Source organism: Macaca mulatta, chromosome 6 (assembly GCF_049350105.2).
Source record: "Macaca mulatta isolate MMU2019108-1 chromosome 6, T2T-MMU8v2.0, whole genome shotgun sequence".
In the NCBI taxonomy this organism is placed as follows: Eukaryota; Metazoa; Chordata; class Mammalia; order Primates; family Cercopithecidae; genus Macaca; species Macaca mulatta.
In genome coordinates, this window is record NC_133411.1 from 21979387 (window position 1) to 22051475 (window position 72089).

General features: G+C 37.3%; 1 protein-coding gene, 1 long non-coding RNA gene and 1 other non-coding gene across 3 annotated transcripts; 1 reads left to right on the forward strand and 2 right to left on the reverse strand.

Moving 5' to 3' along the window:
• Positions 1–28310: 28310 nt before the first annotated feature.
• LOC100499546 (MTRNR2-like) lies at positions 28311–29342 on the reverse strand. Its single transcript, NM_001195043.2, is given in 1 exon segment — positions 28311–29342. A coding segment is annotated over 1 exon segment (75 nt). The 5' UTR covers positions 28686–29342; the 3' UTR covers positions 28311–28610.
• LOC144341308 (uncharacterized) lies at positions 29324–43503 on the forward strand. The gene is made up of 2 exons (XR_013418162.1): positions 29324–29635; positions 42748–43503. It is a non-coding gene; the product is annotated as an uncharacterized LOC144341308 (long non-coding RNA).
• On the reverse strand, positions 29712–30661 carry LOC144329623 (18S ribosomal RNA). Its single transcript, XR_013395092.1, has one exon. It is a non-coding gene; the product is annotated as an 18S ribosomal RNA (ribosomal RNA).
• Positions 43504–72089: the final 28586 nt, after the last annotated feature.

A 72089-nucleotide genomic window follows, 5' to 3' on the forward strand; every position in this document is an offset into this window, starting at 1 on the left:
TTCCTGTATAATGTTAACAAACTTACAATAATTTGTAAGTCTTTGCTTGCATAAAATGCCATTAATAGTAAAAAGTATTCTATAGCTCAAATGTTAATGAGAAATATTTTGGATTTATATTCCAATTTTATATTACCAAAAGCTAGATGGTATAGATTCCAGTTATGTCATGTATACATGGTTCATCATTATTAACTTAAAGTAGAGCTAAAGCAAAACAACATTAAGAGAGGCACTATTTATAACAGTGAAAACATGGCCGGGCATGGTGGTTTATGCCTGTAATCCCAGCACTTTGGGAGGCTGAGGCAGGCAGATCATGAGGTCTAGAAATCGAGACCATCCTGGCCAACATGGTGAAACCCCATCTCCACTAAAATTACAAAACTTAGCTGGGCATGGTGGCGTGTTCCTGTAGTCCCAGCTACTCAGGAGGCTGAGGCAGGAGAATTGCTTGAACCCGGGAGGTGGAGGTTGCATTGAGCCAAGATGGCACCACTGTACTCTCTGTAGCCTGGCGATAGAGCAAGACTCTGTCTACAAACAAACAAACAAACAAACAAAAAACAGTGAAAACATAACCTTTCCTTTATTACTGAAGATCTATCTAAACCAATTGTATATAATGCAAGCATCTATAGCAAAAGTTTACTTTTGTTTAGACATATCTAAACCAATCTAATAAATACAACAATATTTTGTGATAGAGACAGATCACAAATTTAGATATTAGAAATTGTTGAGACTATTGGGTAATTAATTTAGGGACCCTAGCTATCTTATAAATCTTAAAATGTATTATGATTTATCAGTCATTTAAAAATGTTTATTTTTTGAACTCAAGATAATTTGTGAGCAGCATCAGAAAGGAGGAAACTTCTTTGTCCTCTTCCTTTATAATAATTCCTTCCATTTGGTTTCCTACCTGTATTTACAAAACATTTATAAATCATCCATTGCTTCCTAATGGCTTACAGAAGCAATGATGAAATTGTGACAGGATAAAATTAACAAGATTTTCTCATAAAACTAAGCTCCATTGTGTGCTAGATGTTTTTTGTCTCTTTGTTCTTGGCATTTTCTGTCTCTTCTAGAAGGGTTCTTTCTAGAACAACACTGTTGTGATTTAACGTAAATTTTAAACACAGAACACTATTTCAAGAATTTTCTCATTCTGTAAACAAATTTGCAGAGGAATGTATTATTCCATTCTCATGCTGCTAATAAAGACATACCTGAGATTGAGTAATTTATTTAAAAAAATATTTAATGGACTCATAGTTCCCCATGGCTGGGAAGGCCTTACAATTATGACAGAAGTTGAAGGAGGAGCAGAGGCATGTCTTACATGGCTGCGGGCAAGAGAGTGTTGGTGGGGGAAACTGCCCTTTATAAAACCATCAGATCTCATGAGACTTACTCACTTTTATGAGAATATCATGGGAAAACCTGCCCCCATGATTCAATTACATCCCACCAGGTCCCTTCTATGATACAAGGGGATTATGGCAGCTACAATCAAGATGACATTTGGGTGAGGTCACAGCCAAACCATACCATTGTCCTCACATTTCAAAATACAATCATGCCTTCTCAACAGTCCCCCAAAGTCTCAACTCATTCCAGCATTAACTCAAAATTCCCAGTCCAAAATCTCATCTGAGAAAAGGCAAGTCCCTTCTGCCTGTAAAATCAAAAGCAAGTTAGTTACTTCCTAGACACAATGGGGGTACAAGCACTGGGTAAATATTCCCATTTCAAATGTGAGAAATTGGTAAAAACCAAAGGGGTTATAGGCCCAGTGCAAGTCTGAAATCCAATAGGACAATCACTAAACCTTAAACTTCCAAGATGATCTCCTTTGACTCCATGTCTCACATTCAGGTCATGCAGTTGCAAGAGGTGGTATCCCATAGTCTTGAGCAACTCTGCCTTTGTGGCTTTGCATGGTACAGGACCCCTCCTCATTGCCTTCACAGGCTGGCGTTGTGTCTGCGACATTTCCTGGCACACGGTACAAGCTGCCGTTGGATCTACCATTCTGGGGTCTGGAACATGGTGGCCCTCTTCTTACCGCTCCACCAGGTAGTGCCCCAGGGGGGCTCCAACCTCATGTTTCCCTTCCACACTGCCCTAGCAGAAGTTCTCCATGAGGGCTCTGCCCCTGTAGCAGACTTCTGCTTGGACACCCAGGTGTTCCCATACATCTTTTGAAATCCAGGCAGAGGTTCTCAAACCTCAGTTCTTGACTTCTGTGCATCCACAGGCTCAACACCACCTGGAACCTGCCAAGGCAAGGGACTTGCACCCTCTGAAGCAATGACCTGAGCTGTATGTTGCCCACTTTTAGTCATGGCCGGAGCAGGTAGGACACAGGACACCAAGTCCCAAGACTGCATACACCAGGGAGACCCTGAACCTGGCTCAGGAAACTATTTTTCCCTCTTAGACCTCTGGACCTGCGATGGAAGGGGCTGCCTCAAATGTCTCTGACATGCTCTGGAGACATTTTCTCCATGGTCTTGGTGATTAACATTCGGCTCCTCATTAATTATGCAAATTTCTGCAGCCAACTTGAATTTCTTCTCAGAAAATGTGGTTTTCTTTTCTCTCAGATAATCAGACCATAGATTTTTCAAAGTTTTATGCTCTGCTTCGTGTTGAATGCTTTGCTGATTAGAAATTTCCTCCAGCAGATACTAAATCATCTCTCTCAAGTTCAAAGTTCCACAAATCTCTAGGGAAGGGGCAAAATGCCATCAGTCTCTTTGCATAGCAAGAGTGACCTTTATTTCAGTTTCCAACAAGTTCCTCATCTCCATCTGAGACCACTTCAGCCTAGACTTTATTGTCCATATCACTATCAGCCTTTTGGTCAAAGCCATTAAACAAGTCTCTAGGAAGTTCCAAACTTTCCCACATTTTTCTACCTTCTTTGGAGCCCTCCAAATGGTTCCAACCTCCACCTGTTACCCAGTTCCAAAGTCATTTCCATATTCTTGAGTATCTTTACAGCAGTGCTGCATTCTCTGTGCAACCAATTGACTGTATTAGTCTATTCTCGTGCTTCTAATAAAGACATACCCGAGACTGGGTGATTTATTGAGGAAAAAAAAAGGTTTAATGGACTCACAGTTCCACATACCTAGGGAGGCTTCACAATCATGGTGAAAGGTGAAGGAAGAGCAAAGACATATCTTACGTGGCAGAAGGCAAGAGAGCGTGTGCAGGGAAACTGCCCTTTATAAAACCATCAGTTCTCATCGGATTTATTCACTATCATAAGAACAGCATGGAAAAATCCCACCCATGATTCAGTTACCTCCCATCAGATCCCTCCCATGACACAGGGGATTACAGGTAGCTACAATTCAACATGAGATTTGGGTAGGGACACAGACAAACCTTATAAAGGAATTGAATACAACGATATAATATACTGGTTATCATACTTTTGTGTGTTTACATAGGCAATATGAATATTTTCTGTTTATCTTTTGCATTTAGGTGCTTATCTTTTTTTTTTACTAGTTTCTAAAAATTATATAGGTAATACACAAAAATCATCTCAAAATTATAAAATAGATTCAAATTGGTTGACATAGAAATGTGTGTTTTCAAAGGTCAGTTCACCACCTTTTTTTCATCTATAACACTCTCTTATCCCTAAATAAATGATAAGTTCTTGGTATACTTACATGGATCTCAAATGTGGACAATTTTTACCCCAGAATAATATTTGGCAATGTATAGAGACATTTTTGATTGCCTTATATAAACAGAGGGAGTGAAGAAAATCTCTATTGTGTATTAGCCAGAGATAATGATCAATCATACAGTCTTCAGGACAGCCCCATTGCAAAGAATTATTAGTCCATATGCTGGTATATATCATACCAGTCTTTCTCTGGATCAACTGCATTTACACATATGCACATGGATGTTTTGTTGACTGTGGTATGTCAAAATTTAAAGATGTATCAGGCACACAGTAGATATAACTCTTCATGCTATATCCATATGAATGAAGGTCAATCATTCATATTGATAGAACTAATAAATTTCTTGACTAATAAAGCTCAGCTTTGCTACTCCTTCTGGACTAGTCTGTTTGCCAGTTCTGAGATTTCTCAAATTTATGAGTCACATTAGATAATTTCTGCTCTTTCAATTGTTCTAATTTGTTTTATTATATGATTCAAATGCCTGAATCTCAGTGGATTTATCATTATCTCTTTCTAAGAAACTCTTGTGAGAGAGATGACATACATATCATAAGATTGTTGTGTTGCACTGAACAAAGGCATGATACATGGTAAATAAATGAATGAAAAGAGAAGGAGCAGAGAGCTATTTTGGGTTCTCATTTATAATCCGCTTATATCACCTTTGATTTCTAATAACAAACTGATGAAACATACTTTAAGTAATTTTTAAATGTAAAATTCATTTTTTTATTTTATAATTTTAGCTGCAACACAGTAACTGTTATAATAGTAAACCTTTTTTTTTCACATTAGAACCTTACTTTTTTAACAATGAAAATAATTATAATTATGTCTTTTCATTTCTATCAGTATTTCATTGTGATATGTCCTGAATTTGACAGTTGAACAGTTATCTCTTTTTTTATTAATGGACTTTGCAGGAAGCAAATTAAGGGCATTTGAGTAATTATAATAACTTGATACATTTTTAATTTGCTATAGAATGTAACTCATGACTTGTATCTGAAAAAAAAAGAAAGGAAGGAAGATAGACAAAAGATAAGAAGGGAGGGAGGGAGGAAGGAAAGAAGGAAGGGAGGGAAAGAGAAAGGAAGGAAGGAAAGAGAAAGAGAAAAAGGAAGGAGGGAGGGAGGGAGGGAAATATCTAATGAGAAATGGGAAGCAATAGTATCATTAATTTTTTTAAATTATACTTTAAGTTATCTGGTACATGTGTAGATTGTGTGGGTTTGTTACATAGGTAAACAGGTACCATGGTGGTTTGCTGCACCCATCAACCCGTCATCTACATTAGGTATTTTTCCTAATGCTATCCCTCCCCCAGTCCCCTAATCCCCAACAGGTCCCGGTGTCTGATGCCCGCCCCTCCTTGTCCATGTGTTCTCATTGTTCAACTCCCACTTCTGAGTGAGAACATGTGGTGTTTAGTTTTTTGTTCTTGTGTTAGTTTGCTGAGAATCACTGGTAATATTTAATAAGATGGGAGAGATGGATGTTACCTATTACGATGCATATTGTTTTCCTCGAGGAATATTACCTTTTGAGCATTTTGCACTGTGGTCCAAAAATGGCTCAAATTCAGCTGTTTCTTGCTGGATCTCAGCTTTGCATGTGTGTCACTAAATCCACGAGGCAGCAATTCAGTGCTAATGAACTCTTCTGGTGGTTACTAACTGCTCTATAAGCATTGCAGGTAGACTATAAATAAAATTTTACCAGTCAGTTATGAAGGGAGAAAAATGAGAACAAAATAGGGAGTTTTCAATGAAGCTAAAGTTAAAAGGAATGATCTTGATCTGCTTATATACATTTGCAATTTTACAATATTAAAATAGCTGTGTATCATTGATATTTTATTATTTTGCTGTCCTTACTTTTCACAACAATATATTGTAAACCTGTACTAGTTCTTACAAGTCTCTTGAAAAATTATGGTTTGTGATACTGTATTTAATAGCCTATCAGACCATGGTTTGCATTAATAAAATATGCTGGGGACCCAGGGACACTACACTGCACCTCCTTTTTGTCTCAATTACATACCGTGTGTAAGTCTTACTGCATTTATATAAGTTTATTTAACAATTTAAGTTCTAAAGATATTACACGATTTCATAGTGCTCAATTTTAATACATTTCAAATGAAAGCAAAATGGAAAAAATGAATCCTATTAGAATTTTATTCTGTTCATTTATGCATACTCACAATATAATTAATATTCTGAGCATTATTCATTAACTAGGTGGCCAATATATTATAGATTCAAATTTGATTTAAACTTTGAGGAGAAAAGAAAGTTTATAAGTAATGGCATTAAATAATGTTCATAGGAAATATAACTTTATTAAAGTATTCATAAAATATAAATTGGACCTAAGACATTTATTTCCTGTATAACTCTTATTACACTAATTTCTTACTTTCCTATTGATTTTTTAAGCTATGGTTAACACACATAGGGAAGGGCTTCAAGATGGCTGACTAAAAGCACCTAGCATTTGCCTGCTCTGTAAAAAAGGACCAAAACAGTGAGTAGATAATAACAAGTGAAATAGAGAGTATAACACGGATCACTAAAATTCAGCAGGGAAGTGTCAGGGAACCTCTTAGGCAGGGAAGCAAAAGGAAGTGAAGGATCCTCCCAGGCTGGGACCAGCTATGAACCAGGAGAAACCTTCCAGTGCAGAAAATATGTAAGTGACAGATCCCAGTAGTTCACATTCCCACTGCAGACTACTGCAGTACTAGCCACAGAGATCTCCTCAGCTATCATTGTCCCTGGGACCAGTTTAGGGAGCTGCCACACTCCCTAAGGAGAGTCCACACAATAACATGGTTCCAGACAAGGAATTTGTGCTGGGTCCCTCACACTTCCCTGAGACACAAACTGCAGCCTGGTGCCATTTATAGAGCCCAGCCCCCACCAGTCTACATCCTGCCCTGGGGCGCAAAAGGCCCCTGCATCTCCACATCCCTGGATCCTCATTGACGTCTCCCCATGTCTACCCAGAAAACAGCAGTGTCACTGCACTGGGTGGACCAGTGGTGCAGATGAATCTCCAGCAGTCTAGCCCATGCAGTTTTGTATAGCCAAGGGAATTTGTGGTGAAACTCAGTAAGAAGACTGTCCCTGGGACAAAGGGAGCTGAAGCACATGCCTCCCAGAGCCTGAGGGCAACGTGCGCAGGAATACTGCCCCTGACAGCACCCCTGCCCCATCTCAGCAGTAGGGCTGCCACTTAGCTGTACAAGCTTTCGTGGGACTTAGGTACCTGAAGCTCAGTTACTTTCTGTGGACCTAAGAACAGACTTGTCCCACCCACCATTGCTCCCACTGAATCTCACAATCCGGGGGCCTGGAAATCAATGCCTCTTGCCAGCCACAGCTGGTGCTTGCTTGCATCATCAGTGAGCCAGAGGACAGGCCCACTCTGACCAGTGCTGCCCCTACCAGTGCCCACAAGTGTCGTCTAGGGGCAAGGAGATTGACTCATCCCATGTACCACAGACTGTACCAACATATACCATTGGTGGCCTAAGGCCCAGACCTTTTCACCACTGTGGATGTGAGGCCTAGATATCAACCTTCTCTGCCAATCACTGCTAATGCACAAAGGTGCACCATCAGGAGACCTGGAAACAGATCCAGCCTGCCCACTGCCAGCACCTGAGAACACTGGTAAAGGACAAGAGTACTGACCTGTCCTGCCTACCACCACCTGCGTCCTGACAAACTATCATGGGGATGGAGAAAAAGACCACTCCTCTTGACACCATTCTTGCTAGTGCCTATGTGCATTGTCTGGGAGCTTGGGGTTGATCTGACTCCCCCTACTTCCAATAGTTCCCATGCATGCCTTCTGGAGGCCTGTGGACTGCCCCACCCAATCTGCTCATGCCTACACACGTAAGCCACGGGGCTAGGGATTGACCAAAAACATCTTACACAGTCTGTGTGCATTTTAAGGGGCCTGAGGACAGGCCCACCTCACCTGGAGCCAACCCTGCCAGTACCAGCATGGGTCTTCTGGGGTCCTAGAGGTCGACCTGTCCACCACCACTGTCATCTGTGCACCCCTAACAAGAGCCTGGGGATGGACCTGCCAAGCTTGCTGCCACCACTGCTGCCGGCATGTTCCCCAACAAGCACTACCTGGAGGCCTAATGATTGACGCACCACTGTTATTTTGATCACAGATGCCGTATATGCTGCCTAGAGCTTGTCCAGCCTACTGGTGTCTAGAGGACCTCTCTAGCCTACTGGTGCCAATGCAAACACTGAAGAAAGCCACCTGGAGGCCCCCAAAATGGTCTATCTCTACCTGCTACCACCAGTACCCATGTATCCTGCATACACAAGGGCTGACATGCTTAGCCCACTACTGTCACCACAGGGGCCTGAGGACTGGCCCAGCTTGTGTCCCCATCCTCAGCAATGTCCCACAACAGGCTCCACTAACAACTGCAACTGAAGCCACTGAATAACTCACAGGAACCACTGATAGTAATTACAGTTAAAGAAATCATACAGAGACTGCACTACTGCTTGCACTGAAAATCAAAACCAAACATCCTATTCAATGAACATAATAGACACATCTCTAGAAAGCCTTTCCCTATGAAAGCCATTCCATAAATGGGAATAAGCAACTGTTTCTTCAGATGCAGATTTCAATGTAAGGACACAAGAAATAAGAAAAAGCAAGGAAACATGACACCTCCAAAGGAAAAAGAGCATCTATTCAGCAACAGATTTCTACAGAAAAAGAAGTCTATGAAATGCATAAATAATAATTCAAAATAATAACATTAAAGTAACTCAGTGAGATACAAGAGCACACAGATAAAAAATACAAATAAATCAGAAAAACAATTCATAATCTGAATAGAAAATTAAACAGAGGTATATATCATAGAAAACCAAAAAGAAATTCTGAACTTGAACAATTAAATAAATCAAACAAAAATACAAAAAGAGCTTCAATAAGACTAAATCAAGCAGAAGAAAAATTGTTGAACTTGAAAATAGGTATTTTTAAATAATCTAGTCAGACAAAAAAAAAAAGAATAAAAAATATTGAAGAAAGCCTACATGACATATGAGACTCCACAGAGAGAACGAATGTTCAAGTTTGGGCGTTCCAGAGAAAGAAGAAACAAACTCATCGAAACCTACTTATGAAATAATAGCCAAAAACTTCCAAAAAGAAATAAAAACATGCAAATGCAGAAATTTCAAATAATTCTTAAAGAGAATCAACCCAAAAATGTCTTCTCCAATACACATTATATCAAACCATCAAAAGTCAAAAACAGACTTTTAAACACAGGAAGAGAAAAGCACTGTGTCACACTGAAGTGAACCCCCATCAGACTAACAGGGATTTTTAGCAGAAACCTTACAAGCCAGCAGAGAATGGGACGATATATTCAAAGTCCTGAAAGAAAAGAAAATCAGCCAAGAAGCAAAGAATACTATATTAAAAAGATATTATTTAAAAATGAAGAAAAAGTCATTTCCAGACAAGCACAAACTGAGAGAATTTACCACAAGACTGATCCTACAAGAAGGGAGTCTTGGTCCTACCTAAGTGAATTCTACATCTAGATGTGAGGGCCAATATTTGCCATAATGAAGTCACATGAAAGCTTAATACTTACAGAGCACACACACAGATAACACAAATTTAATTTTAAAATGGGCTTAAATATTACTATTACAGAAAACCAAATTGCAAAAAAAAATAATAATAATAAAAATAAAAGTGAAAGGAACAAAAGATACACAAAATATTAAGAAAGTAATTAACAAACTGACAGGAATAACTTTTTACATATCAATAATAACCTGGAATATAAATGGATTCAGTTACCCCGTAAAAAGGTATAGATTGTCTGAACGGATTAAGAAAAACATGACCCAACCATATGCTGTCCAGAAGAAACTCATCTCACCTATAAAGACAAACTGAAAGGATGGAAAAAGATATTCCATGCAAATGAAAACCAAAATTTAGCAGAAGTAGCTATATTTATACCAATAAAAATGACTTTAGGTGAAAAAGAGTTAAAAGAGACAAAAAAGGTCATTATATAATAACAGAGGTATCAATTCAGCAAAAGACTATAACAATTGTAAATGTGTAGGCACTCAACACTACAACATCTAGATAGATAAAACAAATATTATTAAATCTAAAGGGAGAGATAGACTCCAATACAATAATAGTTGAGGACTTCAACGCTCCACTCATATAATGTGTCAAATTCTATGAGTGGACTGTTGGAGTTTGAACTGAATTTTAGACTAAGTGAACCTAATATTTACAGAATATTTTATCTATCAGTCACAGGATACACATTCTTCTCATGAGCATATGCAGCATTCTAGCAGGATAAATCATATGTTAGGCCACAAAACAAGTCTCAACAAATTTTAAAAAATGAAAATTTTATCAAATATTTTCTCAGAATACAATGGAACAAAATTAGAAATTAATAGTAAGAGGAACTTTGAAAACAATACAAATACATAGAAAGTAAACAACATGATCCTGAATGACCACTGGGTTAATGATTAACTTAAAAAGAAAATAATTCCAGAAACAAATAGAGAAAAAAGACAACATATAATACCTGTGGAATCCAACAAAAGCAGTGCTAAGAGGGAAGTTTATAATAATGAATGCCTACATAAAAAATACAAATATGTCAAATAGACAACCAAACAATGCACCTCAAGGAATTAAGAAAGCAAGGAATTAGAAAACCAAATCCAACATTAGTAGAACTAAAGAAATAATATGTAGCAGAGCAAAACTATACAAAATGGAGACTAAACAGCAACAAAAATACAAAGGATCAATAAAACAAAAAGTGATTTTTTGAAAAGTTAAACAAAATTGGCAAATCACTGGCTAGACTAACAGAAAAAAAAAAAAAGAAAACTGACATAAAATCAGAAACAAAAAAGGGGACATTACAACTCATACCACAGACATAAAAAGAAATCATTAGAAAATATTATCAACAATTATATGCTAACAAATTGGAAAACTTAGAGAAAATGGGTAAATTCCTGGAAATGTACAACCTACCAAGATTGAATGATGAAGAAATAGAAAATCCAAACATAATAAGTAAGGGAATTAGATCAGTAATAAAAGTCTTCCAACAACAACAAAAGCCCAGGGCAGGATGGTTTAACTGCTGAATTCTACCAAACTTATTAAAAACAAAAACAAACAAACAAACAAAAAAAACACCAATCCTTCTGAAACTATTCCAAAAATAGAAGAGGAGGGAATACTTTCTGACTCATTTTATGAGGCCATCATTACTCTGATACCAAAATCAGACAGGTACATAAAAGAAGAGTACTACAAGCCAATATCCCTGATGAACATAGATGTAAACATCCTCAACAAAATACTAGCAAATCAGCCAACACAACAAAAGGATAATACATCATGATCAAGTGAGATTTATGCTAGAGATGCAATGATAGTTTAACATATGCAAGTCAATAAATGTGATACATCCCGTCATCAGAATGAAGGACAAAAAAAGCATGATTATATCAATAGATTCCAAAAAAGCATTTGATAATATTTAACATCCCTTCTTGATAAAAACTATCAAAAAATTAGGCACAAAAGGGACACACCTCAACATAATAAAGGTCATATGTGACAAACACACAGGTGACATCATGCTGAATAGAAAATAGCTGAAAGCCTTTTCTGTAACAACTGAAACAAAAAAGGATACATACTTTCGCCATTGTTATTCAACGTAGTACAAGAAGTTATAGTCTGTGAAAACAGGCAAGTGAAAGAATAAAAGGCAACTATATTCGTTTGTTTTCATGCTGTTGATGAAGACATACCTGGAACTGGGAACAAAAAGAGGTTTAATTGGACCTACAGTTCCTCATGGCTGGAGAGGCCTCAGAATTATGGCAGGTCGTGAAAGGCACCTCTTACATGGCAGCAGCAAGAGAAAAAAGAGGAAGAAGCAAAAGCAGAAAACCCCCGATAAACCCATGAGATCTCATGAGACTTATTCATTATCGCAAGAATAGCATGAGAAAGACCGGACTCCATCATTAAATTACCTCCCACTGGGTCCCTTTCACAACACTTGGGAATTCTGATATAATTCAAGTTGAATTTTATCAACTTGGGTGGGGACACAGCCAAACCATATCAGCAAGTAAATTATAAAAAGACACACTGTCCTTCTTTGCAGACAATACAATATATGTAATATATATGGAGAGAGAGAGACTCTACCAAATTACTCCTGGAACTGATAAACAACATCAGTCAAGTTTTAGGATACAAACAAACATACAAAAATAGACAGTTTTGTTTGTTTGTTGTTTGTTTTTGAGATGGAATCTCACTCTGCAACCCAGGCTGGAGTGCAGTGGCACTGTGTTGGCTCACCGCAACCTCTGTCTCATGGGTTCAAGCAATTCTCCTGCCTCAGCCTCCTGAGTAGCTGGGATTACAGGCGCCCACCACCATGCATGGCTAATTTTTATATTTTTAGTAGAGATGGGTTTTCACCATGTTAGCCAGGCTGTTCTCAAACTCCTGATCTCAGGTGAACAGCCTGCCTCAGCCTCCCAAAGTGCTGGGATTACAGGCATGAGCCACGGTGCCTGGCCCAAAAGTGGATAGTGTTTCTGTGCATCAATAGTAAACTAACTGAAAAAGAAATCAAGAAGACAATTCTGTTTACAATAGCTACAGAAAAATAAAATAAAATATCTAGAAACATACTTAATCGAGGTAGTGAAATTTTTATGCAAGGATAATGACAAAACATAAATGAAGTTAAAGAGGATACAAACAAACTGAAATATCTAATGCTCATGGGTTGAAAGAATTAGTATTGTTAAAATGACTGTAATACTGAAAGCAAGCTACAGATTAAATGCAATCCCTATGAAAATACCAATAATTTTTTTTCACAGAAACAGGAAAGCAATCCCAAAATTTGTATGCAACCACAAGAGACTCTAAATAGCCAAAACAATCCTGAGTTAGACGAATAAAGCGGAGGCACCACACCACCTGACTTCCAACTATTCTTCAAAGCTATAATAACCAAATCAGCATAATATTAGTATAAAAACAGATATGTAGACCAATAGAACAGAATAGAAATAAATTTACATATTTACAGCCAATTGATTCTCAGAAAAGACACCAAAAACATGCACTGAGGAAAGGATGCCCTCTTTAATAAATCATACTGGGAATACTTGATGTCCATATGCAGAACCATGGAACTATTCACCTATCTCTCATCATATACAGAAATCAACTCAAAAGAGATGAAAGACTTACGTGTAATATCTGATACTATAAAGCTACTAGAAGAAAACAAAGAGAAAAACTTTTAGGGCATAGATCTAGTCTAAGATTTTATGGCTAAGGTTTCAAAATCATAGTAAAAAATAGACAAATGTAACTATATATAGCTAAAAGTTTTCTGCAAAGAAAAGGAAATCAACAGAGTGAAGTGACAACCTGTAGAATGGGAGAAAATATTTGCAAACTATTTATATGACAAGAAATGAATAACCCAAATATTCAAGTAACTCAAACAACTAAACAAAATAACAACAATAAATAATAAAATAGTAATAATTCCATTAAACAGTGGCTAAAAGGTCTGAGTAGACATCTCCTAAAAGAAGACATGCAAATGGCCAACAGGTATACGAAAAAACACTCAACAGCACTAACCATCAGAAAATGCAATTCAAAACCACAAAAAGTTATCATCTTACCCCAGCTAGAATGGCTATTGTCAACAACAACAACAACAACAACAACAACAAAGAAAAGAATCCTAGTAAGGATATAGAGGAAAGAGAACTCTAATACACTGATATTGAGAATATAAATTATTACAGCCTTTATGGAAAACAGCATGGATGTTTCTCAAATAACTGAAAATAGAATGACTACAGAATCTGGCAATCCCACGACTGGGTATTTATCCAAAGGAAAGGAAATCAGCACATAAAAGGGGTACATGCACCCTCATGTTTATTACAGCACTATAACCGAAGTGTAGAATGAACGTGTCCATCAATGAATGAATACATAAAGAATGTTATATGTATACATACGTGTGTATGCATATACCCACAAATATATACACTGTATTTTATATATACAATGTATTTTTTATCCAGCCATAAAATATGATAAAATGCTATTATTTGCAGAAATATGTATGGAATTAGGGGTTATTATGCTAATTGAAATAAACCAGGCACAGAAAGACAAATGTTGCATGTTCTCACTCATAGGTGAAAGCCAAAACATTTGATCTCACGGAAATAGAGTGTAAAATGTTGGTTACCAGAGGCTGGGAGGGTGTTGGAAATAGGGGGAGGAAAATGAAGAGTTGTTTAATGGATTCAGATATGCAGAAGAAATAAGTACTCATTTTCAATAGTATAGTAAGATGACTCTAGTTAACATATTTTATTGTATATTTAAAAATAGCTGAAAGAGAATATTTGAAATATTCCCAGAGTTCTTTTTTTTTAATGGAGTCTCACTCTGTCGCCCAGGCTGGAGTGCAGTGGCGCCATCTTGGCTCACTGCAAGCTCCACCTCCCGGGTTCATGCCATTCTCCCACCTCAGCCTCCCCAGTAGCTGGGACTGTAGGTGCCCGCCGGCCACCACTCCCGGCTAATTTTGTTTTTGTATTTTTGGTAGAGATGGGGTTTCACCGTGTTAGCCAGGATGGTCTCAATCTCCTGACCTCCTGATCTGCCCGCCTTGGCCTCACAAAGTGTTGTGATTACAAGTGTGAGCCACCGCACCTGGCCCTAGAGACTATTTCATAGAGAAATTATAAATGTTCGAAGAGATGGGTATCTACCCTGATTTGATCATTACATATTGTATGCATGTGTTGAAATATCACATGTACTAGAGAACATCAAACGACATGAAGAAAAAACTGAGTGAACTGCAAAGAGAAATACACAAATCCTTAATATAGATAAGGAATTCAACTCCCATTGTTATAGTTTTTATATTTGTCCTTTCCATAGCTCATGTTGAAATATGACCTCCAGTGTTGGAGGTGGGGTTTACTGAGAGGTGTTTCAGTAATGTGGGCAGATCCTTCATGAATGACTTGGTGCCCTCTTAGAAGTAATGAGTAAGTTAACTAGAGAGCTGTAATTTAGGAGAGTGTGGCACCTCTTTCACCCCCTCTCACTCCCTCTTTTTCCATGTGACAAGCCAACCCCCCTTTTTCTTCTTTTTTTCTGGTCCTGACCAGAAACAAATGCTGATGTCATGCTTCTTGTACAGCCTGCAAACCCGTAAGCCAAATACAACTCTTTTCTTTATAAATTACCCAGTTTCAAGTATTCCTTTATAGAAATGCAAAATGGATAAATACACTCATCCGTCAGTAATGGATAGATTCAACAGGTAAAAATTAGTAATAATGTATTTGAACACAACAGCACCATAAATCAATTAGATTTAATTGTTTATAAAATACTTTGTCCAACAGAAGTAGAATATATATCCTAAAGATCGCATGGAACATTCACCAAGATAGATCCTATTCTTAGCCATAAAATATGCCTTAAACATTTAAAAGTCTAGAAGTCATACACAGTTTATTCTGCATAATGGAATGAAATTAAAAATCAATAACAGAAAGGTAACTAAAAAAATTTCCAAATATTTGGTGATTAAAAGACACGCTTCTAAGTAACACAGGAATCAAAAGTAACATAGGAATCAAAAAAGTTTAAAGAAACTTAAAATTAGCTGACTAAAATTTAAAATTCAATATTACAAAATATGTGGGATATAGAGAAAGCAGTACTTAGAGGAAAATTTATACTATTATACTAAGAGGACACTTTATACTAGGAAAAAAGAAAGATCTGCAGTCAACAACCAGAGCTTCACTTTTAGTTTCTTAGAGGAATAGAAAGCAATATAAGCCTAAAGTAATCAGAAAAATCTAAATAAAAATATGATTTGGTATAAAACTAAAAATAATAGGGAAGTCAATATAATTAAAATCTTGTTCTTTTTAAAGTCAGTAAGAGTGATAGAGCTCTTGACACAACCACCAAGTAAAAAAGGAGGCTATGAGAGTATGTACCAATTGTCAATAACAGAAATGAAAGAGATCATCACTATTAATCACAGGGACATTAAAAGTATAATAAAAAGATGCCATAAACAGACCCATAGATTAGTGAAGCAGAATAGAGAGGCAAGACAAACCCACACAAATACAGTCAACTGATTGTATTACAGTGGTGCAAATGTAATTCAATGAAGAAAGTGCAATATTTTCAATAAAAGATGTTGGAAAAATTAACTACCAGATGCAAACAAACACAGATCTCACAAATTTAACAAAAATTAACTAAAAATATAAACGAATATAAAATGCAAAACTATTAAACATCTGAAAAAATTATCTATGAGCTTATGTTCGTTAATGACTTTAGATAAAACTCCAAGAGCATGATATATGAAAGGAAAATACTTAGTAAGTTGAACTTCCTTAAAATGGAAAACTCTGCTCTTTGAAAGACATTGTAAGTAGAATAAGAAGACGAGGCATAGACTGGGAGTAAATATTTTCAAAACACACATCTTATAAAGAATGTAAATAAAAATATACTGTACAAAAAATATTAAAGTGTATCAATAAGACAGCAACAATTGAAAGATGGATTAAAGACTTAAACATAAGACCTAAAGCCATAAAAACCCTAGAAGAAAACCTAAGCAATACCATTCAGGACATAGATATGAGCAAAGACTTCATGACTAAAACACCAAAAGCAATGGCAACATAAGCCAAAATTGACAAATGGGATATAATTATACTAAAGAGCTTTTGCACAGCAAAAGAAACTATTATCAGAGTGAGCAGGCTACCTAAAGAATAGGAGAAAATTTTTACAATCTATCCATCTGACAAATGACTAATATCCAGAAACTGCAAGGAACTTAAACACATTTACAAGAAAAAAACAACCCCATCAAAAAGTGGGCAAAGGATATGAACAGACACTTCTCAAAAGAAGACATTTTTATGCAGCCAACAAACATATGAAAAAAAGCTTATCATCACTGGTCATTAGAGAAATGCAAATCAAAACCACAATGAGATACCATCTCACGCCAGTTAGAATGGTGATCATTAAAAAGTCAGGAAACAGCAGATGCTGCAGAGGATGTGGAGAAATAGGAACGCTTTTACACTGTTGGTAGGAGTGTAAATTAGTTCAACCGTTATGGAAAACAATGTGGTGATTTCTCAAGGATCTAGAACCAGAAATACCATTTGACCCAGCAATCCCATTACTGGGTATATACTCAAAAGATTATAAATCATTCTACCATAAAGACTCACACACATGTATGTTTATTGCGGCACTATCACAAAGCAAAGATTTGGAACCAACGCAAATGTCCATCAATGACAGACTGGATAAAGACAATGTGGCACATATACACCATGGAATACTATGTAGTCATAAAAAAGGATGAGTTAATGTCTTTTTCAGGAACATGGATGAAGCTGGAAACCATCATTCTCAGCAAGCTAACACAGGAAAAGAAAACAAAACACTGCATGTTTTCACTCATAAGTGGGAGTTGAACAATGAGAACACATGGACACAGGGAGGGGAACATCACACACTGGGACCTGTATGTAGGTTGGTGGGGGGCCAGTGAAGGGATAGCATTAGGATAAATACCTAATGTAGATGATGGGCTGATGGGTGCAGCAAACCACCTTGGCACGTTTATATCTATGTAACAAACCTGCACATTCTGCACATGTATTCCAGAACTTAAAGTATAATTTTTTTTAAAAGTTGAAAAAGAAGAAAAAGTTCAGTTTTGCAGATGAAAAATGTGTGCATAGATATTTAATAAAGGAAAATGTACAAATAAAAAAAGAGTCATCCATCGATGTCACTCATAATTCCAAAAAAAATAAAATCTTTCATACACTCTCTCTATATATTAATTGCCTAAACTTATGGAAAGTTATTAGAGACTTTCATAATTAAATAGAACCAAAAAGCTTAGGTAAAGATAACGGAGCCTAATAAAGGTAAACTTGTAGTCGTGCCCAACATTTTTTTTACCTAGACACTTTTCTTTAAATACTTAAATTTTCATTTGTAAAATACAAATTGTAGAGAAACAAAATGGTAGATATTTGAGCACTGTCTTTACTATCGTCACTCAGCCTTAGAATTATGCTCTTGGGAGGCCGAGGCAGGCGGATCACGAGGTCAGGAGATCGAGACCATCCTGGCTAACACGGTGAAACCCCGTCTCTACTAAAAATGCAAAAAATTAGCGGGGCGTGGTGGCCGAAGCCTGTAGTCCCAGCTACTTGGGAGGCTGAGGCAGGAGAATGGCGGGAACCCGGGAGGCGAAGCTTGCAGCGAGCCGAGATTGCACCACTGCACTCCAGCCTGGGCGACTGAGCAAGACTCTGTCTCAAAAAAAAAAAAAAAAAAGAATTATGCTCTTATTTATTAAAACAACCTTCTAGCCGCTCCAGAAATGCAAACCTAAATACTTAATAAGAAGTTATCAGTTCCTGAGTTATGCTTTGAAATTATGGCATTTCTAAAACTTGGGAAGGTGGTTATTATTTGTATGATTTCTATCCCTCCAGTACACTGTTCATCAATCCAGATTATAAATTGTCAATCACAAATTGTAAATTGTAATAAGTGGTTGTAAATTGTAAGTTGTAAGTTGTAAATCCCAATAAGCAGTTCTGATTAATTGGCCAACTCATTTTAATTCTGTGTTTCTGGGTGGTCGCCTTAGTATGTCAGTCACTTAAGACCTTCACACATATGTATTTACATTTTGCCAACTTATTTACCTACATATCACACTAGGTTGTAAGCATTAATGAACTGATTAAATAGGATTCACAGTTAAGTACATTTTTCAGTAAACTTAAATATTTTTCTGTTTTTCCTCTCATGGATTACATGATGAAATACAAAATACTCTGCAGTAAAATGAGCTAGTATGGATAAAAAGCATTATATTGCATCCAAACCAGTGTATATTTTAGGTGTTTTAAATGAATTAACTTAATAGAAGTTTTTTGTTTGTTTGTTTTTTGTTGTTTTTTGAGATGGAGTTTCACTCTTGTTGCCCAGGCTGGAGTGCAATGGCACGATCTTGGCCCACCACAACCTCCGCCTCCCAGGTTCAAGCGATTCTCCTACCTCAGCCTCCTGAGTAGCTGGGATTACAGCCATGCGCCACCACACCTGGCTAATTTTGTATTTTTAGTAGAGACAGGGTTTCTTCATGTTGGCCAGGCTGGTCTTGAACTCCCAACCTCATGTGATCCGCCCGCCTTGGCCTCCCAAAGTGCTGGGATTACAGATGTAAGCCACTGCGCCCAGCCAGAAGTTTTTACTAATTGCAATCTGTATATTTATACTTGTGTGTTCTGAATACTGCAAGTGACGACGTTTCACTCAAAGACATGAATACACACACACACACACACGCACACACACACACACCCACCATTCAAGTATGTTGCATGCATGTAGCAATATGCAATAATAACTTGGTCCAGATTATGTGACCTCCCAAGTATTTCACTAATTCAAACACTTTGTTTTGACTGTATCCTCCTTGCCCTATCTCAGTCATGAGGTCTCTTTTAATAGTCTTCACTATTAGAAAATCAGGCACAAGCTTATCTGACAAAATCAGATTTACTGACTCAATGCAGCAATAGAGGGCACTACAGAGGACCTGGGAGTGTTACTCAAAAAGAGGGAAGAAAGAAACATGTTTTCTAAGGTTGGAGATAAGGCTGAAGGATTCAGAGAGTCAAAGTATGGATGGATTCTAATTTATTGCTGCCTGGAAGACAAGATTAAGAGAAGCAAAAAGAATCATTAGAAACTGAGTGCTGTCACGAAGCAAGGATGGTGTAGAAACAGGATTTCTCCAGGAATAATGAAGAAATGAGAATAACAAAGGTATTTGACTACAGCTTTTTTGTGTGTGTTTTTTGGGGGGAATAAAAGCTGTAGTCACTCAGAGTGTGGTTTCTATGGCTTTTCACAGATGCTGCATGACTTTAGAAGTAGTAGTTTCCTGTTAGTTTGCAACTAACAGGTCTCCACTCTTCAGTCCCTATTTCTTGAACAGTTCTATATTCTATGTTTTGCACACAGTATTCCCCTTGTCAGAGATACTCTCATCTATATTTTCTTCTCAGTTTTGTCTTCATTAATATCTACTTATCCATTTGAGTAAAGTTCAGTTATGTTCTTTAGAAAAGCACCCGGGAGCTTCCGGGCACGGTGGCTCATGCCTATAATCCCAGCACTTTGGGAGGCCTTGGCAGGTGGACCACGAGGTCAGGAGATCAAGACCATCCTGGCTAACGTGGTGAAAGCCTGTCTCTACTAAAAATACAAAAAAATGAGCTGGGTGTGGTGGTGGGTGCCTATAGTCCCAGCTACTCGGGAGTCTGAGGCAGGAGAATGGCGTGAACCCGGGAGGCGGAGCTTGCAGTGAGCCGAGATGGCACCACTGCACTCCAGCCTGTGTAATAGTGTGAGACTCTGTCTCAAAACAAAAAAAAAAAAAAAAAAAAAAAAAAAGAAAGAAAGAAAGAAAGAAAATAAAAAAATAAAGGCTTCCAGGAGCTGTCTGTTGGGGTTAATCATACTTAATCATTAATTGCCTAAAATTTTGTTTTCGTTATCTAAGTGGATGTGTTTCTCATTAGATTGTGAGCCAGTTTAAAGCAATGATACTTCTTTTATTCCCCACTTTTATCTTGTATCCTCTGCCCTTTGGAAAGATGCACAATAATATCACTGGAAAGGAATGAATGGGCAAATGCATTTTGGCAAAAGGAAAAAAAAAATCCTTGCCAAAAGAACATGTCTTTCTGCTGTGGTTGGTGGCTTCCACTGCTATGTTGAGAAAGTCAATGTGCTACTTTTATACCAGGCTGGATAAAGCTTTGCACATTCTAATAACAGCGGAAACCGCAGTGTTAATTGTTCTGTTCCCCTATTCCTGTAAGTTCACAGCTGTTCCGTAAAAGTTACAAATTCTCTCCTGTCTCTTCAGCTTGTGGATGTTCTACATTTGCTTGCCCAGTAGCAATTTCATGGGCTACCTACTGCTGTGAGTCCTTTACATACACCTGATCAATCTGCATCAAACCTTCCCTAATTAAGAAATCTTGGCCGGGCGCAGTGTCTCGTGCCTGTAATCCCAGCACTTTGGGAGGCTGAGGCAGGCAGATTATTTGAGGTCAGGAGTTCGAGACCAGCCTGGCCAACATGGAGAAACCCTTTCTCTACTAAAATTACAAAAATTAACCGGATGCAGTGGTGCGTGCCTGTGGTCCCAGCTATTCGGGGGGCTGAGGCTGGAGAATCGCTTGAACCCGGGAGGCAGAGATTGCAATGAGCCGAGATCATGCCAATGCACTCCAGTCTTGGCAACAGAGAGAGACTCTATCTCAAAAAAAAAAAAAAAAAAAAAAAAAGATTAAGAAAAAGAAAAAAAGTTTTGGCTGCACCAAGATGCTAGCTGTGTGTGTTATTATTTTGACTATTATGTATTTTAGTGAAGATGTTCAGTAAACAGATGACCAAATTTAATTTTATAATTTTTAGGAGTATTGTCCTGATTCTAGTATAGAATTATCCTAATTCTAGTATTAGAATTAGATTTTAGCAATATCTATTACTATTCTTTGTTTCCCATTTTCCTATTGTACTAATGCTAGATTTAGTGATATAAGGCCTTCTGGATTCAAACTTCTAATTATTTTCAACATATGTATTATTTTCAGTGTTGCTTTTGGTAATACATTAGAAATAATATTGAGCTACATGAAAAATAAATATATGATTATTCTATCTTTTATCAATTGCATGGATTAAATGTAGAGAAATCTCATGACTACTCCCATTATAAAAGATGAGAGAAATAAGAAATACATGCTTAGTGGGTATAGAAGATAATGGGATATGGTGCTTATTTTAAAATATTTATGTATCTGTATTATTCACTACTTATGATTACATTGATACCTCAAACAAAATGTGTAAATATAATTGAATAAAATTATATCTACAGGGAATTCATTTTCTAAAGTGTGCATGACAAAGGGTGCTATGTCAAAACATGTAAAATCATCACAGTGTACTTCAGAAACTTCCAAGTATTGAATATACAAAATATAAAACATGAATTTGTGCTGTTTTTCAGCCGAAGGTTCTTATCAACAAAGGTTTTTGGTTATTGTGGGAGAACCTTTTCTTGTGGTGGTGGATCATTTTACTAAATGATGGTGTTTTGTCTTGCTCTTGCTCACTTGACCTTGTAGGGAAATCACCAGTCAGAATATACTTTTTGTGACAATGTAAATATTATACAGTCAAGATAGCAAACGTTCATTCCTTAGCTATGATTGCCAGAAGTTTCTTAAACTAAGAGCAATGTGTGGAATGTCATCAGTATATAAAATCTTACTAAATAATAACTTGGAAAGACCATGATTTCTTTGTTTCTATATTTAATTCATGGACGCTTACCATCTCATGTGCAATCTTGGTAAATTATAAAGTATATTGAAATGTTAGTTTTCTCATCCATAAGCTAGGGATACCTTTGTCTCCCTTGCAGTATTGCTATGGGTATGAAGACTGAAATTGAAATGGCTGTCATTTATAAGGCACATATGATAACTATTACATTTTTTGTATTTCCATTTGGGGAAATGTGGTTGATAGGGAGAATTCTTCTTTTTCTATTCTTTTGTTTTTGTTCTTGCTTGTTTGTTTGTTTGTGTGTTTGTTTTTTGGGAAGGAGTCTTGCTCTGTCATCTAGGCTCGAGTGCAGTGGCTTGATCTCAGTCCACTGCAACCTCTGCCTCCTGGGTTCAAGCGATTCTCCTGCCCCAACCTCAAGAGTAGCTGGGACTATAGGCATGTGCCACCACACTCAGGTAATTTTTGAATATTTGGTAGTGATGGGGTTTAACCATATTGGTCAGACTGGTCTTGAACTTCTGACCTCACGATCTGCTTGCCTTGGCTTCCCAAAGTGCTGGGATTATAGGGGTGAGCCACTGCGCCTGGCTAACAGGGAGAATTCTTCTGTTAAGACTTCCTTGAAATTGAGGATAGGCTAATTGTCCTTTACCACTTACCACTTACCACAAAGAGGGATATGGAAATATCCCTCTTTAAGACCTAATATAATATACTTTATGTCTTTCTACTGGTAATCAATAAGTGATTGGAGGATAGCAAATGCGTTTTATTAAAACTTTTACTCTCAGAACATAGCAGATTTCTGAAATCACAATTGTTAAATAAATGTTTGTTGCCCTACACTAAAATGTGTAAGACACTTGATGAGAAAATTTAGAAAACATTTTAAAAGATTTTTTTATGTCTATAGACTATTTAACTTAAAAAGATCCATGTGTTTGCTTTATGTGTCAAAGTTATGTACGATGCTTTTGTATCTTCGTGGCTTTTTTTAAAATCTAGTTTTCAAACATAAATAATTTTCTGATCTTTTTTAGGTGAAATATTTAAAATACATTAAAAATGTTTTGACTTTATGATTATTTGTTTACACATGGTTGACTAATATCTATTTGAATTATTATGAGAATTATTCTTTGACAAGTGATGATTCTTCATCTCAAAGGCCTAATGAAGATAGTATATTGATTGGTTCTCTGGTTTTAAATGTTAATCTTTCAATACTAAATTGCAAAGAAGCTTACTGATATTTCTCTTGCATCAGTTAAATAATAATTTCCAGTAATCAGGCCATGGTTAATGATGATGGAAGGAACACATTTATGCAACAAAAATTTGCACATATTTCTTTCAGAAGCCAATAAGCAGTTACATGAAGCAACATAAAAGCAATTTTTCCATCTTTTGAGCAACCAACAAAATTAAATTTCATTGTTATTATTTAATAAAAATAGTAACATTTATGACTTTATATTAGAGTTGGTATACTAATCTTTTAGTTAATAAATTTACAAGCTTAGTGAGAAAAACACAACAAAAGCAAAAACAAAATCTGTATGTGGTATAGAACTTACTAGTTACATATGACCTGATGCTGATTTAAAAACTGTAATGCAATTGAAATAATACTCAACATAAAGCTTATGACAAAACAAATGCCTACAAGTTTCCTTTAAAAAGTAAAGTGTGTGCAGTTAATGAAAAAAAGTAGACTGTTTACCCAGAATGTTAACTGTTCCTTTTGCATTGTTTTATCAAAATAGGTGATATGCCCCAGTGTGTGTTGTTCCCCTCTATGCGTTTATGTGTTCTTGCCATTTAGCTCCCACTTATATGTGAGAACATGATGTATTTGGTTTTCTGTTCCCGTGTTAGTTTGTTAAGGGTCTCCAGTTCCATCCATGTCCCTACACAGGAATGAACAACACACACTGGGGCCTAACTGAGGGTGGAAGTTGTGACGAGGGAAAGGATCAGGAAAAATAACTAATGGACATGAGGCTTGATATCTGAATGATGAAACAATCTGCACAACAAACCTTCATGACACAAGTTTACCTAGGTAAGAAACCTGCACATCCTGCACATGTACCCCTGAACTTAAAAGCTAAAAAACAGAAATAATGACAAGGAAAAAACATGTGTACATATTCAATAATAATAATAATAGCCAACAGGATAGCTATATGTAAAAAGATAGGCGCTAACTCTTCAGCTAACATTAATCAGACTTTGTGTGCATGACTTGACTTGTTATTTCTTATATATGTACAAACTCACTTAATACTCATAACCCTACGTGTAAATACTTTTGATGACCTATTTTACAGATGGGAAAACTGAGACCCAGAGAAGTTAAACAACTCCCCCAAAGTTAGGAATCTGATAGTCGCTAGAATCTGGAGAATGCAGATGTGTTTCAGATTATATTTGTTATTATAATTATATTTCTTATTTGTTAAATAAGAAACGCATGGGAGTACAAGATGGCGGACTAGAAGCCACTAGTATGCTGTGGTGCTCACTGAGAGAAATAAAACGGCTATGTAAATACTACATTTTTAACTAAAGCATGTAGGTGCATGGACTGGGATTCATCAAGAAAACAACTCGAGCCACAGATAAAGCAGAGGAGCAAGGCAAAATGACTGCCCACCCTGGAGTGACATGGAGCCACGTTAGGGTCCCCTGCCCAGGGAAATAGAGACTGAATGAGAGACCGCGGGGACCTATGCTTCTTCCACTGATCTTTGCAACCCAGGGGTCAGGAGATCCCCTCACTTGACTTACTCCACCAGGACCTCTACCCTGGGAACCCCCACCCCCACTCTTAAGGTAGGGCCCCTGGTGCAAAACCTCAGAACAGCCACCCCTACCAGTGGCTGAACACACCCAGCAGAAGTGCCTCTGAGATTTTCTGGGGTAAGGCTCCTAGAGCCAACTGACTATCCCTCTGCCACTGCCATACCAGTGGTCCTGACCCTGCTGCCCTCAGTCTGGGGAAGAAACAAAAAGCCTGAAGGCTGCACTCTAGCTTACAGCATGCCACAGTCACCATATGAAAAGGCGCTCAGTCTCTCTTCCCTGTGAGCCCTGGAACCCCTGCCACCCAACAAGCAGAGCCTCTAGTTCCCACCAGCAGTGCAACTGCCCCAGCCCCCTGACTCAACACCGCCAGTAACAGCAGCTCCATGTTTCTTGGAGGTGGAGCCACTCGAGGGGCCACTGAAACCCCTCTGCCACTGCCTCTGCAGTGGTACTGCCCCTGCTATTCTCTTGAAAGAGCAAAGATCCTAAATGCTGTACCTTAGCCCCAGCAAGTTGCAGTCAACACAAAGAGAGGAGGCCAGTCTGTCTCCCATGGGCTGCACCCCGCTCCCCCTTGCTTATCAGTAAGCAGGGCCTTCCTGGCTTGCACAGACAACAGAGAATCTCATCCAGGCTGATTGCACTGAGTGATTGATGCTCTGAAACTATCTGGGGTAGAGCCCCAGGAGACATGTGCAAGACGCTTGGCCACGACTACTGCTAAAGTCTTTTCCTCTGCTGCCTCTATGTTGAGAAGGGAACATAAACACTGAAATCACCCCAGACCTGTGGTGAGCAGCCTGGGAGTGCCAAGCTGTTGTCTACAGCCAGTACTCAAGTAGGAGAGGAGCCCACACCTTCAGAACATTGAGATGGAGCACAGCTGCACTTCTGAAGAAATATAGGGGAGCCACATGACTGAACAAGAGCCTATTACTAACCATTACACCTTGGTGTGACCTATTGGATCATATCCTAAAATTTCAACACCAAAAACATTTTGCTAGCATACCCCTGAGATACAAAAGACAAAAAAGTCAACCACAAATAAAGACCCTGTGCAAAGCTTTGGCTCTGTGAAAACACCCAGAAAAGATATTGCAGCTAAAGGAACACTCACACAGAGAGATGAGAAAGAACAAAATCAAGAAATCCAGCAACTTAAATGGCCAGAGTATCTTCATAACCTCCAAATAACTGCATTAGTTCTCCAGCAAGGGTTCTTAACAAAGCTGAGATGGCTGAAGTGACAGAAATAGAATTGAAAATGTGGATAAAAACAAAAATCATTGAGATTCAGGAGAATGGCAAAACCCAATCCAAGTAACTAAGAATAACAATAAAATGATATTGGAACTGACAGAAAATAGTCAATATAAAAAAAGAACCTAACTGACCTAATAGAGCTATAAAACACACTACAAGAATTGTATAATGGAATCACAAGTATTAAGAGCAGAATAGACCAAGCTGAGGAAAGAATCTCAAAGCTTGAAGACAAGCTCTCTGACATAAGACAGAACAAAATAAAAAAAAAAAGAATAAAAATAACAAACAAAAGCTCCAATAAATATGGGATTATGTAATGAGGTCAAATCTATGAATCATTGGTGTTCTGGAAAGAGATGGGAAAAAATAAACAAATGGGAAAATGTGTTTTTAGATATTGTCCATGAAAACTTCCCCAACCTCAACAGAAAGGTAAATATTCAAATTCAGGAAATACAGAGAACCCTGGCAAGATACTACACAAGAAGATCATCCCCAAGACACATAGTCATCAGATTTCCCAAGATCAAAATGAAAGAAAAAATGTTAAAGGCAGCTAGGGAGAAAGGGCAGGTCATCTACAAAGGGAATCACATCGGGCTAACAACAGATGTGCCAGAAGAGATTGGGGGTCTATATTCAACATTCTTAAAGAAAAAGTCAGTGCTTGCAATCCTAATTTCAGACAAAACAGGCTTTAAACCAACAAAGACCGAAAAAGAAAAAGAAGGACATTAAACAATGTTAAAGGTCTCAATACAATGAGACCCAGCTATCCTAAATATATATGCATCCAACACAGAAGCACCCACATTCTTAAAACCAGTTCTTAGAGATCTTCAGAGAGACTTATACTCCCACACAATAATATTTGAAGACTACAACACTCCACTGAGAGTATTAGAGTGATTATTGAGGCAGAAAATTAACAAAAATATTCAGGATCTGGACTTAATACTAGACCAAATGGACCTAATAGACATCTACAGAACTCTTCACCCCAAACGAACAAAATATACAGTCTTCTCATTGTGACATGGCACATACTCCAAAATCATCCCACACTTAGACATAAAATAGTCCTCAGCAAATGCAAAAGCAACAAAATCATACCAGCCATGCCCTTGGAGCACAGTACAATAAAAACAAAATTCAGGACTAAGAAAATCACTCAAATAATACAATTACATGGAAATTGAACAGCCTGCTTCTGAATGACTTTTAGGTAAATCATAAAATTAAGGCAGTAGTCAAGAAATTCTTCGAAACTAATGCAGACAAAGATAATACACCAGAATATCTGGGACACAGCTAGGGGAGTGTAAAGAGGAAAATTTATAGCACTAAATAAAGACATCAAGAAATTAGAAGGACCTCAAATTAACAACCTAACATCAAAACTAAAAGAAGTAGAAAAACAAGAGTAAACCAAACCCAACACTAGCAGAAGACAAGAAATAACCAAAATCAGAGTTGAACTGAAGAAGACTGAGACTTGGAAAAACATTCAAAAGATCAACAAATCTAGGAATTTGGTTTTTGAAAAAAATAGGAAGAACCTAGCTAGAGTAATGAAAAAAAGAGAGAAGATCCAGATAAACACAATTAGAATCAACAAAAGGGATGATATCACTTAATTCACAGAAATACAAATAAACATCAGCAAATACCATAAACATTTCTATGCACACAAACTAGAATATCTAGTAGAAATGCATAAATTCCTGGATACCTACATCCTTCCAACTGAATCATAGAGAAACTGGATCCCTGAACACACCAATAACAAGTTCCAAAAATTAATCAATAAATAGCCTATCCACCAAAAAAGTAAAGGACTAGATGGATTCAGAGTTAAATTCTACCAGAAGTACAAAAGAAAAGCTTTGTCCTGATCCAACATCGAGGTTGTAAGCTCTATTGTCGATATGGACTCTAGAATAGAATTGCGCTGTTATCCCTAGGGTAACTTGTTCCGTTGATCAAATTATTGGATCAATTGTGAATATTAGCTCGCTTTGACTTGTGTATTCTTAGCATGTGTTGTTCGGAGGTTTGGTTGTGCTCCGAGGTCACCCCAACCAAAATTTTTAATGCAGGTGTAGTAGTTTAAAGGTCCGTGGGTTTGTATGGTTTTTGATTGCATTAATAAATTAAAGCTCCATAGAGTCTTCTCGTCTTATTATTTTATGTCCGTCTCTTCACGGACAGGTCAATTTCACTGGTTAAAAGTAAGAGACAGTTAAACCCTCGTGGTGCCATTCATGCGAGTCCCTATTTAAAGAACAAGTGATTATGCTACCTTTGCACGGTCAGGGTACTGCGGCCGTTAAACGTGTGTCACTGGGCAGGCAGTGCCTCTAATACTAGTAATGCTAGAGGTGATGTTTTTGGTAAACAGGCGGGGTTTGAGTTTGCCGAGTTCCTTTTACTTTTTTTAACCTTTCCTTAAAGCATGCCTGTGTTGGGTTAACAGTGAAGGTAGCATGGGCTTGTTTGTGTTTGCTATGCCTGGCTGTTAGGTATCGGTGAGGCTTTCGGTCTGATTTAGGCTTATGCAGTGGAGAAAATATTCATGTTACTTATACTAGCATTATTGCTTCTATAGGGTGATAGATTAATCCAATGTGGTGTGAGGAGTTCAGTTATTTGTTTGGTATTTTTGAGGTAGTTCATGTTGAGCTTGAACGCTTTCTTAATTGATGGCTGCTTTTAGGCCAACTATGGTAATTGGGGTTTTTACTCTCTCCGTAAGGTTTTTTCCTAGTGTCTAAAGAGCTGTCCCTCTTTAGACTAGCAATTAAGCTTACAGGGGGATTAGGTGGTTCTGCAGGTAAGCTTAAGGTCGAACTAAGATTCTGTCTTGGATAACCAGCTATCACCAGGCTCGGTAGGCTTGTCACCTCTACCCAGAAATCTTCCCACTATTTTGCCACATAGATGGGTGCGCTCTTTTAGCTGTTTTTGGGTAGCTCGTCTGGTTTCGGGGAATTTGGCTTGTAGTTCTCTTTGTGAAATTGTTTCTAGCTAATCCATTATGCGAAAGGTACAGGAGTTAGTCCTTGCTATTTTGTGCTTGGGTGGTTTTCTATCTTTCCCTTACGGTACTATATCTATAGCGCCAGATTAAAATTTCTATCGCCTATACTTTGTGTAGGTGAATGATTTAGTGTGTGTCGACTTGGTATTAGTGTTGGTTATGCTTAGGGCTAGTATTAGCTCAAGGCAATCAAATGGTATTGAGATTTTCTGGGTGTAAGCCAGGTGCTTTATATTAAGCTATGCCTTGATTTATCCAAGTGCACCTTCCAGTACACTTACCGTGTTACGACTTATCCCCTCTATATAAATATTAGGGCGTTTAGTTAAGATGTTCCTTAAGTATATTTGAGGGGAGTGACGGGCGGTGTGTGCGCGCTTTATGGCCTGGTTCAATTAAGCACTCTATTCTTAATTTACTGCTAAATCCTCCTTGGACCCTTAGATTTCATAAGAGCTTTCGTGGAATTTTCTGAGATAGAAAATGTAGCCCATTTTTTACCGTCTCATGGGCTACACCTTGACCTAACGTTTTTGCGGTGGAGGGCATTTGCGCTCACTTTGTGACCTTCATCAGGGTTTGCTGAAGATGGCGGTATATAGGCTGAGCAAGAGAGGGTGGGGTGGATCGGGGTTTATCGATTATGGAACAGGCTCCTCTAGGGGGATGTAAAGCACTGTCAAGTCCTTTGAGTTTCAAGCTGTTGCTTGTAGTATTCTGGCGAGTAGTTTTGTTATTTAACTATTGAGGTTTAGGGCCAAGCATAGTGGGGTGTCTAATCCCAGTTTGGGTCCTGGCTATTGTGTGTTCAGAAGTTTTAAAGCCACTTTCGTAGTTTATTTTACATCAGCTAGGGTTTTACAGTTTAGATGGAGTTTAGCTTTATTATGTCAGATCTTAAACACCCTCTACGCCGATCTCTATTAGCTAGGGTTAATCGTGTGACCGCGGTGGCTGGCACGAAATTAACCAACCCTCAATATAGCATAGCTTAGTTAAACTTTCGTTTATTGCTAAATATTTGTCACTGCTGTCTCCCGTGGGGGTGTGGCCAGGCAAAGCGTTTTGAGCTGCGTGTGCGTGCTTGATGCTTGCTCCTCTTGGTCATGATGATTTATAGGGCGTCTTCACCGGGACGGGGATGCTTGCATGTGTAATCTTGCTAAGAGCCAATAGAAAGGCCAGGACCAAGCCTATTTGTTTATGGGGTGTGCAAACCCATCTAGGCATTTTCAGTGTCTTGCTTTGGGCGGGTTTAAGCTACATAAACGGAGGTGTGAGCGTAACTGCGAGGTAGTCTCTTTGGGGTTGTGGGGGAAAAGCTTGTGGTGGGTTGGTGTTAAGAGTGTTTAGTGAAGTAAATATTTATTAGTTGAGAGGATGGCAGTTAGAGTCGTGCACACCTAAAAGATGAAAATACAAGCTCTGATCGGATATATTAAGACTTTTGTTTTTGGGGTTTGGCAAAAGTGGGTTTTGGATGAAGGTCAGAGATGGGGGTGGGGGGGTTTGGTGGAATTTTATTGTGGTTTTGTGGTATGGTGGAAGTGGTGTCGCGGAATTGGTTATTGGTATGTCCTACAAGCATGAATTAAATAACACCTTGCTGGAACTTGTGTGGGGCTAGAATATTGAACGTAGGTGCGATCAACAACTGCATGTGCTAGGAATCAAAGACAGGCGCATACAGGACGGGATGTGGTGGGAGTCAGCATTCTGCGATGGGGTTGCGTGCGGACCAGAGATAAAAGATACCAAATGCATGGAGAGCTCCCGTGACTGGTTAATAGGGTGATAGACCCGTGATCCATCGAGATGTCTTATTTAAGGGGAACGTGTGGGCGATCTTGATTGTCATGGCCCTGAGGTAAGAACCAGATGCCGGATACAATTCAGGTATAGCTACCCCCACGAGTTATGGGCCCGGAGCGAGGAGAGTAGCACTCTTGTGCGGGATATTGATTTCACGGAGGATGGTGAGCAAGGGACCCCTAAGTGAGGGGGGGCATCCGTGGTGAGAAGGATTATTTAACAGATATGTGCTATGTCCGATGAACGATTTGATGTACTATGGACGCCTGGCATGGGCTGGTTTGGTTGATATTCGTGGGGGGGTGGGTTGGATTTGGAGGAGTCGTGTTATGTATTGCTGTTGAGGTCCCTATTAGAGTTCCTGCTTGTAAGCATGCTTTTCAAGAATGCTGGGTTGGTATGTGATGGCATGTGCTATGTACAGTTAAGCATATATAGTACTATATATTATACATGTTGACTAGCAGTAATGCACGAATTACATAATAGCATTATAGGTAAGTTAATGCTAGATTTACACTATGAAGCTTATACAACATAAGAATACAGAAAGTAGTTTAAGTTAGAATGCCAGCTTTGGGTGTTGGTGGTGGAGTTAGGTACTTTCTTTCTGATTGCCCTAGGAAGAATGTTTCATTTCTGATTTACAAGGCCAGTGTATTAATTTATACTATGAGGGCAAGTTCACTTGAGTAGGTTGTTTTCGATTAGGGAGACCAGTGGTATTAGGATTAGAATTGTGATAAAGTATATTACGGATGCTACTTGGCCAATAATGATGAGGGGTTGGGTTACTGGTTCGCTTCCAATTCAGGTGAGAGTTAGTAGGATTGTGATTAGGAGTCAGAATAGGAACTGGCTGAGTGGGCGGAATATTATGCTTTGTTGTTTGGATTTGTGAAGTGTAGGGATAACTGCTAGGATGAGAATTGATAGGAAGAGTGCTAATACGCCTCCTAGTTTGTTGGGGACAGATAGTAGGATTGCGTATGCGAATAGGAAATACCACTCTGGCTTAATATGTGGAGGAGTGTTTAGTGGGTCGGCTGGAATATAGTTGTCTGGGTCGTTTAGGAGGTTAGGTGAGAATAGTACTAGTATTGCTAGGATGAAGAGAAGGAGGACTAGGCCTAGGATGTCTTTAACTGTGTAGTAGGGGTGAAAGGCGATTTTGTCTGAGTCGGAGGAGATTCCGCAGGGGTTGTTTGATCCTGTTTCGTGTAGGAATAGTAAGTGTACGGTTGTGAGAGCGACGATGATGAAAGGTAGGATAAAGTGTAAGGTGAAGAATCGTATGAGAGTAGGGTTATCAATGGCGTATCCACCTTAGATTCATTGAACGAGATTGGTTCCGATATATGGGATTGCCGATAGTAAATTTGTGATTACCGTTGCCCCCCAGAATGATATTTGGCCCCATGGGAGGACATAGCCCATGAAAGCTGTTGTTATGGTTATAAGAAGGAGTACAATACCAATATTTCAGGTTTCTAGGAGGAGGTATGAGCCATAGTAGAGGCCTCGACCCATGTGTAGGAAAAGGCAGATGAAGAGTATAGAGGCACCATTGGCGTAGAGGTAGCGGGTGGTTCAGCCGTAGTTTACATCTCGGGTGATATGTGCGATTGAGGAGAAAGCAGAAGAGGTGTCTGGTGAGTAGTGTATTGCTAAGAATAGGCCTGTGATGATTTGTAGAATTAGGCAGGCTGTAAGAAGTGAGCCGAAGTTTCATCATATGGAGAGGTTAGATGGGGTGGGTAGATCAATGAGGGAGCGGTTGATTATTTTTATGATTGGGTTGGATTTGCGTATTGGAATCATTAGTGCTTTTATAGTTGAAGTACAACGATGGTTTTTCATATCATTGGTTATGGTTAGAGCCCATATGGAAGCAATGACGTATATTTTATTTACATTGAGTGTATTATTAGTTATGGGGTTTGTGGGTTTTTCTTCCAAGCCTTCTCCTATTTATGGGGGTTTAGCGTTAATTGTTAGTGGTGTGGTTGGTTGTGTGATCATTTTAAATTGTGGGGGGGCTTATATGGGCTTAATAATATTTTTGGTTTATCTGGGGGGTATGATAGTTGTTTTTGGTTATACTACAGCAATGGCTATTGAAGAGTATCCTGAGACATGGGGTTCAGGGTTTGAGGTTTTAGGGGGTCTTTTAGTGGGGTTGATGATGGAAGTAGTGTTAGTTTTATGGGTCTTAGGTTTGGATGAAGTGGTAGTAGTAGTGGTTAGTTTTAGTGATACGGGTGATTGGGTGATTTTTGAAGAGGAGGGATCAGGATTAATTCGAGGTGACTCTATTGGTGCGGGTGCCTTATATGATTATGGGCGTTGATTAGTGGTAGTTGCTGGTTGAACGCTATTTGTTGGTGTATACATTGTGATTGAGATTGTTCGGGGTAATAGATTATATTATTAGAAGTAGGGCTAGGGTAAGGGGGATAAGGAAAGAGAGGGAATAGAGTTTGATTATGCCTTTTTGGGTGGTTACAGTTATGGAAGCAGTGATACGTGTTTGTGAGATTATTTTAGGTATGGATTTTTCTAATCATGTTGAGTCTAATAGGAGAAGGGCTAAGTTTTGACTTATAAGTAGATTTTGATAGGGGATTGTACGGTGAATTGTGGTGGGAAAATACCCTAGTATGTTGGAAAATTTGAATATTTGTGATGGGTTTTTTATTTTTAGTTTGTTTGTTATAAGGGTGAGGTCCAGGGCTGCTAGGAAACCTAAAGCAGTTGCGTATAGGGCTGAGAGTTTTAAATAGAGGGGTATTGTTGGCTGGGGGAGCGAAGTAGGGGGGATGTTATTGGTGATAAGAAATCCTGTGATTATACTGCCTATTGTGAGGCGTTTAATTGGGTTTAGTAGAGCGGGGTTATTTTCGTTAATGTTTGTTAGAGTTGGGAAGCGGGGTTGTCCCGTTAGGGTGAGGAGAATAGTTCGAGTACTGTAGGCGCTTGTTAGGGAGGTAGCGATGAGAGTAATAAATAGGGCTCAGGCGTTGGTATACGACGTATTTGTGGCTTCGATAATGAGGTCTTTGGAATAGAAGCCTGTGAGGAAGGGTATTCCTGTGAGTGCTAGGTTGCCAATGATTAGGGAGGTTGAGGTGAGGGGTATTGTTTTAAATAGGCCTCCTATTTTTCGAATGTCTTGTTCGTTGTTTAGGTTGTGGATAATGGATCCGGAGCATATAAAAAGTATGGCTTTAAAGAAGGCATGGGTACAGATATGTAGGAATGCTAAGTATGGTTGGTTAATGCCAATGGTGACTATTATTAGACCTAGTTGGCTTGAGGTAGAGAAGGCTACAATTTTTTTAATGTCGTTTTGTGTGAGGGCACAGATGGCTATAAATAGGGTAGTAATAGCCCCCAGGCATAATGTAAGATTTTGAATTAATGTATTGTTTTCTATTAAAGGGTGGAAGTGAATGAGCAAGAATACTCCGGCAACGACTATGGTGCTAGAGTGAAGTAGGGCTGAGACTGGAGTTGGGCCTTCTATAGCAGAGGGTAATCAGGGGTGAAGGCCAAATTGAGCTGATTTTCCTGCTGCTGCTAGGAGAAGGCCTGTTAGTGGAAGGAGATTTAAGTTGGAATTTAGGGCTAATATTTGTTGAAAGTCTCATGAGTTGTAATGTAGGAGAAATCATGTTATAGCTAGGATAAGACCAATGTCACCAATGCGGTTATATAGGATTGCTTGGATGGCTGCTGTATTGGCATCTGTTCGAGCGTGCCATCAGCTAATTAGGAGGAAAGATATAATTCCTACGCCCTCTCAGCCGATGAAGAATTGGAAAAGGTTGTTAGCAGTAACTAGAATTAATATGGCAATAAGGAAAATAAGGAGGTATTTGAAGAATTGGCTGATGTTTGGGTCTGAGCTTATGTATCATAGCGAGAATTCTATAATGGACCAGGTAATGAATAGTGCGATTGGAATAAATATTATGGAGAAGTAATCTAGTTTAAAGCTTAATGTTAGATTTAATGTTTGGGTTATTATTCAATGTCAACTCCAAATGGTTGTTTCTTGGTTTAAGAAGATGTATAAAGTTGTTGAAGGAAGGCTGGTAATAAAAGCATATATTACGGTTATTTTTACATAGTTTGGGTATGGGCATTTTTTGTTAGGGTTGATGAGGGTGGCAAAGATTGGAAGAGTTAGGGAGATGAGGATTGTTATTATAATGGGAGTGTGCATGATTATTACTTTTATTTGGAGTTGCACCATTATTTTTGACTCCTAAGGCCAATGGATAGCTGTTATCCTTTAAAAGTTGAGGAAACCGTAATTTTAAGTACGGAGACATGGATTAGCAGTCCTTGCGAGTTTTCTCGGTAAATAAGAAGTGGTAAGCTTCTATAGTTAGATTCACAATCTAATGTTTTGATTAAACTATATTTACAGGAAGTGAACCCTAGAATGATGTTGGGATTAAGGGATAGAAGAATAATTGGGGCGAGGTGTATAAATATTAATATGTTTTCTCGTGTGAAGGGGGGTTTTATGTTAATTATGTGGTGTGCAAGTGTTCCTCGTTGCATTGTAATGAATATGTGGAGAGAGTAGAGGGCTGTGATTAGTATGTTAAGTCCTGTTAGTATAATGGTGATATGGGATCAGGAAAATGAGGTTGCGATTACAAAGAGCTCGCCTAGTAGGTTAATAGTGGGGGGTAGGGCAAGATTAGTAAGATTTGCTGTGAATCATCAGAAGGCTATTAGTGGGAGTAGGATTTGGAGTCCTTGGGATAGTAATATGATACGGCTACGGGTACGTTCATAGTTTGAATTAGCTAAGCAGAAATATATGGAGGAGGTGAGTCCGTGGGCAACTATAAGGATAGTTGCGCCAGAGAAGCTTCAGGGGGTTTGGATAAGGGAGGCTAAAATTACTAGAGCTATGTGACTTACAGAAGAGTATGCGATGAGTGATTTTAGATCCGTTTGTCGGAGACATGTTGAGCTTGTTATGATTATGCCTCATAGGGACAACATAAGGAATGGATAGGCTATATATTCTGTTAAGGGGTTAAGAATGGAAGTAAGTCGTATTATGCCGTAGCCACCTAGTTTTAGGAGTACTGCGGCAAGAACTATTGATCCTGCAATGGGGGCTTCAACGTGAGCTTTAGGGAGCCATAGGTGTAGACCATATAGGGGTATTTTTGTCATAAAAGCTATTATGCATGCTAGTCAGGTAAAGCTGTGAGATCAGGTGGTTGTTAGTTTTTGGTCTGTGAGTGTTAGTAATGTAATATTTAATGAGCCTGTGTTGTTGTAGGTGTGGTTTAGTATAATGAGTAGGGGTAGAGAGCCGGTTAGTGTGTAGAATAGAAAATATGTGCTTGCATTAAGACATTTTGCTTGGTTACCTCATTTAGTGATGATAATTAGAGTGGGAATGAGGGTAGTTTCAAATAGGATGTAGAATATAATTAGTTCTGTAGCCATGAATGTCAGAATTAAGGTGATTTGTAGGAAAATTATTATGAAAAGGTAAAGTTTCTTTTGTGAGGAGGGTTCGTTGGATAGGTGATATTGGCTCGCTATGATCATGAGAGGTAGGAGTCAGGCAGTTAGTGTTAGGAGGGGTGTTGTTAGTGGGTCAGAGGATAGGTAGGTTGAGTGATTAAGGAGGTTGCTGTTGGTTTGGTTGAAGAATAATAGGGGAATGAGGCTAATAGCTAGGCTGTGTATAGTTAAGTTGATTCAGATTGTATCATTTTTGGAAAGTCATGTTATAGGCAGTAGTATGGTTGTGGGGATAATTATTTTTAGCATTGAAGCAGGCTTAGGTTGTGGATATAATCTAGTCCGTACGTATTGGAGATTGAGATTAGTAAGGCAAGACCTACTGCTGCCTCGCAAGCGGCAAATACTAGCAGAATGATAGGTATGATATTGATTAGAGGGAAGTGTATGTTCGAGGCAATAAGGGTAGCTATGATAAAGAGTGATATCATTATTCCCTCTAGACAGAGGAGAGAAGCTACTAGGTGTGAGCGGTAGGTTAATATGCCTAGAAGTGAGATGGTAAATGCTAATATAATGTTTATATAGGTGGGGATCATTTGGTTAGTATGGTTATCATAATCTAATGAGTCGAAATCATTTGTTTTATTTAAACTACTTACCAATTCGGCTCAGTCTAGCCCCTTTTGAGTTCACTCGTAGGCTAAACTGAGAATTAGGATAATGATAAAAGCGATGGTTGATTTGACTATTATTGGGAGGTTTGTTGTTTGAATGGCTCACGGTAGGGATAGTAGTAGGGCGATCTCTAGGTCAAATAGTAGGAAGGTAATGGTGACTAGGAAAAACTTTATTGAGAATGGGATACGAGCAGGACTTAGAGGATCAAATCCGCATTCGTAAGGATTAGTTTTTTCTGCATAGGAGTTGAGTTGGGGTAATCAGAATATGATAATTATTAGTAGCGAGGTTAATAGGGTGTTGATTGTTAAGGCTAGCACTAGGTTGATTACTCTTTTTTGAATGTTGTCAAAACTAATTGATTGGAAGTCAATTGTACTGGTTATACTAAAAGAGTAGGATCCTCATCAATAGATAGAAATATAGAGGAATAGTCAGACAACATCTACGAAGTGTCAGTACCAAGCGGCGGCCTCGAAGCCGAAATGATGGTTCGATGTGAAGTGATATAGTAGTTGGCGAATGAGGCAAATAAAGAGGAATGTGGATCGATAATAACGTGAAGCCCATGGAAGCCTGTGGTAACGAAAAATGTTGAACCGTAAATACCATCGGAGATAGTGAAAGGCGCTTCAAAGTACTCTGAGATTTGTAGCAGGGTGAAGTAGGTGCCTAGTAGGATTGTGATAAGTAGAGCTTGGATTGTTTGTTTTCGGCTACTGTTTATGAGGCTGTGATGAGCTCAGGTGATTGTAACCCCAGATGCGAGTAGTACAGAGGTGTTTAGGAGGGGTACTTCTAGGGGGTTTAAGGGGATAATGCCTGTTGGTGGTCAATGACCCCCCAAGCAGGGTGTTGGGGCGAGACTTGAATGGTAAAATGCTCAGAAGAAGCCGATAAAGAAGAATACTTCTGAGATAATGAATAGTGTTATTCCGTTACGAAGGCTTTTTTGGACAGATGTCGTGTGGTGGCCTTGGTACGTGCTCTCTCATACAATGTCACGTTACCATTGATATAAGGTTAGTATGTTGGTTAGTAGGCCTAGTATCAGTAGGGTGGTAGAGTAGAAGTGGAACCATATGATTAAGCCGGATGTTATTAAGAAAGCTGACAGAGCTCCTGTCAGTGGCCAGGGACTGGGTTTAACTATGTGATAAGCATGGGTTTGGTGAGTCATTAGGTATTGTTATGTAGATAGAGGCTAACTAAGAGTGTGAAGACATAGGCTTGGATCAGGGCCACTGCAATTTCTAGAATGGTTAGTAGTGCTAGGAGTATGGAGGTTAGCAGGGTCATGGAGAAGTTGATAGTTGATAGTGCTAGTACAGCGTTTCCAACCAGGTGCATTAGTAGGTGGCCAGCTGTGATGTTTGCGGTCAGTCGTACGGCTAGGGCTACTGGTTGGATAAGTAGACTAATAGTTTCGATTATTACCAGTATAGGGATGAGTGGCGTGGGTATACCTTGTGGTAGAAGGTGAGCTAGGGAATTTTTGGTTTTAAAGCGAAGTCCTATGATTACTGTGCCTGCTCATAGGGGAATTGCTATGGCTAGGTTTATGGAAAGTTGGGTGGTTGGTGTAAATGAGTGAGGCAGGAGCCCCAAAAGGTTCGTTGTGGTAATGAAGGTAATTAGAGACATTGGTATTAAAGATCAGGTTTGTCCTTTAGCATTGTGAATTATTATTATTTGTTTTAGGACGAATTGGGTTAGGTTTTGTTGAATAGTAATTAGTCGATTGTTAATGGGGTGTTTAGAGGTTAGGATTAGCAGGGTGGGGAATAGGATGATGGGGATTGTGGCGGGTTGGTTTAGGATTGTTGGAGTTGAGAATGAGGTAAATAGGTTTTCGTTCATTTTGGTTGTCAGTGAATACTGTGGGTTTGTAGATTGGAGTTTTTTGTAAGAGGGGGTTGGTAGTAATTTGTGTTTAGTAGTTTTAATTGTATGATAAGATATAATGTAGGGAGCATCGTCATAATAGTAGTGAATCATGTCGATGTGTCTAACTGGGGCATTTCACTGCAGAGGGTGTGTCCCCCAGTCTTTAACTTAAAAGGTTAATGCTAGGATAGCTGTACAGTGGGCCTGTAAGGTATTTTGAGGATTTACGAGGTGGGAGTGCTGAGGGGGGAAAGAAAAGGAAATAGGGTTATTTATAGGGTAAATACAGGTCCTATTTCAAAGATTTTTAGTGGGATTAGTTCTGCGACGATTGGTATGAAGCTATGGTTTGCGCCACAGATTTCTGAGCATTGTCCATAATAGACGCCTGGTCGTGTGGCCGTGAATACAGTTTGATTTAAGCGTCCAGGTACTGCATCTGTCTTTAGGCCTAGTGTGGGGATAGTTCATGAATGCAAGACATCTTGAGATGTATTTATTATACGTACGGGGGCTTCAATTGGGAGGACTACTCGATTGTCAACTTCTAGAAGCCGAAGGTCTCCTGGATTTAAAAATAGTGGGGGTAATATGTAAGAATTAAAGATTAGGCCTCCATAGTCCGTATATTCATAGGTTCAGTATCTCTGGTGTCCAATTGATTTGATAGTGAAGGATGGGTCGTTGACTTCATCCGTCAAGTATAGGATGCGCAGGGATGGGAGGGCAATCAGAACTAGGATAATTGTGGGTAAGATGGTTCAGATAGTTTCTATTTCTTGAGCGTCTGTGATGTTAGTATTGGTTAGTTTTGTTGTGAGTGTTGAGAGCAAGGCATATAATACTAGGAAGCTGATTAAAGATATGGCTATAAAAGCATGGTCATGAAAAGTGATTAGTTCCTCTATAACAGGAGATGTGGCATCTTGTAGGCCTAGTTGAACTGGATGAGCCATGTAAGATATATAGGGTTTGACCTATAATTTAGCTTTGACAAAGCTATGAAATGGTTTTTCTAATATCTTGTTGAAAAAGTTATAGGGGCTATAAGACTGGCTTGAAACCAGTTCTAGGGGGTTCGACTCTCTCCTTTTTCGTTTAGTTTAATATAGGTTGGTTCTTCGAATGTATGGTAGGGTGGAGGGCAGCCATATAGTCATTCTAGATTAGTGAAGGGCTGTTCGATTAGTAGTACTTTATGTTTTGAAGCAAAGGCTTCTCAGATCATGTAGATTATTAAGATTACTGCTACTAGTGAGATGAAGGAGCCTATAGATGACAGGATATTTCATGTAGTGTAGGCATCAGGGTAATCAGAGTAGCGTCGGGGTATTCCGGACAGGCCAAGGAAGTGTTGTGGAAAGAAGGTTAAATTTACGCCCACGAATATAATGATAAAATGGGCTTTGGCACAGGTTTGGTCTAGCGTATAGCCTGAGAATAAAGGGAATCAATGTATAAAGCCTCCTATAATGGCGAATACAGCCCCTATTGATAAAACATAATGAAAGTGGGCGACAACGTAGTATGTGTCATGTAGTACGATATCTAGGGATGAGTTTGCCAAGATAATGCCGGTTAAACCTCCTACAGTAAATAGGAAGATAAAGCCTAGGGCTCAAAGTATTGCTGGAGATCATTTAATGTTGCCTCCATGAAGTGTAGCAAGCCAGCTAAAAACTTTCACACCGGTAGGGATTGCAATGATTATAGTGGCGGAAGTGAAATAGGCTCGTGTATCTACATCTGTGCCAACTGTAAATATATGATGGGCTCATACAATGAAACCTAAAAACCCAATTGATATTATGGCTCAAACTATACCCATGTACCCAAATGGTTCTTTTTTTCCAGAGTAGTAAGTTACAACGTGGGAAATTATCCCAAAACCGGGGAGATTGAGGATGTAGACTTCGGGGTGACCAAAGAATCAAAATAGGTGTTGATATAGGATAGGATCTCCTCCCCCAACAGGGTCAAAGAAAGTGGTGTTGAGGTTGCGATCTGTTAGCAGTATAGTAATGCCGGCGGCTAAGACTGGTAGAGAGAGAAGTAGAAGGATTGCTGTGATTAGGATTGATCAGACAAATAAGGGGATTTGGTATTGGGATATTGCGGGGGGTTTTATGTTGATGATGGTAGTAATAAAGTTGATGGCCCCTAAGATAGAGGAAATACCTGCTAGGTGGAGGGAGAAGATGGTTAAATCTACGGAAGCTCCTGGGTGAGAGAAGTTTCCTGCTAAAGGAGGGTATACTGTTCAACCTGTTCCGGCGCCAGCTTCTACTACGGCTGACGCTATTAGTAGTAGGAAAGAAGGGGGGAGGAGTCAGAAGCTTATATTATTTAGACGGGGAAATGCTATGTCGGGTGCGCCGATTATTAAGGGCACTAGTCAGTTCCCGAAGCCTCCAATTATGATAGGTATGACTATAAAGAAAATTATAATGAATGCATGGGCTGTTACAATAACGTTGTAAATGTGGTCGTTACCTAGTAGATTGCCAGGTTGACCTAGTTCAGCTCGAATGAGAAGGCTTAGGGCTGTACCTATGATCCCAGCTCATGCACCAAACAGTAAATACAGGGTTCCAATGTCTTTGTGGTTTGTTGAAAAGAGTCAACGGTTGATGAGCATAAGTGGGGTGGGAAAAAGGAAAAAAGTGGTAAAATGGCTGAGTAAGTATTAGGCTGTAAACCTAAAGATGGGGGTCTAGTCCTCCTTTTACCAGCCCCGAGGTGATTTTCATGTTGAATTGCAAATTCAAAGGAGCAGTTTCAGAGTTTCTGCCGGGGCTTCTCCCGCCTTTTTTTCCTGCGGCGGGAGAAGTGGATCAAAGCCAGTCGATTAGGGTGTTTAGCTGTTAACTAAGTTGTTATGGGTTCAAATCCCATTGATCTAGTAAGGGCTTAGCTTAATTAAAGTAGTTGATTTGCGTTCAATTGATGCAGAGTAGGTGTTTGCAGTCCTTATGTGTTTCAGAAATTAAGTATTTTTACTTACTAAGGGCTTTGAAGGCTCTTGGTCTTATTTAACCTAAATTTCTAGTGGGTAGCTGAGATTAGGGGGGAGATTGGTAGTAAAAGAGTGGAGGTGATGATGAGTGGGGAAATAAGGAGTATGGGTTTTGTATTTTCGAACTGTCATATTATTTTTGTGTTGTTGGATGTGGGGAATAGTGTTAGGGAGGTGGTGTAGATTAGGCGTATGTAGAAGTATAGGTTAAGTAGAGTTATGGTAATTATAATAGAGGGGATCAGAAAGTTGTTGTTCATTGTGAGTTCTTGAATAATAATTCATTTGGGTAGGAAGCCAGTTAAAGGGGGTAAGCCCCCTAGAGATATGAGGATGGGTGCTGTTAGTGGTGCTAGGTGGGTTGAATTGTTTCAGGTGCGGGATAGTATGAGAGTTGTGGTGCTTGAGCTCAGGTTAAGGGTCAGGAATATGGTAGTTGTTAGGATAATATATATAGTTAAATAAAGAATTGTGATAGTTGGGTTGTATGCCAGTGCTATCATTATTCAGCCCATGTGAGTAATTGAAGAGTATCCTAGGATTTTACGTAATTGTGTTTGGTTAAGACCCCCTCAACTGCCCACTACAATGGATAGGGTAGAAAGGGTTAGGAGGACGTGGGTGTTGATTGATGGGTGAATTTGGTATATAATTGAGATGGGGGCTAGTTTTTGCCATGTAAGGAGGAGTAGGCCGGAAGTTAGGGGTGTTCCTTGGGTGACTTCTGGAACTCAGAAGTGAAAGGGGGCTATTCCTAGTTTTATGGCAAGGGCGATTGTTATTATTAGAGACGGGGGTTGGTTAATGTAACTTGTTGTTGTTCAGCATCTTGATAATAGATTGTTAGAGATAATTGCTATTATGAGGATTATAGATGCGGTAGACTGTATTAGGAAGTATTTGGTAGCAGCTTCCGTAGAGCGGAGGTTTGTTTTTTTTATTAGAATTGGGACAAAGGCTAGTGTGTTTATTTCTAGGCCTGCTCAGGTGAGAAATCAGTGTGAGCTTAGTGTTGTGGCGAGTGTACCTATGATTATTGTGGTGTAGATGATGAGTTGGGCTAGTGGGTTGATTAGTACGGGAAGGATGTGACCAACATTTTCGGGGTATGGGCCCGATAGCTTGTTTAGCTGACCTTACTTTAGGATAGAGTGTATGAGGTAGCACGGAGAAGTTTGGACTCTCAGGGGTAGGTTCGATACCTACAATCCTAGAAATAAGAGGGTTGGGACCTCTATTATTTACTCTATCAAAGTAACTCTTTTGTCAGACATATTTCTAGGTTTGAGGGGGAATGCTGGAAATTGCGACGGGTGTTGAGGTGTATCATATGAGTAGTGCTAGTGTGAGTGGGAGAAAACTTTTTCATAGTAGGTGTATGAGTTGGTCGTAACGGAATTGGGGGTATGCTGCTCGGATTCATAGGAATAGGGAGGTTAGGAGGAGTGTTTTGGTGGTGAAGCATGTTGTGAATAGTTCTGGTGAATGGATGGGGTAGAATGTGCCTAGGAAAATTGTGGTTGTTAGGGCGTTTATTATGATGATGTTTATGTATTCGGCTATGAAGAATAGGGCGAATGAACCTGCAGCGTATTCAATGTTAAAGCCTGATACTAATTCTGATTCGCCTTCTATGAGATCAAAGGGGGTTCGATTTGTTTCTGCTAGTGTGGAAGTAAATCACATTATAGCTAAGGGCCATGATGGTAGGAGAAGCCACAGGTGTTCTTGCGTTGTAATGAGTGTATTGAGGTTAAATGAGCCATTTATTAGTAGGACTGATAGTAGGATAATAGCGAGGGTGACTTCGTATGAAATTATTTGAGCGACGGCTCATAGGGCTCCGATTAGGGCATATTTTGAATTTGATGCTCATCCTGATCATAGGATGGAGTAGACAATTAGGCTAGATATAGCCAGGATGAATAGGAGTCCTAGATTGAAGTTGATTAGGGCGTTAGGTATGGGGAGGGGAGTTCATAGGAGAAGGGCAATGAAGAAGGCTAGAGCGGGTGCGATAATATAGAGGGTGGTGGTAGATGTTGAGGGTTTTAGGGGTTCTTTAGTGAAAAGTTTTATTGCATCAGCAAAGGGCTGTAATAGTCCATATGGGCCTACAACATTGGGTCCTTTTCGTAGCTGTATATAGCCTAGTAACTTTCGTTCAACGAGTGTGAGGAATGCTATGGCAGCTAATGTAGATATAATTAGAAGTAAAAGGTTTATTGTGGTCATGGTATTAAGAAGAGGAGTTGAACCTCTGGTTATAAAGTTTTAAGTTTTATGCAATTACCGGGCTCTGCCATCTTAACAAACCCTGTTTTTGGGTGGAATATGTGATATTTTGCTCCTGATGTTTCCTACTGAAACTATTCCAAAAAATTGAGAATGAAGTTCTCCTTCCCAACTCATTCTATGAGGCCAGCATCATCTTAATATCAAAACTTGACACAGACACAGCAACAACAACTTCAGGCCAATATCCTTGATTAACATAGATGCAAAAGTCTTCAACAAGAAGCTAGCAAACTGAATCCAGCAGCATATCAAAAAGCAAATCCACTGTGACCAAGTAAGCTTTATCCTAGAGATGCAATGTTGGTTCAACACACATAAATCAATAATATGATTCATCACACAAACAAAATTAAAGTCAAAAACCACATGATTATCTCAATAGATGCAGAAAATGATTTTGATAAAATTAAACATGCTTTCATGTTAAGAACTCCCCATAAACTAGATATTGAATGAGCATACCTCAAAATAATAAGGGGAATGTATGACAGACCCACAGCCAATATCATACTGAATGGGCAAAAGCTAGAAGCAGTCCTCTTGAAAACCCACACAAATGCAAGGATGCCCTCTCTCGCCACTCCTACTCAGCATAGTATTAGAAGTCCTAAGAGCATAGAGAAAGAACATCCAGATAGGAAGAGGGGAAGTCAAATTATCTGTTTTTGCAGACAACATAATTCTATAGCTTAAAAAACCCATAGTCTTGGCCCCAAAGCGCCTAGATCTGGTAAACAACTTCAGCAAAGTTTCAGGATACAAAATTGATGTACAATCAATAGTATTCCTGTACACCAGCAACAGCCAAGTCGAGAGCCAAATCAGGAATGCAATCCAGTTCACAATTGCCACAAAAAGAAGAAAATGCTAAAGGTACAAGGGAAGTGAAAGATCTCTACAATGATAATTAGAAAACATTGCTCAAAGAAATGAAAGATGACACAAAGAAATGAAAACAAACAAACAAACATACATTTTGTGCTCATAAATAGCAAGAACACATAGTGTTAAAATGGCCATAGTGACCAAAGCAATTTACAGATTCAATACTATTTCTATCAAAATATCAGTGACATTCATTACAGAAGTAGAAAAAAAGTATTTTAAAATTCACGTGGACCCAAAAAAGAGTTTGAATAGCCAAGGCAATCCTAAGCAAGAAGAACAAAGCTGGAGGTATCATGCTACCCAACTTCAAACTATACTGCAGGGATACAATAACCAAAACAGCATGGTACTGGTACAAAAACAGACACATAGATCTGTGGAACAGAAAGGAGAGTGCAGATGTAATGCCACACCCCTACAACCATGTCATCTCAGAGAAAGCACACCAAAACAAGCAATGGTGAAAGAACTCCCTAATCAATAAATGGTGCCAAGATAACTTGCATATGCAGAAGGTTGAAACTGGATGCCTTCCTTACACAAAAAGGAAAAAATTTTGCAAACCATGCATCTGACAAAGGTATAATATCCAGCATCTATAAGGAATTTAAACAAATTTACAAGAAGAAGGCAAACAACCTCATTAAAAAGTAGCCAAAGGGCATAAACAGACACTCTTCAAAAGAGGTATACGTGCGGCCAACAAGCATGTGAAAAAAAGTTTAACATCACTAATTATTAGAGAAATGCAAATCAAAACCATAGTGAGACATCATCTCACACCATCTAAAATGGCTACCAAAAAGTCAAAAAAATAACAGATGCTGATGAGGTTGTATAGAAAGGGGAATGATTATACACTGTTGATGGGAGTGTAAATTAGGTCAGCCATTGTGGATAGAAGTATAGTGATTCCTCAAAGAGCTAAAAATAGAACTACCATTCAACCAAGCTATCCAGGGTATATACCCAAAGGAATATAATCATTCTACCATAAATCAAATACTAGATGTATACCCAAAGGAGTATAAATCATTCTACCATAAATTCTCATGCATGCATATGTTCATTGTAGCACTATTCACTATAGAAAGATATGAAAACCACCTAAATTCCCATTGATGGATGAAGGAAATGTGGTACATATATAATGTGGAATACTATGTAGCCATAAAAAATAATGAGATCAGGTTCTTTTCAGGAACATGGATGGAGCTGGAGGCTCTTATCCTAAGGAAGCTAATTCAGGAACAGAAAACCAAACACTGCATATTCTCACTTATAAATTTGAGCTAAATGATGAAAACACGTGGACATAGAGAGGAACAACAGACATGGGGGTTTACTTGAGGGTGGATGGTGGGAGGAGAGAAGATAAGAAAAAATAACTACTGGGGCCAGGCATCAATGACTCACTCCCTTAATCCCAGCACTTTGGGAGACCAAGGTGGGCAGATCACTCGAACTTAGAAGTTGGAGACCAGCCTGGACAACATGGCGAAACCCCATCTCCAGAAATTACAGTAATTAGCTGGGTGTGGTGGTGCATGCCTGTAGTCTTAGCTACTCAGGAGGCTGAGGTGGGAGGATCACTTGAACCAAGGAAGTAGAGGTTGTAGTGAGCCAAGATTGTGCCACTGCTCTCCAGCCTGGATGACAGAGTGAGGACCTGTATCAAAAAAATAAATTAAAAAATAAAATAAAATAAAAAAGCTATTGGGTACTAAGTTTAGTACCAGAGTGACAAAATAATCTGTATGTCAAATCCCCGTGACATGAATTTACCTGTATAACAAACCTGCATATGTACCTCTGAATGGAAAATAAGTTAAAAAAAAGAAATGCATGTAGTTCACTAATCAATTAAAATATGAAATATTAATTATTTAAATTAAAGTATTTGATTTGTCATACATCACAAGATCTAAGTTATGTATATCCCATGATAAAAATGACCTATTCTACACCCTATCAAACAATGACAGCTAAATGTTACTTTATATTGATTGCCAAATCATCACCTAAATAAGAACTGTTTCTATAAGGCAAAAGCATTCAATCCAACACATTTTCTGTGACTGAAATCTATTACAATAATATTTAGTAATTATCTGAAAAATGAGAATATTAATATATCATTACTGCAATAAATAATGGATTAGCTAAAAATATATTTTTTAATGTGTTCTGTAAAGGAGTTATTGTGTATAACAAAAGAGCTTAGAATTTAAAGTTTCTTTTTTTTTTTTTTCATTTGGAAATATGTTTAATCTAGTCAATTGATTTACCACAAGGGCATAGGTCTTGAGTAAGAAATCAGATTTTCCATGGATTTTACCAAGGAGATAAGACTGGATTCCGCACCTAGTAGACAATATTTTTCTTATTTGTTTATTTTTTTTAAATATAAAAGACAACTTAAAGAAAGAAAAAGTAAACTTCCCATAATTAAAAGGTAAACAAACAAAAGCAACAACAACAAAAAAGCCCAATGCCTGGGTACAGCAGCTTGAGGTCCTAATTTAGTAGGTCTAGAATGGCATCTGGGCTTTGACATATTTTGAAACTCTTTAGGTGATTTAATGTGTAGGTGGAAATGTGATCTTCTGGAACTACACTGTCCAGTATGGTAGCCACTAGTGACATGTGGCTATATACATTTAAATTTAAACTAATTAAATAGTATTAAGAATTTAGTTGCCTAGTAACGGTAGGCACATTTCCAATGCTCAACTGTCACATGTGGCTGGGTTGGTACTTACCATCTTGGACAGCACAGAATAACTTTACTTTTTTTTTTTTTTTAATTTATTTATTATTATTGTACTTTAAGTTGTAGAGTACATGTGCATAACGTGCAGGTTTGTTACATATGTATACTTGTGCCATGTTGGTGTGCTGCACCCATCAACTCATCATTTACATCAGGTATAACTCCCAATGCAATCCCTCCCCCCTCCCCCCTCTTGAATCTGTTTCTAGATAAAGAATTCTCATTACTTCAGCCTCTGTGAATGTTTATATCCTTACTATAAAGTGGATATATTAAGACATACAATATAGGATTGTTGAGAGAATTTAAAGGGCATGAGAAAAACAATGTTAGCAGTTCATGATGCACATCACATGGTCAATAAATGCTACCCTCAGTAGAGCCTGAGTCTGGGAGCCTAAAGGAGACAACTCTATTCATGAAGCAAGAAGCCCAGATTTTCAGATATTCTCAACTTCTCTTTCACTACTCAGATTAAAATTAATTTAGTTTCTATTACACTTTAGGTCAGCATTTTCCTTCGTATCACAAATGTCTTTTAAGACATATAAATTGTTCAAAGAAAAACTAGGTTGAAATTAAATATATCAGTAACTTTATTTGGAATTAGAAATGTTTTGTTCATTGGATTGTCTTTTGTTATTAAAACACTAGAGAAATAATATTAAAAAATAAATTCCCACATCTTATCAACCTAACAGCCTAATGAAATATCACAAATACTTACATCAAATAGACCTGACTCATTCCTAAGATTGGAGCACTAGTTAATGACAGACAGCAGAGCTTAGTGTATGAGATTCCAGTTTCTGGAGCACTGGATTGTATGTCTTGAAACACAGCTTCACCACTTACAGAACGATCCTTGCTGCGTTGCTTGAATTTACTACTTCTCAGTACTGGGCATAATCAAAATAACTACCTAAAGTGTTTTGAAGATTAGATTAGATAATTTACTCAAATCACACAACAAAGTTTCTGTAACAAAATATAATCAGAATAAATTCATTAGTTTGGCATGTGCCATTCCCTAGGCTATCTTATTTGTGTTTAATTTCCCTTGAAGTCACTTGAACTATGTGTGAACAGTGTTTTTTTTAACCAAAGAAGAGATTTATTCCATATACAGATGAAAGGAATCCAGTTTTCTGTTGCACATCTTCCTTTAGAAGAGAGAGAGGCCACTTAATTAATAAGTATTATTCTGTCTATACTGCCTGTAAAATACTAGCATCACTATAATGAGAGGATCTAAAGGAAATTTTGCTTAAGATCACTGACTTCAAGTTTCCAAGATAATACGTATTTATAATAATTAAATAGCCTATGAGTATTTGGTAAAAACAATAACAAGACATAATATATGCTAATAAAAACAATTATCTGATAATCAACATTGTAAATAAATGTTTTATTTTCATGTAAAGTAAATTCATTATGGCTTGGAAATAATAAGGTTTTGTGGACAATTTGGCTCTCAAATAGTCCACAATTTATCTTTATTTATTTATATAACATGAATCATCTTTGATATGAATTGTCTACAATTTATCAAAAGTTTGTTTACCATTAATAATTGAAGAGTTGGGAAGGAAGTTATATGTGAAATGTTAATGTAGTGATAATTTCATGCATAAACCTTACTCTGGGGCAAATCTTAGATACCATTGAACCCATTCAATCACCAGGTCCAGGGGATTAAATGATTTTTAACCTTTCTACAGTTTTCTTTCCTTTTCCTAATAGAGATTTATTAAGTACTATACTCAGAATCTTAAATAATTGCACAAAGCCTATCTTGTTTTAAGAAATTAAGCCACAATGACTCATTCTAAACTTAGCATATTTGAGTAATATAACCAGTTGCTCACACACTGGGAGCACAGCGTTTCTGGTGTGGTCCTACCATGAAATCTTGTTTGTGAAACCCCTTATAGATATACTACTTGCAGTTTGATGGATTACACCTCAAAGATGCATTTATTAAAAACCTGCTAAGTGCCAGATAAAGCCTAAATAGACCCATTTCTGTTTTTGTCATATTTAAAAACCACTTTGCCTCCCTGTATCCTGACTTGTTTTTTTTTTCCTGTTTTTCTTTTCATACCACCCACTTTAGTGAGTTATATATGAATAATTATTCAAGTAAACAGGTTTATACCCCTAGAGGGTGAAGAATAGTATTCTTAATATATCAAATATTGTTTCCAATGCAGAAGAAGGCTTTTAACCATTAACACAGGAAAGAAGCTTTTAGAATTTTTTTTCTTAAACAGAATAAAATTTAAATTGTATTTCTTGAATAAATAAAATGAGTAAAAATGAGCAGATTTTAAAAGCTGTCCTGTTGAAAAAGTTCTGTGACTAACTAGAAATGTATTGAAGGTTATGAATTTTTTTATTTGTAAAGAATGTTGCATGGAATAATATTTTATAATTAGTTCTTTGAAATAATTCTTATTTTAAAAGTGTCAAATATTTTCCATAATGCATTTGTTAATACATATGTACATGTACAAAAATATGTATTTGTACATTTTCATATATTTTATTTCAGATATGGCAATATTTAGTCATTATTTAGTTATGAATTTGACATAATCTATGGACAACATTTGTTAGAAACTTTTCTAAATATGTAACACCATGGAAGTGATGCAGAAAAAAGTCCATATTCATTCATATATAAATTATGGAGCTGCCAGTAACACCTAATATGTAGGAGGATAAGTATAATTCTGTGTAGAAAGGATTTATTCAGCATCTCTAGCACATATTGTAAACGAGACATTTTTCTTGTCCTGGATTTACAAATAAAAATGTAGTTTTGATCTTTCATCTCTCTGGTGGCATTTATATAATTAAATCTTCCTGAGGGCAGAGGTGCTTGTCTATTTTGTTCAGTGATAGATCTTCCAAGCCTAAGACAATGCTTAGCACATCGTATAACTTAATAAATATTTGCTGAATGAATTAATGAATATAATATGAGAAGACATATTGGTGATCTTTCACATTTAAAGTAATGCAAAACACTCTGTTTATTGTCACAAAATTCTGAAAGAGAGAGGTATGATCACCATTACACTCAAATACTGTGTTATCCTTTCTAGTACATTACACAATTCTGAAATTCATAGTTTTCTTTTGTGCAAGTATAGGAAAAGGTCTGGTTTTAATTATGAGTAGGCTTAAAGGAGTTAAAAATAAAGTATGCAGATAAAGGGCTTGCAGTTTTGCGAATTTTATAAGTATAAAACATAAATATTTTCTAAAATGTGTCAGGATTCAAAATAAAATGTTTTTGAAAAATGTAAAAGCTTTAATAACTTTGAACACATCTTTGGTTAATATGTTTGCTCTACTGACTCTAAGGCCAGATTGAGACAAAACATACGTATTTATTATTTAAGTACAATTGATTTCTTTTTGCTGATATTTATAAATGGAAATTAACACAAATAAATGAAGCATAAAATGGAAAGCAGTGAACATAAACTGGAAATAAATACATGAGCAATTAGTTTATATAAATTGTCTGTCCCCAGTTTTCATTGGATCAACCATAGGATAAACACATAATATGACTATATATTAACTCTATTATTTCATTATTTGTGAGTGGGTGCTGAAGTATATGGGGCTTATGTAGAGAAAGTATTATAGGCAAAAAGGTCAACATGTGTCTCTCTTAGACTCAATAGCTGTAGTTGCTATTTTCTTCCACCTATTGTCCCAAGATTAATTCTTCCCTGACAGAGTTTTGGCCAGAGAATATTATATAAAAACACTAGCCTTCTTATTGCTCAGATCTGTGTTATCCTGGTCCTGAACTCAGCCTTAGCTGACACCTTGACCCTGAGTTACATTATTTCCCTTTCAGTTCAGACTTGAATTCCCTTACATTCCTGGGCTGTTCTTCCAGATTATAGACAGTCCCCAATTTGCCATGGTTTGACATAAAATTTTCGACTTTACTATGGTGTGAAAGCAATATGCATGCAGTATAAACTGTACTTCTACTGAATGTAGAAATATGTACATATAAATGTACATATATATGAATTATATATAATTCTAAAAGTTTAATGATAGCTAATAGCCTAACAGAAAGATTATAATATATATATGTATACACGTATGTATCCAATCATATGTATATATACACATATATATTCTGTGTGTGTACACAGGCAATCATTCTGTTTTTCACTTTCAGTGTAGCTTTCAATAAATTATATTAAAGTTTTTATTATAAATTATGCTTTGTGTTCAATGATTTTGCCTAAATGTAGGCTAATATAAGTGTTCTGAGCATGTAAGTTATTTAGGCTGAGTTATGTTCCATAGGTTAGGTGTATATAATGCAGTTTTTACTTATGATATTTTCAATTTACAGTGCGTTTACCAGTCAAACCTCACTATATGTTGAGAAGCATTTATAGATCCAAACACTCCAGTAAATCAAGCGTGTCTCTGAATTTCAGACTATGTGACAAGAGTATTGAAATCCCAGCAAGTTTGTGTCTCTCCCTTCCCTTAGGTTACTCATTGCTATTTCTTATATTCTCAGCAGCTGACTATTGTGTTTGGAGTGAATTCTCAGAAATGTCACTACTGACATAACTCTATAAAGAATTCATAATTTCTACTTACATGTTTTACCCACATCAATAACAGAATCTCAGGAAAACCAAGGTGGAGTTTACAATGTTCATTTTGATGCTGTGCATTAGACTTCTTCACTTCAAGCTACAAAAACCAGCACAGAACCTGGAAAAATTTTACTTCCTGGCCTTTTTGTTTCTCTACACTGATGCTTGTTGTTGAGTTTTACCCATGCTTTGACAATCAGCAAATTCAAGATAAGAAAAGGAATAATGTTTATCAGAACACAAGAAGCCAAATGCTTTAATAGAGAATGCATATTTCAGCATAGTAAGAAATAAGATACAATAAAACAGAGATAAAATATTAAACACAATTTTAAGTAGCCAAAACATGTCCTATGAGTTATTTATTTATTATTAATTTATTATTGTTATTACTATTATTTTGAGATAGAGTCTTGCTCTGTTGCCCAGGCTGGAGTGCAATTGTGTAATCTCGGCTCACTGCAACCTCCGCATCCCGGGTTCAGGCGATTCTCCTGCCTCAAGCCTCCTGAGTAGCTGGGATTGCAGGCATGTGCCACCATGGCTGGCTAATTTTTTTGTATTTTTAGTAGAGACGGAGTTTCACCCTGTTAGCCAGGATGGTCTTCATCTCCTGACCTCGTGATCCGCCCGCCTCGGCCTTCCAACGTGCTGGGATTACAGGTGTAAGCCACCGCGCCCGGTCATGAGTTGGTAAATTTTAAATGTTTTGTTTTTAAGTAGGAATCTAACATAGCATAATATTTTGCCATATCAAATGGAGTTTTTAAAAATAAATGAGCAGATATTTTGTGATTAACAGATTCGTTGAAAGATGAAGTGGCTGAAGGCAATAAAAAAAGAGGAAAATGAATTCATTCCAGATATTGAGCAATAACAGTTTAAGTTAGAATGGTTCCTCTCTATTCCACTAGGAATATGTACATATAAATTGCCCATATATATGAATTATATATCATTCTAAAAGTTTAATGATAGCTAGTAGCCTAACAGAGATATATATATGTATATACATATATATACAATCATTTGTATATATACACATATATAGTCTGTGTGTGTGTGTGTGTGTGTGTGTGTGTGTGTGTGTGTGTATGTATGTATAATTAGAAAATATTGAGCCACTCCTTCTGGGAGAAATACAGGGTTAATTTTCCTGTGAGCTGCTGTTGATATTTTTATTTACTGATCAACATACAACCTTGTTTTATGTGTGTTTCTTTTAAAATAGACTTTATTTCATGTCCATTTTTCACAACTAATCAATTATATGCAGTGTTCCTGTATAATGGTAAACCATTAGCCTTTTTTTCCAACATTTCGCTGACTCTGGGTCACATGACCTACAACTTCTTTGGCTTTCAGCCTTACAACAATGCTGTCCACTGAGCTTACTTATTGGTCGTTATCTTCTGAACTCACAAATTTAACCTCTTTCTTTCTTACTTTCAGATAGCCTCCTCACTCACTACAGATGTTACTTTAAGACATTCTGGAGCAGCGTCATGTGCAGGTCAATGAGTTTCCTGTTTCTTTTTTTGGGTGTATCACTGGTGTTGATTCATCAACGTTGAATTCATGGCCAACAGCATCATAAACTAGCGCCTGAATGGAGCTAATCTAACACATGCATTTTCTCCATAAGACACATCACAGTCTTGTGCTTCCTATCCTGGGCAGCACTTCACCCTTATGCTTGGGAGTAATTTTAAACAGCAAAATCACTAACAAAAAGCACAAAACTGGAAAAACATGACATTAAATAGACCATAAAAAAGACACTTGTTTATCCTATGAGCTGAGATGAGAACGCACACTGTTACCTTGTGTGAACTCAGTTGGGAAAGTGTACTTTGAGCACTCACATTTTTGCCACTCTGCGCATGTCCTCAGATGACTTTTAGTCATTAGCCGTGTGATATTGATCTTGGGGTTAGAAATAAACTTTGGTGAGTAGCAAAGTGGCAAATAATGGAATCCACAAATAGTGAAGCTTGGCCATACATAAAATAAATATGGGCTGAGACATGTAACTTGGTAAGATTGCCGAGTTCCTATTATGCCTGAACACCTGCTTAGGGGTTAAGTTTCTACAATTTTTAGAGAAACGTTTTCATTGTCAATATCAAGGCATCATCAGAATTGTCTTCAGTTATTTGTTATTTTGTATTTTGTCATTCTTGCTGTTGATTTGTGAATGTCAGTTAAATTAATTGTACCTGTGGAGACCCAATTTGTTGTGAATGATTTGGCAAACCACTTTATTACAGTGACGTGTTAGTATATAAAGAATGTTTTTACTGTAATTTACCAGTTATTGGGCTTTAAGACATTTATGTATTATGATTTAAAAATGAATAATCCCATTTTTGTATGTAGTAACAATTTATTAGTTATGTGCTTTCTGGAAGTATGCTATTTTAAGAACTAGCAAGTTACTTATCAATGCAATTATATAAAATTGATGCGATGTAGAGTAGAACATTATTTCAAAGTATACAACTAAATTCACGCAGTCAACTGTTTATATGTTACAAGCAATTTGCTTATTGCATGTTACTTTGTTTCTTTCTAATTTATGACAGTCCCTAATTTGCTTCAGCATAATTTGAGAAAAAAGGAATAAATGCATAGTACAGCATGCAAACTGTCTTATAGCTAATGGGATTACCACTAGATTCTTGATATGAATTTAGCCAATAAATTATCATTACCTTAAATTTTAAACTAGTCAGTATTCTGAAAAACATTGATCTGTCTTTATTGTCGGCATGAGCGTATGTGCTCAATAACACATTAAAAATCAGAGAAAATCATTTTATATACAAATGTAGAAAAATAGAAAAACAAAACGGAGAAGTGTATGTGAGAAAGAACAAGAAAACTCGAAAGAATGATTTCCTTTCATTATATATTGAGCATATGCTTACAGAGTAAACACTATGGACTGTGCACCATTCTAAATACTTTGGAAATATTACTCGCTTAATATTCATAGTGGCCATATGCAATGGCCAATATTATGGCCATTTTACAGATCAGTATATTGAGTACTGAAATTGTAGCTAACTGTACTAACATCACAAACTAGTAAGTGGTGGAGACAGGTTTCATACTCTGAGCAATGTTCCTGCAGGATCTGTTATTAAACTTTATGTTAGGCTTCCAGTTACCATTGGCTCTTCAGGTTTTGATTTATTCTTCATTATTCTCCTACACACTTTTGCGTAGGAGATTTCTCCAGTTTTCAAAAAATATCTATCCAGTTTCTAAGAACTTTTTTTAAAGAAAAGCAAAGCACACACTTTTACTTTCCTACAAAGGAGATGCAGTCCATCTTTCTTGCCAGGAAACGAGAGGAAAAGTCCAGAGCTCACTGGCCATGCATTAGAAGGCGTGGGGGCACGTAATACCATTTAATCATATTAATGATTTCTTGAGTTTTTTTTTTTTTTGAGATGGAGTTTCACACTTCTTGCCCAGGCTGGAGTGCAATGGCATGATCTCGGCTCACTGCAACCTCTGCCTCCCATGTTCAAGCAATTCTCCTGTCTCAGCCTCCTGAGTAGCTGGGATCACAGGCACCTGCCACTACACCTGGCTAATTTTTCTATTTTTAGTAGAGATGGGGTTTCACCATGTTGGCCAGGCTGGTCTTGAACTCCTGACCTCATGTGATCCGCTGGCCTCGAACTCCTGACCTCGTGTGATCTGCTGGCCTCAGCCTCCCAAAGTGTTGATATTACAGGCGTGAGCCACCATGCTGCACCATATTATTGAGTTGTCATCATAGGCACCTCCAAAAGTAAACAGCATGACTCATTTAGAAATATTTATTTTGATTCCATGTGTTTATTATAAACTCCCATGACCCAAGCTTATCTTTGTAACAAACCTGCACATGTACCTTTGAACTTAAAATAAATATTTGAAAAAGAATAAAAACACAATAATTTTGTACCCCTGTATAAGGAAGACACTTTTCATTACTGCTTCCTAAGTAAAAAAGAAAATCACTGAAAAAATCTTCCATATATGATTAAGTTGATTATAGCCTGAGTCTAAAATATTTGTTTTTTAAAATCTTGAAATCATTGGCATAATCTTTATCCTATTATTTCAAGGGGAGTTAATTTTATAATACTTTTTAGGAGAAGGTAGAAAACAGTATGAATCTGAAAAGTAGTAACTAGAAGTTTACATGATTTTCTTCCGAGGAACATATGGGCCATTTTTGTAGAGTAAGAAATCTTTTGAACAGCTTGTTGTATTTCTTATTACAATTATATTAGTGTTGGAAAATAGAGTTAACAGTGTAGGAAAACAATTGAATTAGCTGCATTATAATACCCTAAGGAAAGGGCCAATTGTAGTATGTGAAAAAACAAAATGTTTTTTTCACATACTGTTTAATAAGCAGCCAGTATGTACACTTACTAAAAATAGTGTTTCTGAGTGTTGAAGTCAAATACGTGTTAAAGGAATTTAAAATCTACTACCTTTTCTTTCTCCATAATGAACATAAATAGAAAATGCATTCTATGATACATAAAATTCAGTATATCTAATGCTAAAAATTACTTTTATCTAAATGGTTCATGGACACACACCAAAAGGCTCTTCCCACCTGAAAGCAGCTCTGAATACCAATTACAAATCAACTTTGTCACTGCCATTCATAATCCAAATTGCTTGTCCAAAGACACAAGGATAAATAACCACTGAGTTCCTTTTCTTCCCCTATCTCTTTAATTTCCATCTTAGAATACAGATTTACTATAGAATGGAATCGGCAACTTCAAAACTAACTTAAAGTGAATCTCACAACCCTAGTAAAATAATAACCTCATTTTCACTATTTTCATTATTTTTCCTTTTATCTCCTGAATTAAATAAAAATTATTTAAACTTATTTACTCAAACTTCTATTTAGCTATTTCAAACACTCAAAAATCCTACATTTCTGTTCACTTTTCTCCACATCAACTCCTGTCATCACTTGGTGTGCAGAAATGTTCATACAGCAGGTTATTCGGCGACATATATTCTTACTCCCTGACCACCTCATGAAATGATCAAAGAAATGATTTGCCTTCCATAACCAAAACCTATTTGATGTAGTTTAAGATAAAAATTAACTATAGAAATGATGAAAATGATTTTCTTATGATGATCACTCATATCACCTTCACAATGTGATAGACACTGGGGTCTATTGAATAATTTAATTGGAAAATCTTTAGAAAAAGTTTTTGAGCAATTAAAGCATTAACCTTTTATTCATTTTTTCTATTCAATTTGTAATTTCCTTTTTTGAGACCTATTTTTCTTTGTACATGTGTGTTATTTGCTCTGACCTATTAATCATCCCCTCTTAGAATGATGTGCAAGCATTGGAGGTTTTTATAATTTTTTTCCACTATTGCAGTTCAAATGGCCTTAGTTATAGCTTTTGGCATATGTTCCCTTTTCCCAGTGATTTTTAATTTGCTCCATGTTGGAATCAACTGATAAGATATTTCAAAATCCCAGTGTCTAGGCTCTACTTGATACCTTTAAACCAGAATCTCCATTGACTGGAATGGAAAGGTGAGGTTCAATAAAAATAAACATCATTTTGTTGTTGTTGTGATTGTATTTTTTGTTTGTTGGTTTTAAACCACCCTGAGTCCTCCACTATGCAGAAAAATTTTAAAATCCATTCTCTATGTCATCACAGTCCTATAAGCAATTCAAGGCAAATTGTCTGTCTGTCAAAAAACAAGTACCATTCAAGAAAGCAGGCTATCACTGCTCCACTGTGCCTGGAGGAAACCTATTTCCCAGTCTCAGCTTCAGAGTCCAGAAGGAATAAGAACAACCTTTCCATGCTTCTGCTGTTGTTGGTTGTTTCGTGTTAGTATTTTTGAGATATAGGAGATTGGGCATCTTAATACAGGGCCAATATACTCATTTGGTTAAGCACACTGATCTCTTCTGGCCAGTATCTTACAAAATCATGTCCATGTTGCCATTTTCCCAGAGTCTGTTTCCATTCTGATGTTTAATATCTGAAGTTAATTTTGAACATTTTAAAAATATGAAATAAAATATTTTCTTCAAAATTATACTGCCCAGAAATTCAGAGTAAAACTATAAATAATGTACTTGATAAAAATAGATGTTTTAAAAATAATTAAGCTCGATTTGATAATCTCTAGGCTAATTATATTCTTTAGAGTGGAAGATTACATGGCTTCCTATAGCATATAAAGTTTCTTCCAGAAAATGTTAATTCTTGGATCTGTGATTTTTTTTTTTATTAAGGTTTATGAAAATTAGTTTGTACAACTAATGAATGTAAAGTATCTTGGGTATTTTCTGGTTAACTGATAACATATTTTATAATTTTTTAATTTTTAAAACTTTAATTGACAAGTAATAATTGTATACATTTATGGAGTAAAAGGAGTTGTTTTGATACAGATATGCATTGTGGAGTGAATAAATGAAGCTAACATATCTATCACTTCACCATTATGTAATGACCTTCTTTGTCTCTTTTGATCTTTGTTGGTTTAAAGTCTGTTTTATCAGAGACTAGGATTGCAACCCCTGCCTTTTTTTGTTTTCCATTTGCTTCGTAGATCTTCCTCCATCCCTTTATTTTGAGCCAGTGTGTGTCTAGACGGGTCTCCTGGATACAGCAAACTGATGGGTCTTGACTCTATCCAATTTGCCAGTCTGTATCTTTTAATTGGAGCATTTAGCCCATTTACATTTAAGGTTAATATTGTTATGTGTGAACTTGATCCTGTCATTATGATGTTAGCTGGTTATTTTGTTCGTTAGTTGATGCAGTTTCTTCCTAGCATCAATGGTCTTTACATTTTGACATGTTTTTGCAATGGCTGGTACCGGTTGTTCCTTTCCATGTTTAGTGCTTCCTTCAGGAATTCTTGTAGGGCAGGCCCGGTGGTGACAAAATCTCTCAGCATTTGCTTGTCTGTAAAAGATTTTACTTCTCCTTCACTTATGAAACTTAGTTTGGCTGGATATGAAATTCTGGGTTGAAAATTATTTTTTTTAAGAATGTTGAATATTGACCCCCACTCTCTTCTGGCTTGTAGAGTTTCTGCCGAGAGGTCCACTGTTAGTCTGATGGGCTTCCCTTTGTTGGTAACCCAACCTTTCTCTCTGGCTGCCCTTAACATTTTTTCCTTCATTTCAGCTTTGGTGAATCTGACAATTATGTGTCTTGGAGTTGTTCTTCTCAAGGAGTATCTTTGTGGCATTCTCTGTTATTTCCTGAATTTGAATGTTGGCCTGCCTTGCTAGGTTGGGGAAGTTCTCCTGGATGATATCCTGCAGTGTTTTCCAACTTGGTTCCATTCTCCCCGTCACTTTCAGGTACAGCAATCAGATGTAGGTTTGGTCTTTTCACATAGTCCCATATTTCTTGGAGGCTTTGTTCATTTCTTTTTACTCTTTTTTCTCTAAACTTCTCAACTTCATGGTCCGTGGCCCAAGGGTTGGGGACCCCTGGTTTATGGAATAATGACTATCTATACTGCCATTGCTTAGAAAATAAAATACTTTTCATACCTTTGGTAAGCTAATAGCCAATCAACTAACTAACATACTAACAAAACAGCATATATATTTTGGGATCAGCATTATGGGTATATTACACATTATTTAAACTTTATAATTTTACCAAAGAATATTAGGTGAGTATCACAATATACAAATTACTATTGTAGGTAATAGTTAAATTATTTTATTGAAGCTCAGTATGTATGCCATGCAACTGGAAGAGTAAAAAGTTTCATTTTTATCTGTTTGGCTGCTGAACATAGCTCAAGGATCAATAAATGCTAAATTGTAGCAGTTCTTATCTTCAATTTAGTAATATATCAATATTTACATAAATACATGCAAAGGAAAACATGTAAATGCCAGAATGTATACAGATGATAACTTAGGATAATGTGACATTTATAGAATAATTTAGTCTTCAGTGATTTTTGACATATTCATATACTTTAAATAAAATAAAGTACATTATATGATTGTTACACATGTGGGGAATTATCAGCAGAGAATATCAATGTGATTAGATTTGCCCCTTAGATGTATTATCTCAGTGGGAGTGTAAGAGAAGGCCTGGAGGCTTGGAAAACTGGAGAAAAGACCATCTATTTCATGACTGTTCTATGTTTCTAGCAAGACAGTAGCAAGACACAATAGGACATGAACAATTGGCTTAGGAAGAAATAGAAAAATTTGCAGTTATATTTATATGTTTAACCACTATAGTCAACAATATTTGAGTTTTCAAGTAAAAGAGAGTAAATATGAATTGATTAAGTTACTCTGTTGACTGGGAGGGGATTCAGCATTGGATGTAATGAATTCATGTGTGTACCTATTATATAAAGTGTTAAGTATTTACCATGATTTCCCAGCTGTTTCAGTATTTTGATATTTGTATTCCCATAGAATAATTAAAAATATGTTATTTCTCTTGCTCAAATAGAAGGGTCATTTTATTTTACACAGATTAATGATTGACTTCTGATGAAAGGCAAATGAAAGATAAAATCTGCATGTACCATGAAATAATTACTTTGGCTGCCAAATTTTATGACCTTAAGTGGAAATATTCTTATAAAAAATCTCCTGAAGTTTTGCTAATAAGTTTTTTTTCAGACTTTGTATCATGCCAACCTAGTTGAACAAGATATTTTCAACTTTCTCCTAAGCCTGGTTATTATCTGCTAATCTTTTCCTAAATTAGATATCTGAACCAATTCACTTGCTTGTCTCTTATTGTATTGTTTGAAAACCAGTTCACACAAATCGTTACCTAATACACTTGGAAAAGGCCCTCATTATAAAATTTTCTCTTAGAGATTTACCTTATACAGTAGCATGTTAGATTGATGAGTGATTTTTTTTTCTGTTTTCATAAATTATAAAAGTCTTAAGTTGATACATTAATACATTTTTAAATGTGCATATCCTTCTGAAACCAATAGTGAACAAAAATATAGAAATGTACTCAACACTAGAAAGTTCCTTATCCCTCCAATTAGTTAGTATTACTGCTCCCTCTCAGCATAAAGTTAGCCACTATTCTGGCTTTTATAATCTTTGATTAATTTTACTTGTTTTGAAATCCATATAAATAAAATCATATGGTTTTCCTTCTTTTGTATCTGATTCTTTTGATTAGTATTAAGAATAGGAGATTCATCCACATTGTGGCAATGAATTTTCCCATTCTAATGTCTCTTATGGACATTTGATCTGGTTTAAACTTTGGCTATTAAGAAAAAATATTTCTATGAAAATTTATGCAATTTTGGTGGACATATGCACTAGTTTGTTTTGAGCGTATGCTCAGGAGTGTGATTGATGGGTCACAAGCTATAGATTTGCCTCGATTTGGTGAGTTCTGCATTAGATCTATAGATTAATTTGGAAAGAATTAAAATTTTACCAATGTTGAGATTTCCTGCACATGTAAATGTATATCACTCTGTAAATGTAAATGTATATATTAGGTCTTTTTTTTTCATTAAAATTTGCAGTCTTCAATCTAGAGGTCCTACAATCTTTTGTTATATTTATTCTATGCAATTTACATTTTTATGCTATTGTATGCAACATTATTTTATAATTTGATTTTCAACTTGATCTTTCTAGAATCTAGAAATACAATTGATATTTATATATTGGCCTATATTCTTGTGCCTTGATAAATTTATTTATGTGTACAAAACAAGGCTAATAATTGATGTAGTGAACCACAGAATCAAGCTCAGATGTCTGACAAAACAAAACATGAAATTTGAAAAATCTGAACCACATTATGGAAAAAGTAATATCTATGGAAAACAAGTAAGACTAATCTGTGACTACTGTACATTTCAGAATGCATTCCAGCAGGAGTTTAATGAGAGAATAAAATGGAGGTGAAGATTAAAACAAAATGTGTGAAAACTTGAAGAGAAACACTATTCTCAAATCTACCAAATGGGCTTAGCAGGAATGACAAAATATCTTTCAAAAGGATTTCTACAGTTATTTTAGCATTAGAATTAAAATTCTGAAAACCTTAAAAAGAATTATAAAATTATACAATATATACCATAATTAAATTTGCTTCACATTTTGTGCAACACTCAATACTAAAATTAAATGAGAAATGTCTTCAAATCTCTAGGATAAAATAGTATCATCTCAGCCTTCTATGAAATCAAAGCAATATGTGAGTATTTTAAAATATTTTTCTCAAAATACTATACAGAAAAATGCATACAAGAATGATGAACTCTTACTATTCTAAGCAATTATATGAAGTAGATTTGGGGAAGAAGGAAGAGAATGTCAAGACATAACTACTACCATAAGGAAAGAAATGGGGTGACTAGAAGTACATAAGTGGCATTCGGTCACCTTCCATCCCAAGAGCCAAGGTGCTGAATAAAAATAGACTGACCATCAGGAGGCCATTGATAAGGATTCTTAATTACGAATACTCAGTTGATTGCAGTTGAATATCCGGTGACCAAGAGACCCTGCACAGCTAACCTCCCAGTCTCTGTTCAATAAAATGCCCATAGAGAAATTGGAAGGAAAGCAGAGCAAGATGGCCATATAAAACTCTCCACAGATTGTCCTCCCCCTAAGAACAGTACATTGAACAACTATCTATACAAAAAAGCACCTTCCTAATAACTAAAACTCAGGTGAGTTATCAAGAGTATGCGGTTTTAATATTATATCACAGAAAAAGGCAATGAGGAAGATTAAAAAAGACAGACTTTACAAGCCAATGCCATTCCATCCCCATTCCCCAGCAGCCATGTGGTACAAGAAGAGAATCTGTGTATTTTGTGGAGGGGGAGTGGAGTGACCGTGGGACTCTGTATTGGAACCCAGTGCTGCCCTGACCCAGTGGAAAGCAACATCAGGCAAAACTCAATTGATGCCCATGAAGGCGGCATATAGACCAGCCCCAGACAAAAGGGAATTGTCAATCCCAGTGGTCAGAATAAGTTTCAGCAAGACTTGACACCATGGGCTAAAGTGCTGTGAAGTTTTGAACAAACTTGAAAGGGAGTCTAAGTCACAAGGACTACTAGTGCTACACAAGTCTCAGTGCTATGCTAGGCTTAGAGCCAGTAAACTTAGGGGGCTCACAACCTAAGGAACACCAGCTATGCCATCCATAGGGGTGCTTGTGCTACCTCTTCTCCAGCCCTAAGCTGTGCAGCATGCAGTACTGAAAAAGACTGCTTCATTTCACTTGAGGAGAGGAGAGGCAAGAGTAAGGATGACTTTGTCTTGCAACTTGGATACCAACTGAACCACGGTAGCCTTGGAAATCAGGAAGTGTCCTTAGGTATTTATTTCAGACACTAACTCCCAGATGACATTTCTAGAAGTGCCCTGGGCTAGAATGGAATCCACTGCCTTGAAAGCAAGGGCCCAGTTCCGGCAGATTTTTTCAGCTTGTGACTAAAGAGCCCTTGGGCCCTGAATAATTAGCACCAGTGGCCAGATGGTACACACCATGGGCCTTGGGTGAGACTCTGAGATGTACTGGTTTCAGGTGTCATCCAGTACATTTGTAGCTGTGGTGGATTCAAGGAGTGACTCCTTCTGTTTGCGAAAAGCAGAGGGAAGAGTAAAGTGGGCTTTATATTGCAGCGTACATACCAGCTCAGCCACAGAGGGGTAAAACACTAAGTGGGTTCTTGATGTCCCCAGTTCCAGGCATTGATACTTGGACAGTGTTTATGGATCTGTCCTGGGCTAGAGGGGAGTCCAATGACCTGAAGGGTGAGTACCAGGACGGGAAGCATTTATCACAAGCTGACTGAAGAATGCTTGGACCTTGAGTGAAAATCAGCAGTATCTGACAACACACCTAATGGGCCTGTGGTGGTGGCCATGGAGAAAAACTGCTCTGCTTGTGTAAAGGGAAGAGAAGAGTTGGAAGGAATTTGGCTTGTGGCTAGGGTGCCTGTTCAACTAAAGTAGAATAAAGTAATAGGTATTAATTTTAAAGTTTTCAACTTAGGCTCTGGCTCCAAGATGATATCTCTGAACCTACCCAGGGCCATGGTGAACTCTCCATCCAGAAGGGAAAGACACAAGCTTGGCTGACTTCACCACCCATTGATTGTAGGGCCCTGTACCCTCAAATGAATATAGCCATGTGATAGCAAGGTAGTAGTTAAGTGGGCCTTGTGTGAGACCCATTGCTATGCAGTCTTCTGGTCTCATCCAGTGCAGTCCCAGTGGTGGAAGCCACAGGAGTGCTTATGACCCCTCTCCCGCAGTTCCATGCAGCTCAGCACAGGGAGATATACTCCTTTTGTTTGAGATAAAATAAGTGAAACCAATAAATTAGTACATACCTTCTCCTGAAACTAACCCATGTTGATTTAAGGAACTCTATCAATAATATTCTCCAAATACAAAGTAGGACAAAATTTCCTTTACTTTTACCTTCTCCCTCCAGGAAAGAAACAAGCAGGTGTATTTGTTTGTACTCCAACACCTATGTATCCTCAACCACACTGTTTCTACCCTGGTGAGTAGAAATGTTGGATCGTTGGGAAAGGACCCTTGCCTTGTCTTTGCAGCTTTCTCTTCTCCACCAACTCCACCAAGGAAATACATTCCATTTTTCCTTCTATCTTGATGGGAAAGAACTCTACATCATACCCTTCATTTCCCGTAGTGATATCTGCCTTTTACTTACCCTGAGAAATAATGGCAAAATGGTTACAAGGATAGAAATTTTTGCAACAACAAATTGATTCAGAATCATTTCAAAAATTAAATTACTATCATGCACAAAAGTAATAACTTAAATGCTTTTCAGAAGCTGATGAATTTAAAATGATGAATAAGTAAAATGTCAAAAGGGCAATTGGAAGTAGTTTACACAGCTTTACAGGGTCACCCTTTTTTCATTCTCTTTACTCTCTTCTATTTTTATTTCTATTTTTTAATGTTAACTTCTTGTTACTTCTGGATATCCCAGATTAATCACTGATGTTAAGACACTGAAGGCTAGTGTAAAATATTGCAGGTCAAATAAGGGTGTCATAGTGACACAGTAAAATAGAATATAAAAGTGAGTTATCTTCAAAATAATGAAATCGTTTCATGCATATGATAAAATATCTGATGATGAATCAAATGCCATGAAGTATTTTTTTTTTCCTAAAAATGTTTTTAAGACATTAGGTAATGGAGAAAGAAGCAATAAGATAATAATAGTATGACCTCAGTTAAAATATTTGTAGGAAAATCAGTTGAAATTCTCATACTTTACTCACTTTCCAAAATAAGATTTTAAAATTAAATGATAATGTAAATATTAAAGCAAATTCATGCAGTACTTATATACTGTCTGCATAGAAAGGGGAGAAAGGGGTTTCTAAGCACAAGGTAATAAAGAAATTAAAAAAAGAAATAAACAACGATTTGAGAACTTACTATTGAAAATATATTTTATATCAAAGGAGTCATAACCAAAATCAAAGCAAAATTATAAGAACAATTTGTAGGATACATTCACATCTACATATCTGAAAGTAAAACATTATATCTCCCAACAGAAAAATCAGCAAATTTTATGAACCCAGAGATCTAAAACAAATGCCGAATTAACATTTAAAATGTAAAGCTTCACCAGTAATTATAGACAGTATTATTGGAGAGATAGTAAAATTCTCTCATGATACTGAAAATATGAGAACTTAGATAACTTTGAATATTAAACTAAAATATTAAGATAATATTCCCAGGAGTTATATTGTAAAGAAACAGTTGAACCTTATCTGTTTTGAAGGCATTTACATGCAAAAAGAGAAAAATGTGTTAAATCAAAAAAGTGGCTACATAACAATTAGAACAAAGACAGAAGTTTATAAAGGCCAATTTTATCAGTGTCAACACAACTTCTACCAAGAATAGAGTGATGCCCTGTATACTTGATATATTTATGTCTTTTGCTAAGCTGAAGTTAGAAAAATATCAGAAATATTGCCAATAAAAGAGGAATATATTAGACCCTATTAACCTGAATCCCTACTTAATCTTCAATTTGCATCTATTTAGATGACCTGTGTAGTATGTCTATGTAAAAAATAATGCCTTGAGCTGGCAGTACTCTACAGTATATTTTAGAACTATGGTTCTGGCAAGTGATTAAATTGGAATTCTTGAGAGGAGTGTCCTTGTAAGATGTATTAGCATATTAGAATCCCATGCGTAAGAAAGTCTATGACTCTACCAAGATTGATTTTCTGAGTGAGTAGCTGAGGGTTTAACATAGGTTAAGGTTGGTTTACCAAGACAAATATACCCTTGGAAGAACTGGTTAGTATGCTCACCCAATCACCTCTCCTTCCTTTGGATACTTTTCTTAAAGTAGCTGGATGCCATGCTCCTGAAGAAACTACATAATAAGGGAATACTTTTTTTTAAAAAAAGTATTTGCTCAATATGTGTATCTGTACTCTCCACTGTATGCATAACAAAATAAGAAAAAAATATTCATGGTCATTACAATCCCCAAGGGTCACGAGGTCATAGATTATATTTATAGCTAACTTATTCTACTACCCATTCTGTATTCCCTTTGCCTTCATCAAGAACTTCAGCTATTTATTGTTCTTTACCTGGTGAAGTGACCCAAATTTTAATCCTGAAGGATCTGTGCCCATAAGTAGTCCTGCCGGATAGAGTTGTAATTTTCTATTGATTTCAATCACAGACTATAATAAAACTAACAGATACTCTGAGAGATCACTCATATTCTAGACCTACTCTACCTTACCTCCCTTATGGAATAGCCCAGTTTCCCCTTGGTAGCCCTCATCAGTCACCCCAGCCAACCCCATAACTCCTTTCTTCACCTGTTGATTCAGAATTAGTAGCCCAAAGTGGCCAGGCTGACAACCTTAACTTTCAATTCAGTGGAATTATTGCTGTGTCTCCTGGTGCAAGCATTCCTCTCTATGAAACTGATACCTCCATGCCAGCAGAATATAACGTTACAAAACAGGAAGCAACAATTTTGCTAGTGAGTCACTATGGGAATGCCAAGTGGTACCACTCTTATTTCCACCCGATGATTCCTGAATCATAAATCCTGAGTATCAGAGAAACAGTACTATATGTTGGATATGATTGAAAGCATATACAACTATCTGGAGAAGCTAGCCGTGGTCCTGCAAGGTACTGCCACCTAGCTGGTGCTATAACCGGGTCTTCACAAGCATCTCGGCCAGGCATGGTGGCTCACACCTGCAATCCCAGCACTTTGGGAGGCCGAAACAGGCAGATAACTTGAGCTCACAACTTTGAGACCAGCCTGGGCAAAGTGGCAAAACTCTGTCTCTGCAAAAAATACAAAAAAGTAGCCAGGTGTGATGGCATACACATGTAGTCCCACCTACTTGGGAAACTGAGGTGGGAGGATGGCTTGAGCCCAGGAGGCAGAGCTTTCAGTGAGCCAAGATGGCACCACTGCACTCCAGCCTGGGCAATAGAGTCAGACCTTGTCCCAAAACAAAACAAACAAAAACAAAACAAACAAAATAGACATCTAACTGTTCTATCAAGCTAACTGCTTAAGGATGATGGGGAATGTGATAAGACCAGTGAATTTCACAAACATAGGCCGATTGCCATAATTCTCTGGCTATTAAATGAGTTATTTGGTCAGAAAGCTGCATGTAATACCACAGACGTAGAGCTGGCATTCTGTTCGTAAGTCCACAAATGATAGTTTTGGCAGAACCATAACATACGTGGAAAATAAATCCATCCAGAGTAAGTATCAGTTCCATTATGGACAAAACACTGTCCCTTACATGATGGAAGCAGTCCAATGTAATCAATCTGCCACCAGGAAAATGGCTGATCATCCCCAAGGAACAGTGTTATATTGAGCATTCAGTGTTGGTCTCTGCTACTGGCAGACTGGGCACTCAACAGTGGCCATAGCCAGGTCAGTCTTGGTGAGTGGAAGTCCACCCTGCTGAGCCGTAACGTTAATCCCTGACATTATGGCTACTTTGTTCATGAACCCATTGGGGGATGATAGGATTAAGTATGGAAAAAAGCAGAATGGAATCCCCCAAAGGGACATGCTATTCACTTGATTATTTAAATCCTCCTTTTCCAAGGTCAGTCTTTGGTGAGCATTTACATGAAAGACAAATATCTTTATATATTTTGTCCATTTAGAGAGATCAATCCTCATACCTATTCCACTATTTTTTTGTTATTAATTTTTCACTCGTGGTTCTTCTAAGTCTTTCACCATCTGGCAAAACCATTAGCTACAGTCCACAAATCAGTATCATCATCTCTTGATAACCGTGGAGGATTGGTTCCAGTACCTCCTGCAGATACCAAAATCCATGGATACACTAGTTCCAGATATAAAATAATGTAGTATTTGCATACAACCTGTGCATATTGCCCCGGACACTTTAAGTCATCTCTGGATTACTTATAATACTTAATGCAATGTAAATACTGTGTAAATAGTTGTTATACAGTATTGTTTAAAAAAGATAAGAAAAAATCTGTACACATTCATTCCAGGTTAAATTCAGTTTTTTCTTTTTTAATAATTTTGATCCATGGCTGGTTGAATCCACAGATGTGGGGAAGGTAGTGTAGCAGGTGTGAACACCACAGGCATTTGGGCCCATTCTTCTTGTAACTTACTTGGGCCTTCAGGGCCTGCTTGAGCTTGATCATATGTGTGTACCGCTTCCATTTCAGAATAGACTGTTGCAGTGCGTGTCCAACTTAATAGATTAGTGGGTTAGATAACACCTACTTTATAATGAGCAGCTCAAGTGTCATGATAATTTTGGAGGCCAGGGTCAAGTGCACAGTTTCTCTTAAGGCCCAGTAGCAGGCCAGGTTCTGCCTCTCACAAGGCGAGTAGTTATCTGCAAAAGATAGCATACTGTTGATCAAAAATCCTAAAGAACTGTGTTATGATTCACCTATGGGCACTTGCCACAGGCTAAAAACAGTATTTTTATCTACAACTGATGCTTCAGGCTCCATGGGAACTGATGGATCCTATGGTCCAAGTGGCACAGCAGCTTGCTCAGCAGCCTGGATCAGTTTTTACAAGTGTTACAGCAGAACTGATTGTATTGATCGTCATAAAGGATGGGAAAGAGAATGTTAAAATACGTGCACAAAACCAACACCACTGCTGGGAGGAGGAATATTCTGAGTGCAAACCAGTTCTAGGTCTCTTCTCCTGCTAGGGTAAAGTCAAAAAGACCTCAACTGCTGAAACCAGGAGCACATTTGAAAGCAGTATTGTCCATAGAGGCGAAATGAAGATGTCTAGCACACTTAATTATTAGACAACATGCGCTTCATACTTTTTATTCAGCTATCATAGTGAAGAATGCTAAAATACAGAAATTGCATCTTTTTTTAGTCAGAAAGAGAATTATATGCAAAAATGAATACTTCAACAAATTAAAGTCAAATAATTTTTTAAAGACCCGTTTCATTTATTTTTTCTTAAAAATATTTATTTCATTAATCTAAAATAATTTTCTTGGTGATTATCATGTCCAGAGGAATATTCTAGTTTGAGCTGCTTATAACTTTTTCAAAATGTAAAAGGAAATCCTCTCTGAGACCATGTCTCTTTCACACTAAAATTCAAATACAAAATGGCTAATAACTTTAATTTGTTAAAGATCTTAATTTCTGAGTTTAAGAACCATCTATCATTTATAACATGAAATAAAAGAAAATAAAATTGACCCTTATAACATGACTCATGATAATTTTAGGCATATTCTCCATCAGCAATAACGGTAACATAATAAATTGACAGTGACTATTTCCTCCTTGAACACAATTAGTAACGGCCCTTTTCTTTTATTATGATGCCCCATTGTCCTCAGATAGACTGTGAGTTTAACTACTGTGGCAAGCCTGCTGAGATTATACAAGTGTGTAGCCTGCTGTTTCAGTTAGCAATCTCTTGAGAAAAAAAATATGTATATATAATTTGTGGTGGATATATATAGACACACACACATACATATGTATAACCATAGGTTCCTGTGGTTGACTCCCTACACATTTCACTTCAATTTCATGTAGATCTGTATGAGTTTCAAACCAGGTGAAAAATCATATCATTATGGCCCAGCAGGGACATAAAATAATTTCACTGAAGCCCAGCTGGTTTGAAATGCAATGACTGAAAATCAGGTAAGATTTACATATTGGCAGTTTTGGAAATCAAAGCTTTACACACCTCTGATTACATTTAAATTAGAATTCACAGTAAAGGTCACAAGTTGAACCCAATTATAATGATCCGACCATAACCCTGGAACTATCTCAAACTTATTGCTGTAGGCCTGGCTTGCCAGTGTCAGGTGCCATCAATCTCACCAGGCAGAGATGAGGGTGCAGGGTGGAACTCTGCACACCTCATGCCTAAGTCATGACCACACAACTTTAAGAGTATAACACATTATCCATCACATCTCCTAAAAATCTCCCCCTCAGTATTCAGTAGGATCCTCTTATCAATGGGTTTCACTTCGCACAATTTCAGTTACTCAGAAGTCAATTGCCTTCTGAAAATACTACATGAAAAATTCCAGAAATTAACAATTCATGTGTTAAATTGTGTGTTGTTCTGAGTTGGGTGATGAAATCTTGCACCACCCCGCTTCATCTTGCCTGGGATGTGACTCATCCCTTTGTCCAGTGTATCCAGGCTGTACACACTCACATTACTGCCTTGTGAGTCACTTAGTAGCAGACTTGGTTATCACATCAAAATAACATAGTATGATGTGTATAGGGTTTGGTACTATCCACAATTTCAGGCATCCACTGGGGTTCTAGAAAGGTAAGCCCTATGGATAAGTGGAAGATGTAATTTATGTCAAAGCGTTTGATGTCCACATCCTAAGCTTAATAAAGTGTAGTAGCAAGGATACTTCAATTATTTTAATTGTTTATAAGATTGTGACTTGTGATCATTGAAACAAATGCCCTTTTCTCTTCCTCTCGTTTTTGTCTCCTGCTT